Below are 72,089 nucleotides of genomic sequence, written 5' to 3'. Positions count from 1 at the left end.
TGCTAATGCGGTAGAGATGTACCAATACGTGGACCTCAAGGAGATGGTACACTTGGCCATAAAGGTGGAGAAGCAACTAAAATCAAAGAGGATGCAAGGTAATCCATTTAAACTTGCTCCAATTGTAGGGTTACCTAAAGCGCCGCTTCCACAACATATCAACGAAGGAAAAAAAGCAGTCCAATTTGAAGTCCTCCTTAGAATCACCCACAACAAGAGGTACTCCGGATACAAGTGCATCTACTTTTTCACATAGCCTAACTACCCCTCAACCTCTCAAATCTTTATCCTCGCCAATAAATACATCTACCCCGAGCCACTCTCAAATACTCTACCCTTCTACTCAAAAATCAAACACGAGTGTAGTGATTCAGGGTGAAACCAGCTGGAATCGTAAACACGAGAGTGAAAGGTCTAATCTTTTTATGTGTAGGAAGGAAGTTTTATGCTTAGAACATAGAGTTCATTGTTTGCTATTACTTTCTAAACCTACTTATTTTTTCATGAATGACTGTAACAAACTTCCATCTAGTTTCTCTAACTTATTGCAGGCGTTTGATGATGTTTTTCCTGATGAAGTACCCCATGGTTTACCACCCACTCGTGGAATTGAGCACCAAATTGATTTTGTCCCGGAAGCATCAATTCCTAATCGGCCAGCCTATCAAGCCAACCCGGATGAGGTAAAAGAAATACAAAGGCAAATGGAGGATCTACTGAGCAAAGGTTGGATTCGTGAAAGCCTAAGTCCTTGTGTTGTACCTGTCCTATTGGTGCCAAAAAAAAATGGAGGTTGGCGCATGTGTGTGGATTGCCGAGCCGTCAACGCTATAACAGTTAAGTATCATCATCTCATTCCTAGATTAGATGACATGCTTGATAATTTGTGTGGTTCTGTAATTTTTTCAAAAATTGATTTAAAAAGTGGCTATCACCAAATTCGGATGAATCAAGGTGATGAATGGAAAACTGCCTTCAAGACTTCTTTTGGTCTATATGAGTGGTTAGTTATGCCATTTGGAGTTACTAATGCCCCAAGCACATTCATGCGATTGATGAATCATGTTTTAAGGAATTTTATAAATAAGTTTGTTGTAGTATATTTTGATGACATACTTGTTTATAGTACTTCTATTGAAACACATGTTGAACATTTGCAAGCAGTTTTAGATGTTTTACGGGTTGAGAAGTTGTATGCTAACTTGAAAAAATGCGACTTTTGTGTCGACAAGTGCAACTTTTTAGGTTTTATTGTAGGAAAAGATGGAGTATATGTAGATCCTGCGAAGGTTGCAGCCATCCAAGAGTGGCCTACACCTACTAGCGTACGTGATGTCCGCAGTTTCCATGGCCTTGCAAGTTTCTACCATCAATTTGTGCGGAACTTCAGCACTATTGCAGCACCCTTAACTGCAATTACCAAAAAAGATGATAAGTTTGAGTGGGGAAGTGAACAACAAAATGCTTTTGATACTTTGAAATTGAAACTTACATGTGCACCCGTACTTGCTTTACCTGATTTCTCTAAACCGTTTGAACTTGATTGTGATGCCTCTGGTGTAGGTATTGGCGCCATCCTCTCGCAAGAAAAGAAACCCGTTGCATTTTTCAGTGAAAAGCTACATGGCGCTGGTACTCCTTAGTGCGGCGCTGCAAACATGGTACTTACGTCATCGTGAGTTTTTTGTGTACACTGATCATGGATGCCTCAAGCATATCAAATCCCAAAGTAAGTTGAGTACGAGACACATCCGATGGATCTCCTTCATTAACACCTTCCCCTATATTGTTAAATACAAAAAGTGTAAGGAAAACATCGTTGCGGATGCATTGTCACGCATGTATTATGTACATGAGGAGTATTTACTGCAAGAAAATAAATTGTGCGTGCCTAAATACTTTTTGAGAGAATTGTTGATTTTGGAAAGTCATTTGGGGGGTTTGATGGGACACTTTGGTAGGAACAAGACACTTAACTTGCTACAGGAACATTTTTTTGGCAACGAATGAAAGCCGAAGTTGAATCCGCAATTCGTCGGTGTACAATGTGCCTCTCGTCGAAGTCTACTGTTCATCCACACAGTTTGTATACTCCGGTACCTATTCCTGAATCCCCTTGGGTTGATATTTCTATGGATTTCATATTAGGTTTGCCTAGGAGTAGGTATAAAGATTCAAAATTTGTTGTGGTTGATCGATTTTAAAAAATGGCACATTTTATTCCATGCACAAAAACCACTGATGCTTCGCATGTTGCTTCATTATTTTTCAAAGAGGTTCTTAGATTGCATGGTGTTCCAAGATCTATTGTTTCTGATAGGGATTCTCGATTTTTAAGTTATTTTTTGAAAACACTTTGGGCTAAATTAGGTACAAAATTAATGTTTTCCACATCACACCACCCACAAACTGATGGTAAAACAGAAGTTGTTAATCAAACTGTGGGTAGCTTGTTACGTGCCTTAGTTAATGAGAATTTGAAGAGTTGGGAAGAATGTTTAGTTCATGCTGAATTTGCATATAACCGTACGATTCATAGTTCTATGAATTGTTCTCCATTTGAGGTTGTTTACGGTTTTAACCCATTAACTCCTCTTAATCTTATGCCATTGCCACGCAATGAGCACGTTAGTTTTGATGGCAGAAAAATGGCTGAATTTGTACAACTTCATTATCAAGTTCGGGATAACCTACGAAAGGCAGCTGACAATTACGTAAAACAAGCTAACCGTGGGCGCAAGAAAGTTGTATTTGAGATAGGAGATTAGGTTTGGCTACACTTAAGGAAGGAAAGATTTCCAGAATTGCGAAAGTCAAAACTTACTCCCCGTGGCGATGGGCCTTTTCGAGTGTTGGAATGCATTAATGATAATGCCTACAAACTTGAACTCCCAGGTGAGTACCAAGTTCATGCTACTTTTAATGTTTCTGAATTAAGCCTTTTTTATGCAGCGGATGAATATCTTGTTCGGGAGAACAAGAAAGCTTTTCAAGAATGAGGGAATGACGAGGACGTCCAATCTTCAAGCATTCAAATGCCCGTGGGACCCATCACTCAAAGCCGAGCTCGTCGGTTTAAAAAATTTGTCACTGTATTGATCAGACGATTTTTCATGGAGAATCAATTTAAGGATGATGCTTGGAGACCACTTAGCCCTCACCTAACGCTCCTTCAATGGGACCCGCAAGAATCCCAATTAAAAGATCATGAGAATCGCTAATCATAGAAGATTATCAAGGGAATCATCACTTATGGAGAGAATCACTAATCATGGAAGATTATCAAGGGAGTCATCACTTATTGAGAGAATCACTAATCATGGAAGTATATCAAGGGAATCATCACTTATGGAGAGAATCGCTAATCATGAAAGATTATCAAGGGAATCATCACTTATTATGGAGGCTTCTAGAAGTACCTTAATATATATTTCCTTTTATTATAAGTATCCATATAGTATAATTTCATATCTAAAACTTCCCTAATTATTTATTTCCTTATAGTTAGACTTACCTTTTGGTTTATTTCCTTTATTATTTGTTGCCTTTTATTTTTCTCAATGACCTTTATATAAGGTCCTTGCCTATCATTGTAATGGGAACCTTTTTTTATATCTTGAATCGAATTTCACTTTTATAATTTTCTAATGTTAGGGAGTGATTTCCTCGCATTTAGAATCTCAAATCGAGTCTTTGGAGTGATTCCATCGGTTCGTGGCCTCCAATCCTTTGCAATGGGATTTAGCCTATTGTTTGTGTTTTACCTATGGATTGATTTTAGGTCCGAGACTTATTCTCGTGGTTGGTTATCATCTATACTAATGCACATTCTCCGCACTATCTTTTCTTCTTCTTTCTTTTTTATTTTATTCTTATTCTTAATCTATTTGTTCTATTGAACTTTGTGGGTAAGAAAATTATATATGGTCAAAATTATACGCAGCCGGGCCGTGTCACATACACCTCAAGTAAGACTCCAAGCATTGATTAACTATCTTTGTTTGTCCATCAGATTGTGGGTGATAAGCAGTGCTCAAACACTGATCAATTCCCAACACTATGAATAGTTGTTGCTAAAATTGACTGGTGAAGATTCTGTCCCTATCTGAGAACACACTATGAGGTAAGCCGTGTAGTTTATAGATAGAGTTCACAAACATGATAGCTAAACTGGAAGCAGTGAAAGGATGTGAAATAGCTAGAAAGTGGGCATACTTAGTAAATTTGTCAACAATCACCCAAATGATATCCTTCTTGTCTGAAAGTGGGAGTTGCTCAATGAAATACATAGAATATAAATCCAAGATTGTTCGGGGATAGGTAATGATTGCAGCAACCCCGAATTTCAAATGTTCTCATGTTTGCTGATTTGACACACATGGCAAGAGTTCAAAACAATTTGCACATCTTGTCTAAATCCTGGCCACCAGAAGGTTTGGGCCACCCTCTGAAATGTAGCATTGATACCCGAATGACCACCCATGGTAGAATTATGTACTTGCTGTAAAATCTGGGGCCTCAGCTCCCCATTAGATCCCACCACTAGTTTTCCCTTAAATCTTAGCAAACCATCCAAATAACTATAGAAAGACACATTATTGGGTAAGGTACTGAGCTCGATGATTACATCTTGCAAGAAAGAGTCATTGATATAACTCTTAGCCACCTACGTCATCCACGTAGGTGTAAATACAGTAACAGCTGAGCATCCTCCATCACTTCTCACCCTAGATAAGGCATCGGCAACTTTATTACTAGTCCCCTATTTATATTCAATCCTATAATCAAAGCCCAATAGCTTAGTCAAGTATTTGTGTTGTAGAGGAGTGGATAGCTTTTGTTCCAGCAAATATTTCAGACTTTTCTGATCCATCTCATAATAAATAGAGCATGCAATAGGTAAGATCTTCATTTCTCCACTACCATGATAATGGCTATAATTAAATTTTTCATTATTGAGCCTGACCAAGGAGCCCCATCCATCATCTATAATAATATAATTGCAACATTGAATTTTTCATTATTGAGCTTGAACCAAAGTAAACATCCATAATTTAAAATAATATAATTGAAAAATTAAAATTTTCATTTTTGGAGTTGACCCACAATCAATATCCATAATTTAAAATAATTTAGTTGTAAATTTGAATTTTTCATTATTGGGTTTGACCCAGTAGATCTCATCCATAATTAAAATAATATAATTATAAAATTAAATTTATTATTATCGAGTTTGACCCAAGAGCCTCATTCATACTTTAAAATAATATAATTGCAAATATAAAATTTTCATTATTGTGTTTGACCCACGAGCCTCATCCAAAACTCAAAATAATATAGTTGCAAAATTAAATTTTTTATTATTAGGTTTGACTCACAGTCAACATTCATAATTTAAAATAATATAATGGTAAAGTTGAATTTTTCATTATTGGGTAATTTAAAATAATATAATTGCAAATTTGAACTTTTCATTATTGAACTTGATCCACAAGTCGAATCTATAATTTAAAATAATATAACTATAAAATTTAATTTTTTATTATTGAGCTTGACAAACAGTCAACATCCATAATTTAAAATAATATAATTACAAAATTGAACTTTTCATTATTGGGCTTAGCCGACGAGCTCAATCTATAATTTAAAATAATATAACAGTAAAATCTAACTTTTTATTCTTGGGTTTGACACACAGTCAAAATCTGTCATTTAAAATAATATATTTACAAAATTAAATATTTTATTATTGGCCTTGACCTACTGTCAACGTCCATAATTTAAATAATATAATTGTAAAATTGAATTTTTCGTTATTGGGTTTGACCAACAAGCTCCCGTCCATAATTTATAACAATATAATTACAAAATTAAATTTGGTTTAACTCATAATCAATATTCATAATTTAATATAATATAATTGAAAAATTAAAATTTTCGTTCTTTGGCTTGATCCACAATCAACATCCAAAATTTAAAATAATATAATTGTAGAATTCAATTTTTCATTAATGGGTTCGACCCACCACTATTAAAAAAATATTTAATTAGCTACAACATTTTTAACTACGAAATATTTTTGTAGTTAAAAATGTGTCATTTAGCAACAAAAATTAATTTTATCGTTAAAAATAAATTATGTACTACAAAATTAATTTCGTCGCTAAAATTTTTTTGCTAGAAAATTATATTTTTATAGCAAAAATTTTTTAGCTACAAATTATTTTTCATAGCTAAAATCATTTGGCTAAAAAAATCATACATATTTTGTTGCTAAAACTCTTTTGTAATTAATTTTAATTTTTTTTAGTGCACAGTCAACATCCATAATTTAAAATAATATAATTGTAAAATTAAATTTTTCATTATTAGGCTTGATCCACAATCAACATCTATAATTTAAAATAATATAATTGAAAAATTAAAACTTTCATTTTGGCTTGATCCACAGTCGAAATCCATAATTTAAAATAATATAATTGCAAAATTGAACTTTTCATTATGGAACTTAACTCACTGTTGACATCCATAATTTAAAATAATATAATTGCAAAGTTGAATTTTTCATAAATAGGTTTAACCCGTAGTCAACATATATAATTTAAAATAATATAATTACAAAGTTGAATTTTTCATTATTAAACATGATCCACAGTCAACATCTAAAATTTAAAATAATATACTTGCAAAATTGAATTTTTCATTATTGGTTTTGAACCACAAGCCCTCATTTATAATTCAAAATAATATAATTGCAAAATTGATTTATTTTTTAATATTGAATCGGATCCATAATTTAGAATAATATAATTGTCAATATAAAATTTTCATTATTGGGCTTGACGCACGAGCCTCACCCATAAGTTAAAACAATATAATTGTAAAATTAAACTTTTCATTATTTGTCTTTATCCACAGTCAAAATCCATAATATAAATTAATATAATTGAAAAATTAAAATTTTTATTATTGGGTTTGATCCACCGTCAACATCCAAAATTTAAAATAATATAATTGTAAAGTTGAATTTTTTATTATTGGGTTTAACCCACGGTCAACATTCGTAATTTAAAATAATATAATTATAAAGTTGAATTTTTCATTATTGGGCTTGACCCACCGTCAAAATATATAATTTAAAATAATATAGTTTCAAAATTGAACTTTTCATTGATGAGCTAGACCCACGAGTCTCAACCCTAGTTTAAAATAATATAATTTCAAAATTGAACTTTTTGTTATTGAGCTTGACCCACGAGTCCAATATATAATTTAAAATAATATAACTGCAAATTTTAATTTTTCATTATTCGATTTTACCCACGGTCAACATCCATAATTTAAAATAATATAATTGCAAAATTGAACTTTTCATTATTGGATATGACCGATAATCAACATCCATAATTTAAATAATATAACTGCAAAATTAAAATTTTCGTTATTGACCTTAGCCCACGAGCTCAATCTCTAATTTAAATAATATAACTATAAAATCGAATTTTTCATTATTGGAATTTACACATAGTCAAAATCCATAATTTAAAATAATATATATACAAAATTAAATATTTTATTATTGGGTTTGAACCACAGTCAACATAAATAACTTAAAATAATATAATTGTAAAATTAAAATTTTCATTATTAGGTTTAACTAATGAGCCCACATCCATAATCTGAAATAATATAATTGCAAACTTGAATTTTTCATTATTGAACTTCACCCACAGTTAATATTCATAATTTAAAATAATATAATTGAAAAATTCAAATTTTCTTTATTTGGCTTGATCCACAATCAACATCCAAAATTTAAAATAATATAATTCTATAATTCAATTTTTCTTAACTCACTGTCAACATTCAAAATTTTAAATAATATAATTGTAGAAAATTGAATTTTTCATTATTAGATTTGACCCACAATCAACATCTATGATTTTTTTTTAAAAATAATAATTACAAAGTTGATTTTTTTGGTTATTGGGCTTGACCGGTAGTCAACATACATAATTTAAAATAATATAATTGAAAATTTGATTTTGTTTTTTTACTGTACTTGACTCATAGTTAACCTCCATAATTTAAAATAATATAATTGCAAAATTAAATTTTTAATTATTAGGCTTGACCTAGTAGCCCCATCGATCATTTATAATAATATAATTACAACATTTAATTTTTCATTATTGGGTTTTACCCATAGTCAAAATCAATAATTTAAAATAATATAATTGAAAAATTAAAATTTTCATTATTGGGGTTGACCCACAATCAACATCCATAATTTAGAATAATATGGTTGTAAAGTTGAATTTTTCATTATTGGGTTTGACCCACGATCCTCGATTCATAATTTAAAATAATATAAATGTAAAATTGAATTTATTATTATCGGGCTTGACTCAGGAGACCCCATCCATAATTTAAAATAATATAATTGTAAAGTTGAATTTTTTATTATTGGGCTTAACCACAGTCAAAATCTATAAAATAATATAATGACAAAATTGAATTTTTCATTATTGAGCTTGACCAATGTGTCTAATCTATAATTTAAAATAATATAACTGCAAAATTGAATTTTTCATTATTTAGCTTGACCTATAGTTAGCATTCATAATTTAAAATAATATAATTGAAAATTTTAGTTTTTCATTATTGAGCATGACCCAGAGTCAATATCTATAATTTAAAATATTATAATTGCAAAATTGAATTTTTCATTATCAGGGACGAAACTTCTCTTTTTTACCTCATACCACCCACAAACAGATGATCAAACTGAAAAGCAACAAATCGCACTCTAGGTACCCTCCTTAGGTATATTATCAAAAAGAATTTACGTAGTTGGGAAAGTTATCTCTCTCATGTTGAGTTTGCATATAACCGTGCAATTCATAGTGCTATTACCATTTAGTGAGCCAAAAAAATGTTAATTTTGGGAATCAGACACAAGATTCAGGAGCTTCATAAGACAATACAAAATGAAATTGACGCAATCAATGCACAGAATGCCAAAGCTGCTAATCGTCACTGCAAGAAGATTGTCTTATAACCAGGTGATTGGGTGTGGCTTCACTTACGAAAAGAGATATTTTCGGCACAATGCAAGTCTTAAGTTGTCTCCACGAGGCGATGGTCCTTTTTAAGTTGTTGCACGTATCAATGATAATGTCTACCAATTAGACCTCCCAGGTGAGTATAATGTTCATGCTACGTTTAATGTTGTTGATATGTCTCCTTTTGATGCAGGTGACGAGAGGTTGATGGAACAACCTTTTCAGGGGGGGGGAGGGGGGGATATGATGTGACCATCATGACAGAAGCGGATCAAATCATAATTCTTTATGGACCAATCACTAGGAGCCGAGTCCGTAAATTTCAACTGGAAATTACAAAATGTGTCAAACTTCAAATGGATGTCACTACTGAACTCTACACCGATAATGAAAACAAACCATGCATTCTTCTAGAATTGGACCACAAGTCCCAAGGACCATAAAATTAGGAACACTTTACAAGGCATTGGACCTTGCATAAATCACTATCCCTAATTGGAGGTATCCCATAAATCAATATCGCCCAATTGAAGGAATTCTATAGATCATGAGATTGCCAAGAATCATGGGATTGCCATCAATTATGGGTCAATAATACTATAATAATGTTGATTAGAACCTATATAATTTATTTCCTTTAGGAGTGCACTTTCTTATTTTATTTCTCATAGGTCCTCTATAAAAGATCCTATGATTATCATTGTAAGATTCATTCAACAAAGATATTTTATAAACTGGTTATTTTAAGAGAGATTCTTGTGAATTGTTTTGAAGTGTAATATTGAGTGATTCAATTACATCTTCATATCCCCAAATTGAGTTGTTCTTGAGTGATTTGAAACAAGTCGTGGCCTCTCGAATAGTACTGGAACTATTATTGTCTTACCTTGTATTGTCAGTATGTTTAAAGGATTGTGAGACATGAGCTTAATCTCTCGTGTTGCCTTCCCAACTACCTCTCAATTCAAGAGAGTCCAAGTTATCTTTATCAATATATATAAACATCTATCTATTCATCCTTTTACTAGTAAATTTTGTCCAAAATTATTGTTAATTATTCCTGTGGAATTCTATCTGAACTTTCATCTTTGGCAAGTTCGCATCACTCCAGAAAAGCCCTTATATGTTTTCCTAAATGAATCATATTTGAAATACAAAATGCAATGTACTCCAGCAAAGATTGGAGAAATTTGTTGACTTCTACTGATATTCGTTTCTACGAATATCACATTAAAACAATGAATGAGATAAATAATGAATATTTAATAATTACAAAAATCATCAAGAGAAAGAAGTATTCAATTGCAAAATGGCTCACGTTGTCCTATGGCTTGTATTATGTAAAAATAAATGCTATTGAAATATATTCAATAGACCCGAAGTCTACATTACTAAATGAATTTATGATTAGGCATGATTGTCTCAGACATTTTGGAAATACCATATTAAGTCAAATAATTGAAAACTCCATTGGTCATTCATTAAAAAAAATTTAAAAAATCTTGAATTTGAATTAATTCACGCATTTTGCATGCTCATAAGAAGACAAATTGATAATCAAGCTGTCATCAACCCAAGTTAGGACTGAATCTCCCATTGTTTCTTAAAAGAATTCAGGGTGATATATGTAGATCTGTAGATCCATCATGTGAACCATTGTAATATGTTATAATACTCATTGATGCATCGAAAAAATGGTCATACATGTGCTTGCTATCTACGCGTACTTTAGCATTCGCAAGTGAATATTTATTACTAGTATTTGACGATTATTGCATGACTTTAGAGATAATTATTGAACATCTCGCTCCTTATGTTCACACAAAAAAATAGTCTAACAAAATCTTTTATCAAAAGACTATAATTGATTTCTATACCATTATTGATAAAAATCTGAATTCTCTGTTTTTACTTGGAGACATGCAATATTATATATATGCAGCAACACTTGTGCGAATTAGACCAACAAGGAGAAATTTGCAAAAAATATCCTTTACGTATACACAATTATCACTTTTGTCATTTATTTATCTCGTTGGAAAAATATATATACTATGCTATTGTAAAAGTCGTCATTTATGCTATTTGGTCGGGCGTTCACACGACGGTTCTTCCACGCATGGCCGGAGGACATAACTAACAACTTTTGTAAATGTGTAGAATATATATTTTTTCAGCAAAATAAATAAATGACAAAATTAATAATTGGGTATACATGATTTGTTTTTGCAATTTTCCCGACCGAAAAACTATAAAAATATTCCCCCAACACAATTAATATATCTCACTTGAGGATTTTTGGATGCGTGGTTTACGTGTCAATTGCACCATCTCAGCGTACGAAAATGAGCTCCCAACATTATTTAAGAATTTATGTCAGATACGAATCACCCTTGATAATTTAATACCTTGAACCATTGATGGGTGATTTGTTTGTGTGGTTTGCACATTGTCATTTTGATAAAATAAATTTTCTAACATAGAGGGAGAACAAAACAACTGAAAAAGAAAATTTCTTGAAAAATACTTATGAATTTCTTAAATCCTCGTTCACGATAATGTGAATTGGAAGTACAAAGAATTGCATACTTGCAAAAAAAATTGCAAATCAACTACCGACAAAAATAAATATTCTAGAAAGACAAATGAAAAGTGTCAATGAATCTTCTGTACGCTTGAAGCGTGGCAAACTTTTGGCTTTCAAGGATAAAAAGTCTAGAAAGAACAAATGATATTAATTAATGATTCAATCCATCAAATAACTTGTAATGGCAATTAATAAATCACTGAAGAGGATGTTTGAGAAAAACCTATTTTAGAAGAAAATGAAGTTATTGAAAATTCAATTAATTTCACCACTACAAAGAAAAGTTATAACCAAAATTAAATAATTATTGATAATACTTTTGCAAATAATGTGACACTCGATGTAATGGAAAATGACGAGAATACTGAACCAACATCAGTTGATGAATGTAAAAAAAAAATGATTGACCAAAATGAAAATATGTGATCCAGTCTGAATTAGATTTACTGGCCAAAAGAAATATATTTAGACCTATAATTCAAACACCGGAAGATGTTAACCAATTGAGTTCAAATGGGTATCTGAGAGAAAAAAAAATGAAGATAATAAAATTGTCATATACGAGATTTGTAGCCCACACATTCTTACAAAGACATGAGATTGATTATGATGAAATATATTCTTCATTTATTAATATTATCACATTTAAATATCTCATAAACCAAATAGTGCATGAAGAAGGCTAACATGCGCCTTATGGACGTAATCACTACTTATTTATATGGCTCACTGAAAAATAAATTTTATATGAAAATCTCTAAAAGATATAACATGTGTGAAGCATGCAAATCAAATATCAATTATTCTATCAAAATTTTAAAATTTTTTATGGACTTAACTAATTTAGACGCATGTTGCATGTCTCAGTGAGTGATCAATCAAAGAATGCTACACTAATGATTCAATATGTCTGTGTTTTTTTTTAAAAAATGGTCAATATTTGTGATTATTGTTGTATATGTTGATGATTTTAATATTATTGTATAAAAACTACTTACAACAAAATTTAAATTGATAGTTATTTACAACAAAATTTAAATCGATAGTTGTGTTTTTTTTTTTTTTTAATAATCAATGTAATCATCATATGCGTATCTATTCTTATTATATTTTTATAATCGAAATTTGATACTAATTTTCTATATTTATTTTATAATTTTAATAATATATAAACTTTTGGTTTTAACTAATATACATATAAATTCATAGTGTTTTCTTTTTTCTTTTTCTTTTTTTTTTTTATCGATTTTGTAATTATTAAATATTTTTTTGTTTTTGCAATTCTGATTTCATTTTATTTTTTTCTGTAAAGTTGTTTATATGGTAGAGGTGTATTTTTTTGGTATTTAATGTATATTCTTTTATATTCATTGATTTAAAATTGAATTGTTATGCATATATATTTACATTAATGTTATTTTTAAGAATAAAATTTTTATTGTAATATGTATTTTATTTATATTATATACAACATAATTATATAATTTTTATATATCGATAAATCGGCTAGTATTTATAATAAATATATATTCAACTATATTTATACATCTAAATATAGATAATAATGATGACATTAAAATGAGCTATTTTTATACTACTTTCAAGTGTTTCGATTTTTAAGTGACTTTCATTAAAATTTAAAAGTGATTAACAAAATAAACAAGGAGCTATAATAAAAAACTATTAGAACACTCATAAATAAAATAAACAAGGATGGCAATGGGACTGGTTTGGCGTAGATCCTCCGGCCCATTAGAAAATGTTAAGCTTTGAGACCTGTTCCGCCCCGTTTTGGATTTAGGATCAACCCGAGAAATCCACTCTTTTTTAATAAAATATAAAATAAATTTTTAACACAAAAATTAAGCAATAAATGGCAAATAATTATATAATTTCAGTAACATGAACAACCAAATATTAATCCATATAAATAAAATAAAAGTACAGAATATATGTTGATGTCTTTACCACAAGGGCAGTACAGGACTGGCAAGCTGCAGCAAGAATGGCAGGCAGTCGTGACATCTGTATGTGTGTGCGTACTACTAATACAAATGCAGATTTCTTTCTTTCTTTGTTTTTTTACACAATTGATGACACATTGAATGAGCATTTGCAGTGAGTATGCAAAAATGCAAAGAGGTCTAATACAATTACAAAGCGAAAATAATAATAATAACAATAATAATAATACCAGCTCATGAGGCACAAGAGAGATAAACCACCCCATTAACTGCATAACTGATCCATGTACAATACACCACACTGTGTATACCCACAAACACTACAAAAAACAGAAACTTGTATAATAACACCCATGTATGAGATTAAATGGAGTTCAAGATCGATCTTTTTATGTCAACTTCTCCCCCAAGGAAAGCAAGAGCACCCCTACATGAAGAAGGTGTAAGGAAATTACAGAAAACGGCCATAATCATTATCTATATACCTTAGATGCAAACTCTCTTGTGACTACAAAAAGTCAAAAAATAAAAAAATAAAAATGTAGACGAATAAGCCTATTAGAAACCCATTGTAAAAGGTCAAGAAAAAGCTCATGTTAGAGGTAAATTGCACTATTTTAAGAAACACAAGTGAAATATTTTGGTTTTTTTATCTTTCTGAATATATTACAGGGAGCTAGCTAGCTGTTAATTAGGTCCTATGAAATGTGGATGCATGATTAAGCCATTGTGATCAATAAGCCGATATCGAAGCTTACGGATGATTACCTTTGGATTATCATTTCCATATTGTTTGTGACCATTGGAGTTGGATGTTTCAGTTGTTGTGGCTGCGGGTGCTCTTCCTGTGTCACTATGCTTCTCTTCTCTTACTTTGTTGAAAATTTGCGTGTATCCTTCTCCGGTAGAAGGATCTGTCTCATCCCAATCACCAAATTTGGGAACAGCAGGGCCTCGTTCAGGCTTGTGAGAGTTCAGACATGAGTGCGAGGTTAAGGAAATCGTAAAAGATTAAGAAAATTAAAAAGAAGTGTAGAAAATGTATTACTGAATCATCGCCTCGCGTAACTGATCTCAGTCGAGATCTCCCAGGTGTTAATGGAGCTAGACCATGGATCCCATCCGAAGAAGATTTCCTTTCCCAAGAAGGAGAAGAAATACCACTACTCTTCCCAGCAACTCGTGTCTGAGAATGAGGCGAGTGATCAATGCTACTGCGATCGGATCCTACACTTTGCCGAGCTGCCTTCCTTGGCGTGTCGCCAGCACTAGAGCTTCCATGACGGTGGTGAGGTGAGTTGGAACTGTTTCTGAAGTTTGCAGCCTCAGGGCGCAAAGGGGAATCAGTAAGTCTTCTAAGATCTCCTTCTTCTCGACTTGGGCGCGGGTTGTGCCTTGGCCTAATCACTTCCACCTCCAATTTATCATTTCTAGATTGTACAAGATTATTCCTTTTAGGAGAGGAGTGAATTGCAGGTTTACGACCCACTACACTAACAGAACCAGGCACTCTCTTCACTTCATAACCTTCTTCTTGATCAGGGTATCGCTCATTCTTCAACACTTTCACTTTTAGGTCCTTTAATTCGGCCTCAAGATTTCCATGACGAATTTTTCCAGGTTTCTCCCGCCTGGCATTTTCAAAATAAGCACTATAGAGAACTTCTTCCTTTTCCCAGTCTCCAAATTGAGGTAGTTGTGGGCGCTTTTCCTAGAACCAAAAAATACATAAATATATTTATATGTGTGTCTCTGTGTATATCAAGAACATATCCATCCACCAGACTCATGTTACCTTTTATGCATCAATCACGTGCAAATTCATATATTGGCCAAGGCCGAATATTTCACCATTTAGCTAGTATATTTATCGCTTTGCTTTCCACTGTCTAGTTTGTAATATACCATGCCAAAAAATAAATAAGATAGAAGTTTTTAAGAGAGGGACCAAAAAAGAAAGAAAACCAATAATAGGATTATAGCATGTATGGAATGATAATATTAGGTGATTGAGGACCAATACATTACACAGTCATAACTCTAAGCACCCCCATAGATTCGAGCATTGCGATATAGAGTATCAATAACACAATTGCAAACTTTTTAAAGATTTCTCTGTACTGTCCTTTGGAAAGACTATCAGTTATCGCATTTGGTGCAGCACGTTCAAAGAGACTAATTTATAACAAGAACATAGGTAAACAATATCCGCAAACTTGACTCTCCTTTGTCGCAACTATTCACCAAATCTATTTTTCTTTATTCATTTCCTTGCATTTTCAAACAAACAAACAAACCAAAACAACTTCATAGTTTTAAATTCATTTTTACGTTTTCCATTTATTTCCACAATAAAACTCTTAATCTAAACAACACACAAGAATTTGACTTTCTTTAGCTTTCTTTTCTATTTCTTTCTTCTTGAACCTTATTTCCACCAAAATCCTCAAACCAAAGAGGCATTAGCCGAGCCACAACATCATTAGCATTTATGCAAGTCAAAGTTAGTTAAGCTGCATTTGTGGAGTTTTAATTCCCTCTCCCTTTCCTTTTGATTTGTTTCTTGTTGGGTACCCCTCAATACAGTCGAGATTGATCACATTGGTCCATAACTTTCGTGTACACAGATCCTCTGTTGAGCCTTGGCTTGGTTGATGTCAAGGAATAAGAAATTGTGAATGGTCAAGCCAAGCAGGCTTGACCTTGAGTTATCTCCAAGCACAGAGTGTGTGAGTCAAAACACTTGAGCAAAGCAAGCAAAATCTTTTCTTTGATTGTTTGTTTGTTATGCAGGGAAACTATGCCTACCAGCATGCAAAACTCTATTCCTGACGCCAATATTGTTGTCCTCATGGCCACAGTTTAGAGGTTCACAGACATGGTGGGCACAATTGGAGAGTGACTAGTACGCGACTCAAATGCTAGGTTGGGATTCCCATTCCGGCCCTGCTATTCAGGCCACCTGTTAGAGGGGCTCCTATGAAGAATCCTTCCTAACAATACAAGGATGATGATGCATCTTCTAGTGACGAGGTAGAGTGGGAGTTTTTCCAAAGAGGAGATCGAGCAGAAAACAACCACGAGGAACTGCAAAACATTCATGTCCCAGAATTCTATGGCACCAACAATCCTAATGCCTACTTCATGTGGTTGAAAATGATGGAATTGTTGGCATATCGAATTATGGTAGGTAAAGTCAAACTCAATGTCATCAAGTTTTTTCATTAAGCCATTCAATGGTGGGAGTTGGAGCAATTTGATAAAAAAGATGAAAGCAATAAGAACAATCAAATAGAATCTACTATTTGCCCGATAACCTCTAGACTCTGTTATTTCCAAAAAAGTATGAAGTTCCTAAACCCTAATTATTCTTGATTAAATACTTTTACTAGACTCTATTTACTAGAAATAAAATAAGCACATCTAATAAACAAGGACAAACCTAACCAAAAATATATAATCATACAAGAAAGTAAATTAGTGAAAGTCTAAACTCTCGAACTGTAAGTCTAAGCCTGTCCCTGCCGTCGAAATACAAGGAATTGACATGGCTTCTCTTCCTCTTGCATCTGAATCTCAAGCTCTTCTTGCATCTGAATCTCAAGCTCTTCTTCCTGTTCTTTGATAATTTCTTCCCCTTTCAAATTCACCATACCCTTAAGAGGTGTTTTCACACGTTTTCGGATAACCCAAACCCGACTTTAGACGGACCGATTGCAATCCAGATACGGTCGAAGTTACTAATTTGCTTGGAAGTTGTGATCCCTTGATTTCAATCAAGATGTGTGGCTTAGATTAGCTTGTCACTAAGATATGTGGCTTAGATTAATTTTTCATACTCAGTAGGGCAACCGAATTTCTGACTATCTATTTTGTTCAAATGAGATGACATTGAAAAGGAAAGTCCTTAAATATGGTTTGAAAAAACAATGTAAGCGAAGCTGGGTGGGGTGGACTTATTTTTAAAGGGACTGAAAAGGCCTATGGTTGCGATGCAAATTAAATAAGGTCACGAGCAGGCCCAATGTTTGAAACTCTTTGACATATCGCGAAATATAATGAACGGTGAAAAAAAAAAATTCGCACCTTTCAGTTGAATGTACCTTGTCCAAAAAAAAGTCCCCGCCGAGCAAGCAAAGTTGATTATACCTGGATTACTTTGCTCATGTCAAATAGATTGACAAGTTTTGAATGCTTAAGGATCAATTGCTTATATTTGAGATTCACCTTATCTACAACCATGCAACTGATCTTATGCAATATTTGACTGCCTTGAACGGGTTTAAATCTTTATTCATGTGATTTAGTTTGTTCAAGGATGAATAAAGGTTTAATGTGAGGAGGTTTGATAACTTCAAATAATAGCATAGTTTTCACTTGACAAAGTTGCGTATTACTTGAATTTTTATGTGAAAACCACCACAATAATTGATTTATGACATACTTTATTGCTTTGTTTCGCTTAGCATGATCCAGAGTCTGTTTGTTGAGATTATTAACATTTTCAGCCTTTGTAAGCGATGTTTCTGGCCCAGAAAGTGTTAAAGACAAGCGAATGCACTTCTCAAAAGGCAAGCGATGTTCTTACCGTTTGCTTATGCCAGCGACCAGACATCCACCGCTGAGTAAGCGAGACTGGACCAACCCCCAAAATTGGCTAAGTTTCATCTCTAAGTGGTCATGCTATTCCATTGCCAGCTAGCGATGACAGCACCGCTTGAGCTGCGCCGATGTTCTCCAGCCATGTCAGACCAGCGAGAAAGATCTGTGCCCATACATTCTGAGGCAAGTGAAGCGAGCAACCTGAGAGTTATGGCCCGTACAATTTCTTCAACAGATTAACGGCTGTCAACCGCCTAACTGCCTAGCAATTTCAACAGCTTCTCAATTGCTGCCAATCTTGAAATCTATAAATAGGGCCAGATTTCATTTGTAAATAACACTACACACAAATGTTATATTTTTTCGCAGATTTTTTAGTGTTTTCCGAGAGCGCCAACCCTATAAAGGAGTTCTCTAGATATGATTGGCCAAGGGTGTAAGATCTTCTCCTCCTCTAGCCGTTCACTTTACTGTTTTCCAGTGTAGATTACAGAATTGAATTACAGTCTTGCTACCGTTTTATTAATATAGATCTTTACTTTTTTCAATAGTTCAATGAAATATCATGATTTCTTTATATTCATCTTCATTTCCTCTCCATATTTGTGCTTGAAAGTTAAAATTCGAAATTCTGATATGTTGTGGAAGAACATAGACGAATCAAATCGACTAGTTAAACCTAAATCCGTATCGTATTCATTAGTAGAATTTAGGCATATAAATATAGCTAAGTATGTGGGAGTCTTGTCTACCTGTTTAGTTGCTGTACCGAATTCGATTCTGATTAAAGAAAGGTCACAGAAGGATAAAACCACTAATGAAACAAATTTTAAGATGACTAAAGGAGCATAGACGCTTGTCTATTAGGCCATAGAAATGTCTAATGCCAATATTTTTTGCTTATAATGTTCTAATTCTGGGTGTCATTGAAATATTGTTGTAAATCTCTCAAGGTCAAGTAACCGGTATGTTAAAATCTCGTGTTAATTCGCAAAGCATGATTACATTCATTACTTTTGTCATTGCATATTATAAATATATGTTTCGCTTATTCACTAACACCACTCGTTCATTTCCTCCACGAGAACCTAGCCATTAAGGAGCGCAGAGCTTTCCCGCCCTTCGTGCGCCCTTACGCTGCCGCTCTTACCATTGTTCTGACTTTAATACCACTGAATGCGTTCTGCCTCGTCCACCCTTCCTTCCTTGGTTGGAGAAGATCACACACAACCTTCTCTGATCCTCTATATCGCTTACATATTATCGTCCATCTTCCATCAGCAACATCGTTCATCAACCGTTCAACATCATTGTTATTTATATAATTCGCTCACTACTCATCCGATCGCCTTCGCTCACCAACGCCCTCGTTGCACTCACCGCTCGCATATCATCTCCACTTTACCATTTCTTTTCTGCTCATTTTTAATTGCCTTAAATTCAATTCTATAAAGCTAATTTTGGCTCACTTGCGAGTGCGCTGCTTGGTTTCTTCGTTTTTATCCCTGCTTCCGCTTAACTTTGTAAGAATTTCTCGATTTAAATTCCATGACTCAAAACCCCTATATTCAACATGAAAACTCACCAATAAAAAGAATATAAAATAATTATGAAAATGTGCTTCATGGTCTACAACTTCATTTTCTTTAGTTATATATCTGACCATGTTCAATAACTCACGATTCACTTGATGAATTCATTCAAAACCCCCTGCAAATGTTGTAATGCGACTAATCGCTGGTATCAAATACCGTTGGACGACAAGGAATGTACGCTGTGGTTAGAGAAATGGCAGCACTACCTTTACCCAAAAGAAGTTGTGATACACAGACCATGAGTTGCTTAAGTACCTGAAGGCTTAGCGGCAACTTAATAAATAGCATACCAAGTGGTCACTTTTAGTGACACTTTTCCATGCATAATTAAATATAAGTGAGGCCAGTGCCTTGTGGCGGAGACATAGCTCATCCCAGTAGGCTGAAGCAGAAATTCCTAGCCTTCCCTAGTAAGGCCTTAAAATTTGCAATTTTCAGGCAAAGTGAAAAACAAAATTCTTCTCCGCCAAGGCTTGCACCTACTCTCATAAATTATAACTTTTTCCTCGAACTCAAATCACATACTTATTTGGCTTCTAGCAACCTCGCCGAGCACATTCGTTGCCTATATAAAATTATCCACCTCTACAAATGACAGATTTTTACCTCTACTCTTAAGAAACAGAATTAAAGAGTATGCTATAGCATCAAGACTTAGCAAAGTCCCAAGGCCAACACCCAACTCCACAGTTATCTCCAAAAGCAGAGTCTGTATATCAGCCATTAGGTGTGGTCGCCCTCACCCTACTTTGGATTCACTCTATCTAAATGTTATTTTGCTTTTTAACAAGTGAGGAAATAGATTATTAGACCAGCAGAAATGCAGACAGATCCACAGAAGATTGTGTAGGTTTGCTTTTCACAAGAGGAGAATAAAATCTCTCTTCCGGATGCATCATCACCAGCATTGCTGGTTTGCTTTTTTATCTTAGCATCACTAATAACACCGGCTGTAAATAAATGCTCCAAATCCATCTGGATCATTTCTGAGCTCCTACAAGCCACAACTACCCTCCCAATCACATTGTCTTTCCTCCCAAGTCCCATCATATGCCCCAGTCTCCCCCATCAAGCACAGAGAACCAAAATAAATCCCAAAAGGAAAAAAAGAAGAGAACACACACTGCACCACCGTACTCAACCACCTAATTGCGAAAACCATACAAGCAACTCGTTTCTTATTTTGATAAAACTGAAAGCTACCAGACGAAACCTACTCAAACATTAATTAATCACCCATCCATGCCCAATTCCAGAACACAGCTACAATTGCAACACCAAGCACGCAGCAATTACAGTAGTCAGCTGAATTGAGATCAAGGAAGGAAATCTTACAGCCATGGTATCGTAAAGCGGAGCGGAGCAATGCAACTTCACCCAAACCCAAATGGCGGCACCGGGCAGGTGTGAAAAATATTGGTGAGGAGGATGGCGAGTGAGTTCACCGGGCGACGGGAACAGCCGGTGGAGATGGGGAGTGTAAATGCAGAGGTCACCGGAGTTCGGAGGGAGCAATAAAGACGGAGGAGGATAGGCGATGGAATGCAAGTGGGAATTTGGTGCACGTGGGCCTGTAATTGTAAGGCGCATTTATTTTGGACACGTGGTCTTTCAACTGCACCATTACACGTTGAAATGTAAAATGGATTGTGGCCCATGGATCATATGCAGACACAGGAATGTTGAATAAATCAGCACCGTTGAATATTAATCCAATCATTGGAGTTATATCAGCGTAATTGTTCTTTTTTTTTTTTTTTTTTTTCTTTTCTCTTCTTTTTTTTTTTAATTCCTCACTCAAAACTCTATTTAGGTGTTTCCTTTTTATTTTATTATAAACTTTTTAACCTGAAATGTGGAAGAATAATAATGCCTCCGTCAACTTTTTTTTTTTTTTTTTAATTATCTATTTTATTTTTAATAAATTTATTATTTTAAACATATTTAATAAATATAAATTAATTTAATAAAATTTTTAAATTCTTAAACTAGCCACCTAAACTCTTCTATTTTTATTTTTCTAGAATAAACAAATATTTTTATCTATATTTAAAATTTATCATTCTTTATAAAATTAGTTATAAGTTAATCATAAATAAATATATATATATTTTTTATGTATTTTTATTATATAATATTTTATTATTTTAAAATAATATTCATATTGTATATATTTTATTAAAATATAATCTTGAAAATATTTAAAATATCAAAAATATTATTCATATAAAAAATAATAAAATAGTATCTACTAGAAAATAATGATAATGTCACGGAATAATATATTGTCACAACTTCTGTCTAATATTTAATAAAAATTATATATAAATTAATTGTCACGGACGTCCGTAACAATCTTTGTTGCAACAATTAATTTGTCCAATTTGTCGCGGAAAGTCGCAACAAACAAGGAATAAATTTATCTCTTACACGTTTGTTGCAACTTTCGGCAACAATAGTTTTAAATAAAAAATTATTTTTATACTTTTTACAATGCATTGCTGCGATTGTCTGTGACAAACAATGAATAAATTTATTGTTTTTCAATTTTATTGCAACATGACGGGACAATAATTCTAAATAAAAAAAAAATTACTTTACAATGCATTGTTCTGATTGTTTTGCACTAATAATTATAGTAACTTAGTTATTGAAAATATAGTATATAAAATAATTTATTAAAACTTACGTGATAGTTCTTTAATTTTTTGAAAACATCAATAAAAATTTAAATCACCAATAATTTTATTTTTTTCAAAATATTTTATTTTCAATTTTACTTATAGCTACACTTTTCAATAATATATAGTATTCAACTTTAGAGGAATTAATATATTTTTTCCACTATAAGTTAATATAGTATATATCTTTATATATATATATATATGCCATATTTGTTGGTAATAATATATTTCAGATAATATTAACTCAAATATTATTTTATTTATATACTAGTAGTAATGATCAACAAAATGTATAATAAATTTTTACAATAAACAAATTGATACATTTAAAATAAGGAAAACATATTATGAGAAAATATTTGATAACAAATAAATTAATTGATAGAAATAACTTTCAATGCTAATCCCACAATTTTCAATTGTTCAAATATTTTAATTTTCAATTTGTTAAAATATTTAAATTTTCAATATTAGTTAATAATTAAAATTTTCAATAATATTATTTATGATTTTACATAATTTTAATGTGTTTTCAACTCTATAAATTGAGTTGATTTTGTTATTTTAATCATTCATATAAATATTCTACTCTTTTACTTATTTATTTTCTATCTAGTTTCCTTTTTATATTTAAGTTTATACATAATTAAAATATTTATTATTTATTCGAAAAATTATCAAGTTTGGATGTGCAAAAGATTTGATCCAAATACGCATGGATTGCGTCAATAATTTGAAGAAGGAGTTCTACAATTTGTTGAATGGGCTTCACAACAAAAGGAGTGGATGAAGGGTGACACAATATTGTGTCCATGTAGCAGATGTAAATACGGTAAATATAAATTACCGGATGAAGTAATAGTTGATCTGTTTACGAGGGATTTCACCAGAAACTATCAAATATGGATTTTACATAGCAAAGTTCTCAAATTTCACCGGTTGTAGCCGATAACGAGGTTCCATCTACTGAAGATTATGGAAGAAGTATATACAATCAACCTGATAATGATGCAGAACCTTCAAATTTGAAAAATGATCCATCTGAGGCCTCCACTATAAAAGAAGAATTTGGAGATACAGATATGCAGGTAGATTCAGCAATTTGCTTCAAGATACTGACAACCCACTTTATGCAGATGGTGACAGAGAAACTCAACTATCTATTGTTACGAAATTGATGCGCATTAAGGCCAATCACAATATATCAGAGTCAGCGTATGATGATATATGCAAGTTATTTGGACGAGCACTTCCTAAAGGTCATCAGATGCCTGCCAATTTCTATGGATAAAAAAGTTAACAAAAAAAATGGAGTTAACCCGTATCAAGATAGATTGTTGTCCACAAAGATGCATGCTATTTTGGAAAGATGATGCGGCTTTACAAAAGTGCAAAATTTTGTTGCGGGTCACATTGGAAATATGGTAGTTGGCAGAAGTATGTTGCGGCATAAAAAATGATAGATCTTCCACTGAAAGAAATACTGAAAAAAATTGTATGAGTTTGTTGAGACATCATAAGCAATGACGTGGCACTATCATCATCGAAGCGAAGTTGGGTCGATGAGTCATCTATCCGATGCAGAGGTATAGAAACATTTTGATTGTATATATCCTGATTTTGCACGAGATCCATGGAATGTTCGATTAGGATTTTGCACTGATGGTTTTGCACCATACGGAACATATGGAGCAAATTATTCGTGTTGGTTAGTCATGCTTACCGTATATAATTTGCCAACAGGAACATGTATGCGGAAGGATTATATGTTCTTGTCCACGATTATTCCGGGACCGCAAAATCCAAATAAGTTGATTGACGTATACTTATAGTCATTGGTGGAAGAGTTGCTACATTTATGGACAGATGGATATGTTGTCTACGATGCATATACTAAACATCAGTTTCGAATGCGTGTTGCACTCTTATGGACAGTAGGCGACTTCCCTTCATATGGAATGGTTTCAGGATGGAGCACGGCGGGAATGTTAGGTTGTCCATTGTGCATGGACGACAATCCAGCCTTTCGCTTAATCCACGGAAGAAAGGTATGCTATTTTAATTGTCACTGCCGTTTCTTACTGCAAAATTATTCTTTCCGTCGAGATAGATGAAGTTACATTAAGGGAAAAACTGAGGACAGTGTAGCTCGTGAAAGGCTCGACAGGCATACACTATATGAATGGGTTTCTACAATGCCTTCAGTAGCTTCAACCCAAACCGTTCTAAACATCTTGGCTATGGGGAGCACCATAAATGGACAAAACAATCTATTTCATGGGATGTTCCTTATTGGAAAGATCTCCGCATACGCCATAACTTGGATGTTATGCATGTGATAAAAACATTTTGAAAATATTATACACACTATTATGGATGTTCCGGGAAAAATGAAAGATAACCTTAATGCTTGGAAGGACATGTCAATTATTTTTTATTGTCCCGAACTTTCTGTCGAGCCAGATAGTAATGGTCCAAAGAGGAAGGCCTTTTACACATTTAATCGAACACAATGTGGATTGCTCTGTGATTGGATTTGCTAGATAAAGTTTCCAGATCAGTTTGTGTCCAATCTTAGCCGTTGTGTGGACAGTTCCCGAGTGAAATTAATAAAGATGAAGAGTTACGATGCACATATTTTTATGCAACGACTATTCCTTATTTCTTTTCAGACGCTTCTTCCGAGCTATGTATGAGAGACTATTATTGAGGTAAGTCTTCTTTTTCAAATAGTATGCAGTTATACTTTATTCACATAGTAGTTGAAAGAATCGCACAAGAGCATACCATTGGTACTATACAAACTAGAAAAAGAGTAGCAGTAGCATATAGAAGCAAGGGCATCTTTCTTTCATGTGTTGGCTTCAGCTTTTAGCCAAAGTTACATTTGAACCACAAACTCTTAAGTTCGATGCTATTGCTAAACATTGGAGAATTGAAGTAATTGCTGAAGTCTAAAACAAGTTGGAATCCATAATAAATCAATGAACGTGATTGAAGCCTTAATAAAAGATATTCATCCTGAAACACTATGCCCATAAGAAATTAGAATGAATTATTTTTGCGTATTAATTATTTTATAAACTAGGGTGTGTTTGTTTGTGTTATGAGGTGTTATGGATTAGAAAATTTTTGAATGACAGATAAGTTTTGGATGTGTTGTTTTTAATGTAAACATTAAAATATATATTTAATTAAAATTTTATTTCACTGTTTTTTTTTTACGGTTTAGGATATGTTCTTTTTCTTCTAGAAATATTATTTACTTTATTATTTTTTCTAGAAGGTTTATATTAAAAAAATATTATTTGCTTCACTGTTTTTTCTTTAAGTTTGGAAAATTATGAATGTGCTTCTTTGATGCTTGAATTGAATTATAAAATTGAGAAAATTATATATATATATTATAATATGTTATAATAAGTTTGTTTAAGCACTTACCTGTGTTGGATTTAAATATATTATATTTTATGGTATAAATTTTTTATTTGTTTTATGTTTTAGTATAATTATTTTTATTTTTGTATTGCAGAAAATATAAATTACATCAATGGATAATCAACCACCTATTTCCGATATCATCAATCGGAGGTGGAATGACTAGTAATAATCACGAAGAAAATCAAAATGGTGATGGAGAAATTACTGATGTTAGGACATAGATTACAACGAGTATTTTTGAGTGAATTTTTAAATTATGTTGAATCTTTAATGTTATTATTTATTTTTTTATTATACTTTTAAAATATGGATTCTAATAAAATGCAATATTTTATATATATATAGTTCAATTCCAGGTTTGATTGGACATATAGGAAATATATTTTGATCAAATTTTTCTGAACCATTGATTTTTATGAAACAAGTACCTGATAACAAAAGAGACAAATGGTTTGAAATATTTACGAATCTGAGATTCCTAATTTATTTTTAAATAAAGTTAGCGAGTTATTAAGGAGAAATTTAGGATATGCTCGAAAAAATAATGCATGTCCGAAATGGATTTCTCTTGAAAAATGGGATAAAATGAAGGAGCAATGGGGTTCTAAAGAATTTCAGGATATGGTTGAACGAAATAAAGAAAATAGAAAAAAACATCCGACAACAGTTGCAAATCAATACCATGGGGCGCTCAATTTGTTGGTCGTGTTCGAAAGATTATGGTAATATTTAATTTAATATACTTTGTAAATATAAATTGTTGTATTATATATATATATACATTTGACACAATATTTTAATAATATTTATTTTGCAGAGCGACGAATTATGATGCACACAACCAAAATAGAACTTTATTGTCAATGTTTTAGTAAAAAAAATGAAGTACCTACTCAAGATGCTGCAGCTCTCGAGGTATAATTTATTTAGAATATGTTTTTTTTATATTGAGTAATCGAATATAATGGTTTCAAAAATTTTAATTCTTAGGCGGAGCTACAAAAATTTTTGAATGTATCTCTACTTCTGAATTGGATCCAAAAAAACTTGTTAGTGTCTTTGATGGTTTTAACACAAAAAGGCCGTGTCCTGAGACTTGGTTCTCGAGGTAAAATAGCAAATATTCAACTGAACCTTCCTATTCACAATATATTACATCTGCATCTTTTTCAAGTGTATCAATAAATAAGCATTTGAAAATTAAGGAAAAGTTGCGAGTGACTAATCAATATTAGATCAGGTTTTTTTTAATATTATTGATAAATTTTATTTTAAACTTTAGATTCTAATTTTTATTTTTTTCTTTGTAAGTGACGAAATTTCTTCGTATGCACTTTGAAATTTTCAATCATCCTATTCCTCACGAACCACAACCATATTATCCCCGAATGACTAGTTCATTTGATCTTTATCAAATGCGTTGAGAGGAAAGTGGGAGTGGCAGTCGTACCGGTAAAGTAAGTAGAAATGGACAATATTATCGTAACGAGGAGGATGATGAATATGAATACGAGGATGATGAAACTATTCCGCCTCCTCAGTGTTATTAAAAAATTAATATAATATTTTTTTCTTTGTAATGTATTCATTTGACATTAAAATTAATTTGAATGTATTTTTTTCATTTTACTATTTAAATATATTTTATGTAAATAATATTTTATTATTTTAATTTTTTTTACTATTTTAAAAAATATTTAATTTTACTATCTAAATTGTCTCAGCAATAATTTGTTTTGATTTGCAACAATTTGTTTTGGCATTTTTGTCGCGGAAGGTTGCAACAAACCTTCCGCGACAAAATGTCATTAATGCATTGTAGCGTTGCCGCGGAAGGTTGCAACAATTTTTTCCAACTTTTGCGGCAATATCCATTGTCACGGAGAATTAAGCGCCACTGCCAAAAAAATCAACCATTTGTAGCTGATGTATTGTTCGTAACAATAGTTCTGGCACAAAAAGTATTTTTTGTTACGATTTTTGTCGGAACAAAAAAAAATTGGGCTGGTCAACATATTTTTTTTATTTGTTTCGATCGTTTATCCATAACAACTACAATGGTAACGAGATTTGGTATCTATGTATTTGTTGCGTATACCAAACCATAGTAAAAAGTCAATAGTAAAATAATAAATAATATTTTTTAAGAAATCTATATAAAATTCAATCAAAAAAATAATAATTAAAAAATAATTTTTAATTGTTTCGATTAGTTTATCCGCAACAACTACAATTATAACGACATGGGGTCCTGTATGTATTTGTTATGTATATAAAACCGTAACAAAAAATCAATATTATAATTATAAATATTTTTTTAAAAAAACAATCTATATAAAATTATTTTTAAAAAATAATAATTAAAAAGTAATCAAGAATAGAAATCGTGTTAACACTTTCTTCATTTTCTCAACATATATTAACCACTTAAAAAATATATTTATAAAATATTTTAAAAATATATAATAATTTTAAAAAATAATGATAAAAAGCGTGTTAACACTTTCTCTTCTTTCCCAACATATATTAACACTTTCCCATTTCTATACAATTTCATACATACACACGCTCTCATTTTCCTTTTCCCCCAAATCGCCTCCCGATCCACACACAACAAGATCTTCTCTACACTTCACTCCGATCTACCGTCGCTGGTTTGACGCTCGTGTTCTCTGAGTTATGGCCAGCGTAAATCTTCCTCGCCGCATTATAGTTCTCACGAAATGGAACGGTGAGTTAAAACCTAGGGCATTCTATTTTGAAGCTATGAAAATTGATTTTTAGTTTCTTTAGTGTTCTAGGGTTTTGGATAATCTTCTTGTACAAATTATTTCATATTTTTATTAGGTAAATAACGAGTTTTGTTTTATAATTTGTCTTGGGTAAATACCCAGTATGGATGTGTTTTCTGAAATTGACTTTTTCATGGTTGAATAATACTTATTTCATCAACTTTCATTTGTAGAATTAAGTTATTGAACAACAAGGTGCAGCAGAGGTGGACTTATAACTGTTTGAAGATCGTATATTAGGTAATGTATTATATGACTGGAGATTCTAATTTATTGTTCTTTTAAAGTTTTATCAACTCTGTTTTCATAAAATGAAGTTTACAAAACATTGCATCTTGGTGTTGTTTAAAATGATGTCTTTAGGCATGGCATATGTGTCATGACTCTCCAGTTTGTATAGGAAATACTAAAAACCTTAAGCTCGAGAGTCGATGATGGATAAGTCGTCTTTGAGTTTCTTCTGAAAGTGAAAGAAAAATAGAAGACGAGAAACAGTTTTGACACTTCCCCCTTTAACCAATTTTTTCTGCATATTTTGTTTTACTTTCAGTCTTCCATTTACTTTTGTCCCGAGTCTGGTTGTTGTTACATTTATTGTTCTTTTTCTCTTTTCCACCTACTTCATTCAATCTCAATCTATGTGTACCAGTCTTCAATCACTTTGAAATAATGATTTTTTCTTTGGCTATGTGGATTATGTATATATATTGTTGTTGGTGATATATATATATATATATATTCACACTATGTTGGTTAACAACACTAAGCCTTTATTACTCCATGGTTATTACAATAGACTATTCTGTTGCAAATCTTACATTTTCCTATTTCCAATTTCTAATAATGATGTTAACATTTTGGTAAGCAGACCTCTTCTTCTTCTGTGGTTTGCTCTGCCCGGTTGGCCCTTTCTTGATTGGGGCTGTAGTAAATAATATTGTTATTTAGGTAATATTCTCATTATTGAGTTTTTACTTTTTATTCCCATAAAGCTTTCTTTTTCGCTATTTTATTTCCTTGGGACAACCTTAATTATCCTGATATTGCATTCCCAGTATTCTTTTTGAATCTACTTGTTGAATGCTGGAAATATGTAAATGGAATGGAAAAAAAAAAAGTCAAACTACGGAGGTTTTCTTTTTCTTTTCTTTTGTGTGCGTTTAACGTTTTTTATTTGAAAATATGAAAATATTGTTGGGTGAGATGTTTTTGGACAAAATAAGTTAACACAAAAAACTGTGATGTGATATTGACAGCAAAAGATTGCGAAATGGGCGAACAAATCATAGATGCACAGTTGTGTTCCCTATTCTCACAGGAGAGCAACATTATTCTGCCATGACTGTGATAATTGTCTACATTATGCAGTACTTCTAAAACTGAGCATATTCAAGCTTTCATGTATTTTATATACATTTTTATGGCCGGACATAGTATTGGGAGTTATAATCTCTTACTATCCAGTTTAGATCTTGCCAAAATATGCTATCTTTTTTTGTAGATATGTTGGTGAAAATCAAACTTATGTTTTGAAATGTAATTTCTTCAAACTTTCAACGTTTTTCTCTTGATGTATAATACATTTCAGGGATTGTAGTATGGATTTTGGAACGAAGTGAATGCGATTTTACTTACACAGCATTTGTTATATTGACACTTTAAGATTTGAAAGCTACGACAATTGTATTAGTCAATTATATTTGTTAGGTTGTTTATAGAGTATTGAATTCTTATCCGAGTTTTGAACGATCCCATCCATAAACTGAGAACCATCTTCTTATTATGTATTTTCTATTGCTAGTTTTGCATGATTTTATATAGCATATTCTCATCCATTTTCAAACCGAGTTTTTATTTTCAAAATGATTATTGTATTTTATGAATTCTGATTGTGTAGTTGTACAACGTGAAATGGACATAAAATGGATCTTGTGTAAGATTGTTATATCTAGCATCTGGTTATATTGTTCTAGGGCATGTCTATTTGGGTTTAAGGTAGTTGTATGGTCAAACGTTATTTGTAGGGCTTGATTGGTGGTTAATTTGTTGCTATTGGAGAGCTATGTTCGTTTCTTTTACTGAAGGATTGCCGATCTATGATCGTAATGATTTATAAATATTAGTATATGTGTAAGGGGAGTTGGCCCCTATGGTCCATGTGTTATTTATTTTCATAATGTTCATGGGTCAGCCTATTTTATTTGTGCTTTTTAAGTTTATTTGTTACTATAATTGTATTTAAGATAGGGTCCCTAGATCAAGCTAAAACGTAAGTTTTATTTTATTATATTCATCCATAATGTTTACAGAGGGAGACATTCCTCGTAACTAGCGCTCGTTTAACCTATTTATATAGGTGATACCCTAGCCATTGTTAAGATGTATGTTACAGTTGTAATGGTCCCGGAGACCGCACCTATCCTCCCAACTAATACTGGAGCGAAAATTCTCGGTGATGTACTCGACGGAGATAATATCGAATAGATTTACCAGGATGTACGCAATTTTTTATTTACTTTAATCTTTTGGAAATTAAATTACTTCAATTTTTGTATTAAATGCTTATATATTATTAAAAACACATTGCAGTTGGTTCGCCGCCCATGATTGCAGCCTCCATGAGTCTGCACTCGACTAGTTGGGTCATTCATAGTAGTGTTTATGAGTTGCCCTTAAGATCGTACTTCCGTACGATATCAGATTTATCTATTTATGTATTACTTTTTGGTTTTTCGTATCATTATTTAGTAGGTTGTTATGTTAGTGTATGGATTGGTGTTTTGTTGGGATGTTTTGTTAGCACCGTTGACGACTAATATTTTATTTTTGGCTGGACTATGAACATCATTGTATTGATGACCATGTGTACTATTTTGATGGATTTGGAAACAATTATGATAAGATTAAGTTTTAAATTATTTGTCTCGCAGATTAATAATACAGACAAATAGAATTTATTTATGGCGACAAAACTACTATGCCACACAGGGACGTCTTTTGTAGTGTATTTTTAGTTACGGACAGTGGCCGGTACAAATGGTAATGTATGGTTGCCTGACTTTTGTCATGATTTTTTGTTGCGGAGTAATTTCGTAACAAACAACTTATTTGTTAGGGGGCAGTCCTTTTGTAATGTATTGTTGTTACGGACAAATCTTGTAACAAGAAGTTTTCTGACAAGATTAGACATTTGTAACGCATTTGTTGATTCGGACATATGTCGTAACAAATATTTCTCTGATAGTATTCAACTTTTGTTCCGCATTATTTGTGTTGGATATTTGTTGATTCAAAAACATAATTGATGTTTTTGTTATATACCAAAAAACGTAAGAAATATAATTAACACGTGCTTATTTTGAGAGTTGACCATCAAATATTTGTTACGGATTTTGTTACAACACGAACTTTTTGTACCGCGATTTTTCGTAGCGGTCATAATTCGTAACAAAGTTGACACAAAAAACTTTTTTGCACGAAAAATGGGTTTTAGTTACGAATATTTTACCGTTACAAAAAGACCTTTTTTGGTAGTGCGCAGAACTAATTTCGCAACATTTCCGTGACAATTTATTAAATTTGTTGCAGAATCATATACTTTTCGTGACAAATATATCCGCAACAATTGAATATTTTTCTTGTAGTGAGTATTATAACTTATTATTAATAATTTATTAATTTATACTATCTAAATATACCGTGTCCGTAACCAAATGGGTCATTCTTACTGGGATTGAGAGAGTATTAAATAAAGAAAATATATATGTAAATAGATGTAGTTTTTTTTATTAATTTTTTAATTTCAATTGTCGAAGAATAATATTACTTTTGTTCCTTAGCTAGGTATCCATTTATTTCTTTGCATGTTGAAGTTTAAATATTAATATTATATTCATAGGTAGTACAAATTAAGAGAAAAAATAAAAATATTTCCATTAGTGTTTTAAAATACAAATGCAATGAACAGATAGAGTATTAAGTAAATAAAATATATAATGTAAATAAAGGTAGCACGATACTGTATATAGAAAATTTTATATTATATTGTATATTTTATCAAAAAAATTTGTATAAAAATCTATCAGATCAATATTGTATCGAACATTTCAGTATATCGACTTACGATATACCAAGAATAAGATGTAAGTTTTTTTTTTTTTTCACACTGATATTGTATTGATTTTTCAGCATATTGTATTTATTTTCAGTATATTGGTATATCACATTTCCTCCGTCCCACTTAATTTGTCCACTCGTTCTATCTCCGTTCGTCTCACATAATTTGTCATTTCATTATTTTTACTAAATAATAATTATTTACCTAAATTCTCGTCTCTACATTAATACACTTATATTACATGAGACGGAGGGAATAATATTTTATATATTTTATTAAGAGATAAGACTAAAAATATTTCAAAATATTCTAAAAATTTTTAATCATAAAATATTAATTCATATTTTTAAAATATCAATAATATTAGTCATATAAAAAAATAATATTTATAATTTATTATTAATAACTTATTAGCGACACTAGCGTAAGGAAATTGAACGGAGAGAGTATTAAAACAAGAAAAAACACCCTTTAATACTTCATCCATCTATACCAATTTCTTTTATCATTTTCTTTTGTCCCACTTTAAAATACCATCTTTTAATCTTATATTAATACTAAAATATCCATAATTTTTACTTAGACTACGAAACATATCATTATACATTCAATTATTTTATATATATAATCAAAGGACAAAACGGAAAACTAAAAAATAAAAATAACTCTTAGGTTATGTTCTTTTGTAAATTTTACTCCAAATTTTTAGTATTCAATTTCTTTTTTCTCTAAAATATCAAATCAAAGAATTATTTTTTCCTTCTTATATTATAGGACAAATTTATTTTACAATTAATTTTTTTTTTTTTTTTTTTTTATTTACTATTCATAAAGTCAAACCCAAAAGGCACAGGAAACACAAACATAGACTTCCCTTCGCTAATTACCCAAAAAAAACCCTTTAATTTGGGACAAAAACATAATATATATATATATATATAATATTAATAAACAAACCCTAGGTTCCAAACAAAAACAAGTAAAATCGAAACAAAACAAGAAAAACAGACACATTCATAGTCCGGACGGAACTGAAACGAGAAACAGTGAAAAACAAACACACACACAATTCAAACGACAAATATCACATTAAAATCAATCTATATCGAACAAGTTGGAAGCAGCATCATACCTTGCTGTTCATATAACACTTGAAAACTAACTCAACGTATCAACTTAAAATCTAAATACATATTTTACCATATAAATATCAAGTCGAGTTCGAATTCCAGACATTCGACTCAGATAAAGATATTTGTAGTCCTCTTTCATTTCATTTCATTTCATTTTTTTTCTTTTGCATTAAGTTAATAAACAGATCAAAATCTGGAGCACTTTAAGAACTTTAAAAGGCGCATAACCTACCGGATTGTGCCATCGCTGATTGATGCAACTTTGCACACACCTGCTGTTGTTGTGAAGGGAAGATCCTTGTAACGAGCCACCAGCTCCTTGTCTGTGCGCAAGTCCACTTGAATGGTTTCCCAAACCTTCTTCTTTGGGTTTAGAACATCATCTGCTGAGCCCTCAATGCCAGGGAATGTTACTCTTTCGCCTACAACAGCATTTTCGGGAGGTTCCACCAACTCAACCTGGAAAATGTAAATTTATTAAAATGATTTTGCGCTTCCTGTGAATAATTTTATTCTCAGAGACTGTCTTTGTATGTTATATTTTCGTTCTTTTCACCAGAAAAATATACAATATTGTACAAGGGTTGTGCTGCATATATATATATATATATATATATACCTTGGTGTGATCGGCATTGGAAGCTGCAAGGACCATTGCTTGAGACTTTATGCCCCTCATGGTTGCAGGCTTCAGGTTACAAAGGACACAAACTTTTCGATTCTGAAACAGAGTACGATCATGCAAGTGTTTAAAGGTCATTTTTGTAGTGCTTTATTATGCAAATAAACCATGAGGGTGTGAATAAATTAAAGCTGTGGAAAATGAAGGAAACCTGCATTTCTTCTAGGGGTATATACTTGACCAAGCCACTAACGACTGTGCGGGCATGAGGTTCACCAACATCAATCTCTTCCACATATAAGGAATCTGCATCAGGATGTTTCTGGGCTTTCGTAATGAGACCAACACGAATATCTAGTCTACTAATGGAAATTTCAGTATCAGCAGGAGTAGAAGCCTTGGCCTTTGTTTCAGCAGTTTTTTTGGTCTTATCCTTCTTTGCAGTGCTGCCATCTATAAAAAAACAAACAGAAACTTAAATTCCGAAATATTAACAAAAGAAGACAACTTCTCCGACCAGTACCAGCCATCAATAAAAACACAAAATTCAATAAAAAAATAAAAATTGAAACCTTATTTCCGAACTTGTTACAATCCACATATTTATTCTGTATACTTGAATTTTGCTGTGCATCTTTTAATGAGGTTTTAACATTTTTACAAGCCACTCTAGCACCCTCTTGTTAAGGGGCCATGTGTTAAACTAAATGTGGGAAAATGGTGCCCTGATGAACACCACTTTCATCCCAATATTTATATAAAACCTAAACAAACAAGGTTTGAATTCCAGCCACTTCCCTAGAGATCATTGGTCAATGCTCTGCTATCAAAAGGCAAGAAACGGAGATATTCTAATTCAACTTGCTCAACAAACAACACTTCAGGTGTGTTCATGTGATTTTATTTTTGTTTCGTACTTTTTGTCTTGATGTTTTTAAGGTAAAAAGAGCTGTTGGAAATGATGTTTTCCATGGCAAATGGGTATTGGATGTGATGTTTTTAGACCAAAATAAAAAATTAAACAGCAAAAATTAGGAAATAAAACACAAAAAACCACACCATTTTTATTTTAATTATTTAATTATTCGGTATCTTTTCAATAGTCTGGTTTCACAAGTACACAATTTGAATTAAGGTCTTAAATTAAATGATATCTAAACATAATTGCACATTCTGAACTATGTTTCGAGCAACTAAAATTGAATTCATTTCAAATCATTTTTGTAAATTATTCCTTTAAAATCTACTGCAAAGTTTAGCCACCCACAAATCCTACTGTGATCCAAAGCATCAACAAACTCAACGTTGTCGACAGGAGCACAAGATCCTATACATTTCTAGAGCTAGAAGCAAGGTTCCTCAAGGTAAAAAGATCCTATAATTGAGAATGAATGAAAAAAGGTTCTTCAACCTCAAGTAGAGTTTACTAAATAAATGTACCCAATGACCATGGAGTTAATATCAGCCTAGGCAAAGGACATCAAAGGGAAATTAGATTAAATGACCAATAGAAATGACAGATTTCAAAAAATATGAAAACATAATACCTTGTTCAATGGAAAAATGGCTTCGTGAAAGAGAGATGATTGAAACACAGCACAGAACACAAAGTGTTCTTTATAAAAGATAGTCAAAGAAAATATAGAAGATAAAGACAGAACCTGATATTTTAGTTTCCTTGAATTTTGCAGCAAGCTTTTTTGCTTCAGCTTCAGCTTTCACAATCCTATCAGCTTGACTTCCTGCAAATTTCTGCCTGTAGAACTCTACTTCCTCATCTTTCTACATATTATAAGAACATTTATGAGTACAAAAGCAACAATACATATTCATTCCTTCAGCTAAACAGCAATTGATGCAACAATTGGCAGAATACCAATTCTTTGAACAATGGTGTGGGATTTCCAATCTTATGGCCTGCAGGTAAGAAATCCCAAGGTCTTTTAGCTCTTGCAATATCACCCTTTTCATCGCTAAGAGAAATGTGTGTTTCAGGCAAGTTAAGCTGCTTCAGAACCTACATTGAAATGGCATCACAAAATAATGTGAGAAATATTTTTGAGCTAACACAATGCACAAAATTCAGACACCAGCTATGAATTTACCTCAATGGAGAAGGATGGCATATATGGTTCTAAGAGACATGCTAGCAGATACACTAGCCCAGCTGAAGTTTTCATGACCACGGAACAAGTTGCCTGATCCTCCTTGTAAAGCTTCCAAAATTGACTTTCCTACAAGGTGGACATATAGATAATGGTATCAAGCCAATGGCAAGAAAAACACCTTGGAGAAGCATAGAAAGAAGTGGTATATGCAAAGTTGGAAGCATCCATACTTGCAAATATGCATTTCCTTCACCAGATATCGTCATAGCAATCTTTAACCCCTGCTTTAGTTTCACCTACATTCAATCATGGTAACATGAGGCTCAATTCAAGATAAGGTTGTATTACAAGAACAAAAATGGTAAACATTGCACGCTGGTTACCTTCTCCATTGCTTCTACATACTGCTCCACATAATTACCAACTTTTTCTCCCAATGCCTTTGTAAGCGGATGAGATTCTGCACCCTGAGCATCAGGAATCAAGGATCCATAACCTGAACCTGAAGAAGGAAAAAGGATCTAGAATTCAGACAAAATATATAAAGTTTCTTAACATTTAAAACCTTACACTTCACTAAAAAACTACCAAAAAAATGGCATACAGAACTCTAGTGGAAGTTTGATTTAATACTATTAAAAAATAGTAGTTGAACAGAGATATTTCTGTGAACAAGAGAATAACATGATTGGTATGTGCAAAACTTGCATGACAAAAGTATAGTATAGTTGACAAAAGCATCAGCACTGCAACACAAATAATATCTCATTAGTAGTAAGCCAGCTTTCCCCAAGAAACTAGAGGATCATGGAGATGTAAACTTGTCATTGCTTTTTCCCCATTCCTCTTTAAGACTTAAAATACAAAAATAGTGATTCACACATACATAAGATATTTGTTTCACTTTGATATTTTAAAATTTTCACAAAGTACTTTAGTTTTGCTAGTATAGAGATTTTAAAACGATCCATTTACACCTCTATTCTCTGCCCTTAGCACCATTCTATGCCATATCTTGTCAATGAATACTGTTTACAAGAATCACATATATCCATTGTCTAGGCAGCATTATTATCATGCATTAGGTTCAAGTACCTGGATCTTTGGCAATGAAACTCAAGACACGGTTGACGAAATTTCCAAGATTGCTCAAAAGCTCACTATTCAACTTTGCTTGCAAGTCAGCCCATGTGAACAATGTGTCAGATACCTGTAATAGCGTATAGAAAAAATAAATCAAATAAAAAGATACTGAGTAATTTGCTCAATGTGCAAGGATAGGGGGATAAGTGAGTGGCAGTTCATTGCAGTGATTGCTGCGTTATATGCAATTTGAAATATGTTCATAGTGCCTACTTCTGGCCTGTTTGTCAGCAAATAGTATCTCCACACTTCGACAGGAATATTAGTGTCTTTTGCATCATTTCCAAATACTCCTATGCCCTTACTCTTTGAGAATTTCCCTGAAATAGGTAGCAACTGAAAATTTTAGAAACTGAATTAATTAAAAAATATTTATGAAACAAGACATGTAGCTAGAACAAGAAATAAACATTTAGCCACTGCAGAAATTCTAACCTGCCTCGTAGTTCAAGTACTCTGTAACACTGATGGTTTTCATCAAAGTCCAATCTTCACCTGTTCCAAGAAGAGTGGAGGGGAACATCACCTGAAAAAAGTTAATGCGATCAAGACACAATGCCACAAATGGGCAATAAGATCAAAAAAGAGCAACTTAAAATCACATGCAGGTGGCCAAACTGAATAAAAGTCGTAATACTCAAGAACTATATTCACATGCCACATCTCAAAAGCCAGAAGTCAAGATATCCTTCTCATACAATCAATATGTAGAGAATGTCTACTTTCGAATTAAATTACTCACGGTATGAAATGGGACATTATCTTTGCCCATGAACTGGTACAGCTCCACATCTTGGGGGTTCTTCCACCACTTCTCCCACTCTGGTGTGTGACATGCAGTGATTGAGACATATCCAATAGGAGCATCAAACCACACATAAAAAACCTGATCATCACAGTGCCAGCCAACATAAAGAACATTAACCTTGTCCAAGTGACAGACATTATATATTTTCTTCATATAACCTGAATCATTCAGCTAAATTTACCTTGTCCTTGAATTTCTCATGTGGAACAGGAACCCCCCATTTTAAATCTCTTGTAATACACCGTTGTCTCAGACCTTCTCGAAGCCAAGCTTGTGTTGCTTGGATAGCATTCTGACTCCAACCCCCAGCTACTGACATGGTGTTGATATATTCTTCTAATCTATCCTTGAGTAAGGGGAGCTCAAGAAAGAGGTGATTTGTATCACGGATGCGAGGAGTATTGTGACAAACCTGTTCATGAAGCAGACCAGTCAATTTCAATTAAGCAAGACTTGCCAAAAACTGCATGCATATCTTACTATTTTTTTTATCTGCCTTTTATACCGACGAATCCCGGCAATGTCGGGAGGATCGACTGTTAGTAGTTTACTCGCGGCCGATCCAAAGGGAAGCAACCCACTTTAAGTTGATAGTAGCACTTTAGATTATTTGGTAGCACTTAATTTAATTGAGTATTTTATAATTTATATTTAATTATATTATTAGATCTAATAAGAAGATTATTGGGCTATTAGGGCTTTAGAGTCACAAATCTTAGGGCATCTAGGGTTTTGGAAATCAACTTTTTGGTTGGGACCGAAGATATTACGTTGTTTTGCTATTTTCTCTATTCAATAAAAATTCATATTTTACTTCATACCAATTGATCCGACCGGATCTTAGAATGGAGGATGAAAACACGCTCAGGAGATGTGGACAGCCGTCTCAACACGCTAGAATATAACCTAACTGCCTTGGCTGCAGCACATACGGAGACGCGACAACAAGTGGATATGGTTAAAACAATGCAAACTCGGATGCAAACTCATATAGGGGCTATACCTAACCAGATTACTAAACAATTTCACGAATTGATGGCAGCCTTGCAAGGTGGCACTAATGGCCAATGACCCCACAGGATCCTCGGTTGTGATTAATAGGCACAAACCTAGCGTGCCACCGACAGGAGGCCAACGGTTAGCCATCGCAAACCCGGTAACGATTTCATATATAACGTTTTCGATATTTAATGGTGCTGATACAATCAGTTGGATCGGAAAGACAGAGCATGAGTTTCGACTACACGATGTTATAGGAAATCGTCAAGTACTATAAGTAAGGGTGGCCATGGAAGGAAGGGCGTTGAATTGGTTATGCAACTTTCGATCCAGGCACGAAGATTCATCAAGGTGTGATCGATGCAACCATCCCTACAACCCGACTTATGCATGCCCAATGAAACAGATACATACGCTAATCATGGACGACGGGAAGTCGTGGGACCCCTGGGTAGAACAAATGAATGATGGATATAGTAAGTTGTCAGGAATAGAGATAGGGGGATAGAAGAGGAAAACAGTGGATGTCGCTATCCTTGTATTCACTAGCGGACTTCACAAGTACACAAACTATTACGGTTTATGAAATGCTCAATGGAATACAAGTGGTGATACTTGTAGATGGTTGTGCAAGTCATAATTTCGTGTCGCAAGAATTGGTGGGGAGATTATCATTGCCAATACAACATATTGGTTTGTTTACAATGACCCTCGGGGACGGTATACAACTGCCATGTACAGAAGTCTGTAGGGCCGTACATTTGGGGGTTGGCAAGGCTAAGTATTATGGCCAATCGTTATACATTTTCGCTTGGTAATGTGGATGTCATATTAGGAGTTGCATGGCTGCAAAACTTTGGACGATGTACGAAACAATTGGGAAACTATGAAAGTGACATATAACCAAGGAAATGAGCTTATGACCCTTCAGGGAAAGCCGACCCTATTGCGCTCACCAGTGGCACATAAACCTCGTTGAAAACAACAAATGTAGACTTTTGGGCTTTGGGCTTTAGTGGTGGAACTAGAGAGTTGTGTAAAGACCTGAGAAGCCATATCAACAATGTTAGTTAACAGTGCAAGCCGGGTGAATCGCGAGAGAGTACCGGAACAATATCCAGACGGGTTTGAGAAGTCAGGAAGATCACCACCAAGATGCAAGAATGATCATCGTAGAAAACTCTAATCAGGTTCTGGTCCGATGTCCGTACGGCCTTAGCGTTATGTTCACTTGCAAAAAGAAAAGATTTGATGCATGGTGAAATGGTGAAAGAGATGTTGACAATAGGGATCATTCACCCAATTTCAAACCAATTCCTGAGCCCAGTGCTATTGGTAAAGAAGAAAGATGAGAGGAGATTTCATATTGATTTTCCTGAGTTGAACAAGGTAAAATATCCAATTCCAATAATTCATAAAACTTTAGATAAGCTAATTGAATCAATGGTCTTTTCAAGGATAGACCTACATTCTAAGTAACACCAAATTCGAGTTTAAGAGGAAGATGGGCCAAAGACGGCGTTGTGCACGCACAACGAACACTATGAGTTCCTAGTAATGCCTTTTAAGGTCACTAATACACCGGAGACATTTCAGTTTGTGATGAATGATCTATTCCAACTGTATTTGCGTAAGATTGTACTCGTTTTTTTTTTACTAACATATTGGTATATAGCCATACGTGGGATGAACACGCAAGGCATTTGATGCTTGTGATGAAGTTATTTCAGACGACTCAATTTACGGAGAACAGGAAAAAATGTTCGTTCGGATGTGTGGAGGTGGAGTATTTAAATCATATTGTTTCCACTGTAGGGGTCGTTATGGATCCGAAAAAGGTGTGTGCAGTTCAGACATGGCCTACTCTAACTTCGGCTTGGGGAATTCATGGTCTCTTGGGTTCGACAGAATATTATAGAAGGTTTATATGTGGATATAGGGCTCCCGCCACGCCGTTCACCAAACGAGATTTTAGTGGAACGGCGGGGTCTAAATAGGGAGCCAAGAGTTCTTGTTCGGTGGCCTGGTTTGGAAGAACAACGCACAACATGATTCTCTTAAGAGGAGCTCCAACAACAATTTCAACTTTCCGCCTTGGGACAAGGCGTCTTTCACGGGGGAAGCAATTGATACTGACGAATCCCGACAATGTCAGGAGGATCGACTGCTAGTAGTTTACTGGCGACCGATCCAAAGGGAAGCAATCCATTTTAAGTTGATAGTAGTTAATTATTCGGTAGCAGTTTATTTAATTGAATATTTTATAATTTATATTTAATTATGTTATTAGATTTAATAATAAGATTATTGGGCCATTAGGGCCAATAACAAGTTAGTCACAAATCTTAGGGCATCTAGGGTTTTGGAAATCTTTGGTTGAGACGGAAGATATTCCGTTGTTTTACTATTTTCTCTATTCAATAAAGATTTATATTTTACTTCGAATCAGCATTGTACTCAAAATCCTTAATATGGTTATTACTCAGTGGGCATCCAATCAAGCCCTTGTTTGAAGATATTATTCATAATTGCAAACCTTGCATTTTGGCTCCAGAAGTTCTGTGGGATTCAAGAGTTTCCCGCACTTCTCACACTGATCTCCACGTGCAGAATCATAATTACAACCTGGTGTTGGACAATTACCCTCCACAAGCCGGTCAGCCAAGAATCTTTTACATGTATCGCAGTAAAGCTGCATTCGAATTATTTGATAAAAACAATGTTAATTGATATGCTTTCAGTGTCTCCAAAAGGATGGACAAGCAGAAACAAATACATCTATCATTAACAAGCCTCCAGACAAGTAAGTGAAAGATATTGTTGGTTACCATAATGTACCTGCTGCATTGTGTTCTCTGAAAGCCAGTTATTATCCAAAAGTTTTTTGAATATGGCTTGGCAAACTTCAGTTTGTTGTGGACTCGAAGTACGACCAAACTCATCAAAGCTTATATTAAACCAGTCATACACCTCCTTGTGAATAGCGTGGTACCTACAAAGCAAGTATAACAAGAGGGCATAGAAATTCAACAAAGGTTCGGCAGATCCACAGTTAATCAAGTTAACTCACACGTTAAACGCGTCTCAAAAAAATAGTTCCCAGTACAAGAACATTGTAGGGCACAAAATATGTTAAATGGCAATTCAAATGTTTTCTAGAAAACATTATTGGTTAAACATATATGGAAACGATGTGCTAAAAATAGCGCCATACAAATATATGAAGTATCAAATGAAGTTATCACCAATATATTTTGCTTCGAATTGTTTCAAAAGGTGTAACATCAGTCATTGGATTATTATACAATTGCAACTATTTCGCATATCAGAGCCCATATAACAACAAAAAACTACAATTTGCTAATCTGACGAGACTCCAAAGCTTTCATATAATTTCCAAAAAAAACATGACCAAACCTAGAATTCCATAAAAGAAAAAATACAAAACCCTCCCAAAAAGTGAAGTAAACATACCTTCAATTCTAGTTTAAACTCTAAAACTCATTTACTACTATTTCACACAACTTATTGCTTCTGCGCCCTCCGACATCAACAGCAAGAAAAGGAGGAACGGATTAAACTTGAACAAAATATAGATATATGCATATATATACTGAATTAATATCCTACAACCATTTATTTGGGGAAGAGCACAAGAATATATATGTGTGTGCATGTACTTTCTGTTTTTTCTTAACTCCATGGTCATTAGTAGAAGTATTAACATATATTTAATATACAGAATACAGATATATAAGCAATTAATATAACACACTTTCAACAGACAAAAATAATCATTTAAGAACCTTAATGTAAAAAATAAACAAAAGGTAAAAAGAGTTTTAAAATAAAGAAAATAGGCATATTTCAAAACACAAAAATCCTAATCATTACAGTCTATACAGCCATCATATTTATCATCAGGTTTATGTCTTTATGAATAAAAAAGAGGTGGCACTGTGATGAGAGACTAGAAGAAGCAGAAGTTGAAAATAAAACAGGAGAGCAGAGGCAACAGTCGGGAGAGAGTCAAACAATAGATAAAAATTCTAGACATTTTATTTTTTAATTAAATTAAACAAAGTAAACCGTAATTATTAAACTTAATAAATATGAATAACACCGCTCCTTGGCAAAGGCACACTGCATTTCCCCAAAACAACCTCAATCCCCAGAAACTAGTTCAGCATTTTTGTCGAATATGAAGCCAGTGTGATTAAAAAAATGGCAAAATAATCATTAAAGAATCTCTAGGAAATAAATAAGAACAGAAACATCAAAGTAGGCATAGTGACAATTGCGGCCAAAGAAATGAAGTGAAGTACTTGTCACATATTTCCTTTGGAGAGCAGCCTTCCTCCATTGCCTTAGTCTCGGTTGCAGTCCCGTATTCATCCGTACCACATATATATATCGTGTTATATCCTCTAATTCGGCAGTACCGCGCAAATACATCAGCACTCAACACGCCTATTTCGAAAGAAAAAAATGGTAAAAGTTCAATCCACATAAACCCAAACAAATAAACGCAGAAGAAATTCAGCTCCAGGTTACAAATTCATATGAAAAAACCACTCTCCGAACGCAATCAGCACGACGCACAACCTCAATCACGGACAAGCACGTGAATCGATTGTCGGAAATTTGAGAATACTTACAGCCGATGATGTTTCCGAGATGAGGAATGTTGTTCACGTAAGGCAAGGCGCTGGTTATGAGGACGTTCCGCTTCCCGTGAATCGGAAGCTTCACGGCGGCGGCGGGAGCAATTTCACCCATCTTCAATCGAAGCTCTGAACTTGCAATTAGGGTTCAGCTACGGCTTATTGAGAAATAAACAGCTTTTGGGTTTTTCGTTTCATAAATGTAAGACAATATCGTAGGGTTTTTAAACACATGCCACCTCACAATAAAAATATTTAGTTTAAAAATAATACTAATAATGGAATGACAGAAGAATAGTTCTCCATTGTCCTTTTCTACTTGGGTTTTTTTTTTTTCCTTATTTTAAAGGAAAATACAATACGCTGCTATTTTGGTTTTTTAATTTTTGAGTTTGTTTTTTTAATTCAAAATTTCAAATTTTATTAGTTAAATTTTTTATTTTTAAAAAAAATATTTTTTTTTCTTATAAAATATTCTATTATATATTATTTTAATATTAAAATTAAATCAAAATTTTTTAAACTATATTAAAAAAAACATATCCTTAATAAAATAGTTTAAAAGAATATTTTTTTTATATAATTCATAAAAATTTATATAAATAATATAAAAATAAGTAATATATTTTAAATTTGTTTTGTAAAAAAATAAATAAATAATACAATCAAATTTACCTATCATGTGTGGTGGAATAAATGATTTTTTTTTTTAACTAATGTGGATGATATAGAATTTAAAATAAGCTTAATTGAACCCAATTTTTTATACTTGAGCTTGGTTGGTATTCGTTTATTATGATACTAGTACTCGTGAAAGCGCGCTAAGCCGCGTCACTCGTTTGTTTGTTTCATTTTTTTTTTTAAGAAAGAAGATGTTATATTGTATATTTTAATCAACTCAAGAAAAATGAAAGAAAGAAATATATAATTTTTATATCTGTGCAACCAACTAATTTAAAAAAATATATATTTCTTTGGATAATTTTTTTTCTATTTTATTAAAAAATTATTCTCTACAAAATGATATATATACTGGATTGGTCACATGAGAATTAAGAGAACGTTCAGTAGATAATCGGTTGGGATATAAAGATGAGAGAAAGAAATATAATAAATTATACAAATATATATTTTTTATATCCGTGCAACCAACCAATTTAAATATATATATTTCTTTGAATAATTTTTTTTCTATTTTATTAAAAAATTATTGTCTACAAAATGATATATATACTGAATTGGTTAGATGAGAAGGAGGAGAACCGTCGCAGATAGTCGGTTATGATAGAAAGATGAGAGAAAAAAATATAATAAATTATATAAATATATATTTTTTATATTTGTGAACCAACCAATTTAAAAATATATATATTTTTCTTTGGATGAATTTTTTTTCTATTTTATTAAAAAATTATTTTCTATAAAATGATATATATATTGAATTGGTCGGATGACAAAGAGGAGGAGAACTGTGCAGTAAATAGTCGTTTGGGATAGAAAGATGAGAGAAAAAAATATAATAATATTATATAAATTTATATTTTTTATATCTGTACAACCAACCAATTTAAAAAAATATACATTTCTTTGGATAATTTTTTCCTATTTTATTAAAAAATTATTCTCTATACAAAATGATATATATACTGAATTGGTTGGATGACAAGGAGGAGAACCGTCCAGTAGGTAGTCGGTTGGGATAGAAACAGGAGAGAAAGAAATATAATAAATTATATAAATATATATTTTTGATATCTGTGCAACCAACCAATTTAAAAAAATATATATTTTTCTTTGGATAATTTTTTTCTATTTTATTAAGAAATTATTTTTTACAAAATGATATATATACTGTGGTCGGATTTTTTATATATGTGCAACCAACTAATTTAAATATATATATATATTTGGATATTTTTTTTCTATTTTATTAAAAAATTATTCTCTACAAAATGATATATATACTGAATTCGTCAGATGGGAAAGAGGAGAACCGTCGTAGATAGTCGGTTAGGATAGAATGAGAGAAAGAAATATAATAAATTATATAAATATTTTTTATATCTGTGAACCAACCAATTTTAAAATATATATATTTTTCTTTGGATAATTTTTTTTATTATATTAAAAAAATATTTTTTACAAAATAATATATATACTGAATTGGTCGGATGACAAAGAGGAGGAGAACCGTCCACTAAGTAGTCGGTTGGGATAGAAAGATGAGATAAAGAAATATAATAAATTATATAAATATATATTTTTTATATTTGTGCAACCAACCAATTTAAAAATATATATTTCTTTGGATAATTTTTTCTATTTTATTAAAAAATTATTATCTACGAAATGATATATATACTGAATTGGTCGGATGACAAAGAGGAGGAGAACCGTCAGTCGGTTGGAATAGAAAGATAATAGAAAGAAATATAATAAATTATATAAATATATATATTTATATCTGTGCAACAAATCAATTTTTTTAAAAAAAATATTTTTTTTGAATAATTTTTTTTCTATTTTATTAAAAAAATTATTCGCTACAAAATTATATATATATTGAATTGGTCGGATGAGAATGAGGAGAACCGTCAAATCGGTTGGAATAAAAAAGATGAGAGAAATAAATATAATCAATTATATAAATATATTATATATATATATATGCAACCAACCAATTTAAAAATATATATATTTTTCTTTGGATAATTTTTTTTCTATTTTATGAAAAAATTATTTTCTACAAAATGATATATATACTGATAATATTTAATTTAGCTAAAATTAAATATTTAAATAAAACATAATTAATGCATAAAAATATAATTTAAGAAACGCATCAATTAATTTAATTAATACAACACAATAATTATAAAATAAACTTAAAAATTAATAAATTAATATTTTATACACAAAATACAATAAATAAAATTATTGAATCAAATTACTATAAATTATACCAAAACTTGATATAAATAATTAATTAATTTAATAAAAATAAGCTATAAAATATGTCAAAATCAAGAGTTATCACTAACCGAATTTCTCTTGGACGGTTGTTTTCAATCATTCTCATGAATATATAAATTTAAATAAAGAAAGAATATAAATATAGATATTTTGAAATAAAAATGAAGTGGTTGAGGGAATTGGTCGGTTACCACTTGAGACTGGCCAAATTCGGATGTCTTCTATTTCTGTAAGATCAGCCGTCCAGTTGGATTAAATTTTTTTTTTGTTTTGCATGCCCAACAAATTCAAAAACTTCTGCATTAATTTCAAATGCATTTTTTTATATATCATAGCATTAGAATATTATAATTAAATTATTGTATTAGAGAATACGATCTACAAAATGATATCCATATCAATATATTTTGTACAAATAAATCACTACAAAATAGCAAATGGAATTGAAAAAAACACAACTCTCAAGAATATCCAATATCTTCAGTATAACTGACAACGTGGAGGTTTATTGACAAATTTAGTCATACTTGCCCACAATATTACCAGTACGTACAATTGATGTAAAGGTACACTGTTTCAATATTAAGGGTAATTTAGTAAAAACAGGTAGCCATCCGTACAACTTCTCATATATATGTGATTTTTGATATAAGTTGAAAGTTTTTTTAGTCTGGCTTATTTAGTAATTTTTGTTCGTGTTCGAATTTACTCGATTCGTCAGGAGGAATTTTAATTTTATTTAAATTTAAGTTCAATTAATAATAATTACAACTTTTTATTAATAAATTTATATAAAAATTTAGAATTAAGTATAATATTTATAAGGATATATATTTTTATTAAATATAAAATTTTAATTTACTTTTGTAACAAATAATGTCGAGCATTCGCAAACAAGTTCGGATTCGTTCTTAAATATAACGAGTTAAAATTTATGTTCATAGTGATTCTTTAGCTTAGCAAACAAACTTTTAACGAGCTCAAGCGAATCGAGCTCGTAAACTGTTCATTTATCTTACGGATCTAGAATAACATTTTGTAAACAAAATTCCAACCTGAATCACTATCGTTGTTTGATTTTTCAGTAGAATGGTAGAGTATTTGAGAGTGACTAGGGTAGATGTATTTATTGATGATGGTGCAGATTTGAGAGATTGTGGGGTAGTTAGGCTATGTGAGATAGTAGATATACTCGCATGCGGAGTACCTTTTGTTGCGGTGATTTTAAGGAGGACTTCAAATTGGGCTCCTCACATCGAGTTGATTCAACGACATAGTTCACCATCTTGTTGTCTTTCTATTGGTTTCATTTTCTCTCTTACTTTGGCGGCAAATTGCTTGTACAAGTATTTTTTTATCTTCATTTACTTCTTGAAGACTCAACAACTTTAGAACTATGGCGGCATTTGTGAAAGTATTTCGATTATGGCGGCCATCATATACAACTTATTTATCAAATTGTCATGGCCTCCCAAAAAAATATGATATGCTTGCATTGGAACTACATCGCATTTTACTTCATCCTTATAACCTTATAGCTCAATTCCCACCAACACTTGTTTGGTGATGTTGATTTCCTCACAATTATTGAGCCATTGTAGTTTGTAAGGCCTCGGGTGCAAATTCATCCTCAAATTAAGTCTTTTCACTGCGAGGTCACTAATGACATTAGTACAACTATCACCATCAATGATAAGACTACATATCTTAGTCGCAATTTTACAACTTCTATGGAATAATTTTTTGCATTATTCAGTCTCTTCACCCTCCTTTGGAAGGGTGCTAAGAGCTCGGATAGTGATTAATGTCAAATTGGATTGCGGTATAGATTCTTCAGCCTCTTGATCGTAGGAATTCACCTCATTGATATCTTGAGTTTCTTATTCAGATTCGTACTCATCGGAGGTCATAAGATATCCGAGCCAGATGTGTTATGTTTGGATATTGATTCGAAAAATGTCCTCGGCCTTGGCATTTGAAACATAACACATCTGGCTACAGGTGGTGGTCTTTTGGGTGTTTGTTGGTGGCTTAGGGCACATCGAATCAACTCATGTTACATCTTTGCCTTTGTTGATATGTTTTGGAAATGACATTTTAGGCAACCCTACAATTGGAAAAGGTTTAAATGGATTACCTTGCATCCTCTTTTGTTTTAGTTGCTTCCCCACCTTTATGGCCAAGTGTACCATCTCTTCGAGATCTATGTATTGGTACATCTCCACCGTATCAGCAATATCCTTTTGAAGCCCATTTGAATATTTGGGCATCGTTTGCTCACGATCTTCACGGATATCGGCTGTAAAATAAGTGTTTCAAGCTCCTTATAGTATTACTCCACTGACCGGGAATCTTGTGGTATACTTTGCAATCTCTGACAATACTTCACAATGGTAATGAGGGGAAACAAACCTCTTTCGCATGAGTGTATGAAGTTCGGTCCAAGTTCGCACTTGAGCCTCCCTATTTCTACGGTGTTGATGCTCAATTGGTCCTACCATGCAAGGGCATAGTCTGAAAAGTCCATTACGGCCACATGGAGGATTTTTCTTGGAACAATGGCACTTAATATTTGATCAATTTGATAGCCTCATCTACATCCCGTCGGTTATGGTTATTATGATGCCTAGGTCGTTCCAAATTTCCTTCAAACTCCTCATCATCAGGTTCATCAAAGTTGTGTGGGGGTGGGAGCCGGATGTTGCATCTTGACCTCAAGAGCGATTGAACTCATTTCGCCTTTGAGCTTCAGGTAACGGCTGGATGTTCTCTTGTAACTTTTGTTGATTTTCTTTTAGTTAATCCATCATATTATTAATCATTTCCAATCCAAAATGGTAAAGAGTTTTAAAACTCTTATAGAATGATATTGAGAAGGCCTTGTATATCAACTTGTTGAGAATTGGATCCTTCACCACCTGCCATTAGAATGAGAAAAAAGAAAAAGAAATAATAACCTCATAAAAACTCTTGTGTATCACTCCATACCTTATGTATCTCTCCGTCTCGTAAAAAGGACTCAATTCAAATCGATGGAATTCTCTAAAGACGATAACAAAAAATTCTAAAACAGTAGTGAAAACAAAATAAATATAAGTTGAGAATAGAAGTAGAAGACAAATAATCTGAATAATTTTATTTTTTTTTGGATAAAAAGAAAGATGATTTGGGAATAGAAGTAAATAACAAATATCTTGAGATTTGATAAAAAAACATTGTTTTTTTTCGATTTGCTTCTTTTTTTTTGTTTGTTTTTTTGTTTAAATATTGTCTCTTGATTAGCACAGACTTTTTTTTGGAACAAAACTTGACTAGGATCAACTCAAATTGATAGAAAACTTGAGTGTAAGGCTCTAATACCAGATGATACGGCCCGACCGTGTATAATTATGTTCAAAGTATTTTTCTTATCAACAAAGCGCAATAGAACCAATGGATTCAGAATATGGGTGAAGAAAAGAGAATGAAGAAAAAATGATAGTTCAGAGAATGCAAATTAATATGGATGATAACCAACCACGAGAATAAGTCTCGGACGTGAAATCAAACTATAGGTTAAAATACAAATAATAGGCTAAATCTCACTACAGAGGATTGAAAGTCACGAACCGATGGAATCACTCCAAAGATTCGATTTCGAACTCTAAATATGATAAAATCATTCCCTAACACTAGAAAATTATAAAAGTGAAATTTAATTCAAGATGTAAAAAAAAAATTCATTACAATTATAGACAAGGACATTATATAGAGGTCCTTGAGAAAATAAAAGACAACAACTAATAACTGAAATAAACCAAAAAGTAAGTCTAACTATAATGAAATAAAGAATAAGAAAAGTTATAGATATGAAATTATACTATATGAAAACTTATAATAAAAAAAAGTTATATTAATGTAACTTCTAAAAGCTTTCATAGTGATGATTCTTCTTGATAATCTTCCATAATTTGTAATTCTCTTGATAATCTTCCAAAATTAGCAATTCTCTTGATATTTTAATTTTGATTTTTGCGGGTCCCATTGAAGTAGTGTCAGGTAAGGGCTAGTAGTCTCCAAGCATCATCTTTAAATTGATTATCCATGAAAAATCGTCGGGTCAATGCAGTGATAGATTCTTGAAACTAATGAGCTCGCCTTTGAATGATGGATCCCACGGGTATTTGAATCCTTGAAGATTCGATGTCTGCGTCAACCTACGAGTAGGTGCATACAAAGCGCCATGATGTGAGTATTGCATAGCAAAAGAAAATCGTATAAAAGTACGTTATAAATGTTATATAATATTAATATTCTATGTTAATATCAACACTTATTATAACTTCTTTTTTTATTTATTGTTTTTAGAAGGATGACTGTAGTCAAAAAATGAATGTCTAAGCTCGAAGATACGTTGTGTTTCATTTCTTGGTCCACCAGGACAAGAAGAAAATAATTTTCAGTCTTGGGTTGCTTGCAACCACAGTGCCACCGAACCAGAGTTTTGATGTCAGAGACGGTCGTATCCCAGGTAGTTCGGATTACACCTAGCGCTTGGAGCAGCTCGAGAGAATTATTGCACAATTGGACAAATGCGACCATGATTGCGACTCGGGTGCCCTTTGAAATTTACATATATTTTTTTAGCCAGTTTAGTATGTGAAATTGATAATGATATGAGTGTACTATATGTTCTCACAATTTAATATGTTGGATTTCTTTACATTTATGTGATTATAAGCTTTTTATATATAATGGACGTTCATAATGGATTTTCAATTTGATTCAATACGACAGTTTGATTATAGTTTGAAATTTTATATCGTATTCGTATATTGTTTGGGACGGATTTTCGTAAATCATACAATGCAAAATTTCATGACAGTAGGGGAGCATCTTAGCAACGGAATTTTCCATGGAAAAATTCTGTCGCAAATAAGAAACAGGGACTTAAAAAAATATTATGATCCCTATTAGCGACATAAGATTCCATTACTAATTTTTGTCCTTTATTCAATCGTATCATATGACAGAATTTGATGATCTATTTACAGGTGAAAAAAACGAAATATATTACTCTCTCCATCCCAGATACCATGTCCACGTTGCCATTTCTGTCCGTCCCACATACCATGTCACTTTCTTTTTTTGGAAAATGATTACACACTTTAATCTCATTTTAAATTTTTTAATTTTATTTTTTTTTTAATTTTAATTAAACTAATTAGTTATCTTAATCTTAATTTATAATTATTTATATTATAGGATAATTATTTTCACTAATACATTCTTAATTATCTACTAATTACACCCCTCCTAAAATACCGTGTCTACAGTGTAGCAGACACGGTATCTGGGACGGAGGGAGTATTATATTTTTTATTACCATATACTTCATCCCCCTATCCCACATAAAATGTCTACTTTTTCTATTTTTATTTGTTCTACATAATGTCTTTTTCTTATTTGGAAAATGATTATACACTTTAATCACATTTTAAATTTCATAATATGTAAATTTTTTAATCTTAATTAAATTATTTAGTCATCTTAATCTTAATCTATAATAATTATTATTGTATTATTATTTTTTTAGGGTAAACTGTTTTTTTAGTCCCGTAACTGGACCCCCTTATCATTTTAGTCCCGTAAGTGGAGCCTGTCGCAAACTAGTCCCATAAGTGAAAAATTTTCGCTGTTTTAGTCCTCCGGCGTCAGAGACGCCCGCGTGGCTCGCCGGAGGTGACGTGTCCGCCAAGTGTCGCTGACCTGGCGGACACGTGGATTTTTTTAATTTTTTAAAATTTTTTTAAAGCTTATTTTTAATTTATTTTTAATTTTATTTGTATTTTTTTAATTTTTTTATTTGGGCCAATTAAAAAAATTTAAAAAAAAATGAAAAAAAAATCCACTTCTCCGCCAGGTGTCGCTGACCTGACAGGACACCTGGCGGACACATCACCTCCGGCAAGCCACGCGGGCGTCTCCGTCGCCGGAGGACTAAAACAGCGAAAATTTTTCACTTATGGGACTAGTTTGCGATAGGCTCCACTTACGGGACTAAAAAAACAGTTTACCTTTTTTTTTATTAATATATTTTTTTGTTACATACTAATTATACTTTTTTTTAATTCTTGTATCTACAATAAATTGGATAAATTTTTTGGGATGGAAGGAGTACAATATATATTTGATAAAAACGCACAATTAGAGATAGATTTCTTTAGTTTTTTTCACATTAAAATTGAGTCATCACCACCATAAATTCACAATATACACTCTTGCTTTTAACAAAATATTGATATCAACTCTCCACCTCTCACTTAATTCCACTAATACCCTTATATCAATCTCATCTAATTCCAGGCGATTCGGTTAATTTTCGCGTGAGAGAAAAATGTCTCTCTTTTCTAAGGAAATTGTATCTTGCATTTCTAGTTACCCAAACCAAGGTAAGAGACTATTCTGGATGGTGTTGAAATTGTTTCCGGATAAGACATTGTTGAAGATTTCTGTCTCAGGAGGAGCACCGCACGTTTGCTCGAAGTTGACATCCACCTATGCTAGTTCGTTGGCTGAAATCAATCTGAAATCGACAACTTCATTGTCGATGATGAAAACAAAATTGAGTCTATGTCTCACATGTTACCAAAGCATAGAGTGTTTTTTTTTTCCTTTTTGTTTGTGTCCTTTCTTAATTCATTTTTTTTTTTTGTGATGAGAGCAAGTTCTTCATCACTATCTTCAGTAGCAACAGTTTCGGATGTAATAGCAACTTGGCGTTGAGCTTTAGATGCCTAAAGGTTTATCTAATAAGTCTTCAAAATTCCAATCAGCCCATTCATTAAGATAGTGTTCATTTTATCCGACTCCTCCAGAGATGTGACTTTCACAGCGAATTGCTCAGATAATGTTCGCATCAATTTGTCCACCAACTTCTTTTCATCATATTTTAGACCCAGCAGATGTGCTTGACTTACCAAAGACTTGAAACGTTTTGTATATTCAAGAATGGATTCGTCTTCCCTCATGAAAAATCGATCGAACTCTCTTTCAACTGTCTGAAGTTTAGATTTTAACCTTCTTGTCACCTTTAAAGGTTTCAATTAACGAATCTCACGCCTCCTTAGCGGTAGTTCTGGTAGACATAATCTCGAATAGTGAAAGATCCACTCCACCGATGATGGCATTTATCGTTTTTGAGTTAGCATTGTACCGAGCTTTTTCTTCATGAGTGAATTCAATCCTAGGCTTCTCCACAACCATAGTTTCCACCTTATCATCTCATTTTCCTGTCGGATTAACCATAATAGTCTTCTAGGGGGGAGTCTAGCCATGAACAACCGAATCCCAAGCTTCTTCGCTGATTGATATAATGAAATATATCATTTTTATTTTCCAATATTGAAAGTTGTCTTCATTTAGCAATAGAGGACTTATCACGAATGTTGTTCCTTCCTTCGCTGTCATGACACGGATCACTCTTCCGTAATATTCGTGAAGAGGAAGATCTGATACCAATTGTTGGGCCCAAAAAATGATTAACTCACGCAAATCAGCAACAAACTTAAAAATCAACACAGAAAAATGCCTCGTACAAACTGGTTGTTCGTTGGACGATCAAATTGCGAGTGAACATACTGGTGAGGAAGAACAATAGAAACACAATGAAATGATAACCCAGTTCGGCTGCACCAGCCTACATCTGGGGGGTTCCAACCCACGCAAGTTTCACTATCAAAGCAGTCGAAGCATGAGGTTCCACGGATACAATTAGAGTCACAACTCTCAAGAAATCTATCTCTCTATTTCTTGAAGATACCCTGCCTCTAATTTATCCTCCTCATCATCACCAACTCAATGAACTAGTCTCTCTCTTTCTACCTAAGAGCCTACAAACTATCTCATTCATCCTTAAAGAAATTACCTTCATTTTTCTATACTCTCAAATCTATCTTCTTTCACTCTAACAAACTCAACAAGAATATAATCTTTTCCTCCACTATTTCCCCTTACATCCACAAAGTTTGTTACAACCAATTTTTTGTTATTTTCACACATGGATTGGGGGGACCAACGAACTTTCTCGATCAAATCATTTGGGTCTTCATTGGATTGATCAATTTGGGCCATTTTCTTATTTGATTGGACTCAAGACAAATTGGGTCGTTTCTGTCCATCATTGTTCGTCCATTTATCGGACCATCTGCAAACAACATATCAACCAAAATCCAAAAACAAATACAATCCACTTTCAACTTGCTATATTAATTTATGTTTCATACATAATCTTTTGCTAATGTAAGATTTTTTAGATTTTCTATATCTATAGAATATATATCATGAGCTCTTATTTAAGTTATAGTATTGGGTATCAATATTGTATAGGTGATAGTGTGTATGATTATAACTATTAGATTTTTTTTTACTATTTGCTAAATGCTAGAAAAACTTTAATTCATTGTTGTGAATATATCCAATTAGGATTTGGTATCGTGCTCTTCAATGGTAGATTTGATGGTACTTCATTTGAAAAATATATTTATTGTCTCATTGGATCAATAAAGCACTTAGATTTGCAGATTATTGTAATGCATTTTACGAATCCTCTACTTGCCATGAAATTGGTTGAGACTATCAGAGCAGATTGATGTCAGACAATTCTTTTGAGGCCACAAAATTATTGGCTGAGAGGTGACTAACACATACCTTTAATTTCTTGCTATTATTATTTTTTACGATTGTACATTCTCGTAATTGTAGAATTTATATTTATGTATTCTGAAATCAAGTTTTATGCATATTTATATAGAAAACATAAATAGTATTCACACGTACTTGTCTATATTTGCCAATGCCTATATGAAGCTTTATATTTCTTTATTGTAGTGTGTAATGATTTCAAGTTTCATGCTTTTTTATTTCAAATTTCATCAATATTTCACTTTTTGTGTATCCTGAAATGAAGTTTCATGTGTCTTTATTATTATTATAATTATTATTATTATTATTATTATTATGTAGTAATTTTTCACTGTGCATGCATTTAAAAATATAATATATCCATATAGGACTTCTGCGATGAATATTTGAGCGTTGAATTGTACACAAAAATTTACCAAGAATCCTTTAATCCGATATTAATGCATGTCGTGGGTGTGGCTTCTAACAATCTACAATTAGAGATAATTCTTTCCACATCATATGTCCAACCTGACTATCCAAAGAAAAGATGATGTGAATTGCTCAAACAGTCCAAAAAATATGGTCGTTGTAGTTGTCTAGAATACAACCGACTAAGTTGTAATGAGGCTCTAGTGTAGGATTTTGTGTATTTCTCATAATTGCATCTCCATTTTTTTTTAATAGATTGTAAATTGAATATGTATTTGTGTATGAGTATACTATTTAATGATTTAGATATTTGGCAATAGTTATTTGTATTTTACAGGATACATAGTAAGCCAAAATAAGTTGAAAAGAAATACATGAAATAACAAAAATAGTACATTAACAATCATTGAATGTATTTGAAAATATAATCATGAGTATATTTCATTTTATTGGAATATTTGATTATAAAATCTAGATAGTATTTGGTATTCTTTGTCTCCCAAATAGTCGTATTGGTATTACATGACCTATAGATATTTTTATACCTAAATCTACATTAATATAAATTCCATTTATTGATATGAGTATTTAACTTTTATCTTGAGTTACAATAGTTTTAAGAGTATGGAGTTAAGTGCTTGATATATATTGAATATGATCATAGGTGTACTTGTCTACTAAACAGACTTTATTGTTGCGTATGAAAGTATTTATATTCCAATGTGAGTATTATTTTAATAAACATAGGTATTTAAGCGCCTCCTGATAATGTGTCATTGATTTTTATTGGATTAGACAACTATATGTTGAATAGATCATTTTTATTTCGTCAAATGTTGATTAATACTATTGAAATGACCATTGAGATCATTTGTCCTTGTATTTTAAGGTGGATGAGAATGTCACACTAGATATGTTTGACATAACAAATGATGTTGTGGACCATGGTAAGAGATATTGATGAGTTAATGAATAACTGATGAGATACGTCTCAGTCCTCACACTATTTATTGGCTTTGTCTGTATCAATATTTTGTAAATTAGAAAAAAAAAATCCATAACAATCAAAGATGTCAGAAGATATAAGGAGTTACATATTAGGACTACACATACTATAAGCAAGTTTTTGTCATTGATGTGTATATGAAATATGTACATAAGTGTTTTCTAGACAGTGCAGCAAGTATACATTTTTTCTATATGTGTTGAATATGTATATGCAATCGTATCAGAAGTATGTAATCTAGTTAAATGAATAATCTATATTTTCATTTAGGGTATGTTGTTTAAACTTAAAGGTTTCTCGACACTCAATCATAAAATTTTGTAAACTAAAACATATATATTTTTTATTTTGTGTATACATATCTCTAAAATCAAAATTCATACTATGGAGAACCAAATCATATATTAATTAAAACTATGTTGATTCTTAAAGTTATTGGCAAAATATAACATCAATGACTAACTACTCCAATTTGACTATCACCAACTTTAAACCTCAATTGTTCTCAATTCATGTATAACAATTAATATAAAATCCGATAATTGATACTAGGCAGCCCCTTTGGGATCCTCAGATAAAATCTTCACAATAGTTTTTGCACGACATGTTTTGATATTTTCGAATTTGGCAGCCTATTTGTTGGGCGGTTAAGTTATGTGTTGCATAAAATGTAACTCTCAGCGCATATACATATTAATGGCCTATAACTACGGCTTTCACCTTGGGCCTAATAATATTTACAATAAAGACATAAATCTACAGGATTATATACAACACTGATTCACGTTTAGACATAACTGTGTGGGTATATAATTTTATTATAGAAGAACATCAACTGAAACCAAGGCACACATTATATATACCAGTTGTTGTAACTAAAAATATTTGGAGGCATGATTACAATAGTAAAAATGAGTAAAATTTTCACAAATCGACAAAATAGATATATCAACAACCAACACTTTTATATAGATATCGACAAACATCTTCGGTACTTAAAAATGTCATTGCGTATGAGAAACTGGTACCTAAGGTATTTGAAATAAGTCGAAGCACCTACCTCATATTGCAAACATTTTACAAAATTAAACCTAACAAAATAAAAATGAAGATACTTCAATAGACAATAAGGTCACTTATAATTTAAAACATATCAAAAGAACATATATTTGAAATAATGGTGTGTTACAATATCGAAGTAAATTCGGCTGGCACCGAGGCTTATACAAATCAGAAAGATGAACAAGACAAAAAGATCAAAGTACACCATGAATTCGAAAGCACCTATCGATTTTACCAAACATAAAAATCCATTTACTTCTTGGAACTTTGTTTGGGAGAGAAGACTCCCTTTAACATTTCGAGCAGACTGTGCACTTTTGTTTTATTCTTTCAAAAGTTTTTTATATATAAAATTTCCAATGTAGTGGCAGTAATGATGTCATAAGTGACAATTGAACGTGGAAGGGGAACAAATTTGAAGAAAAGAAGGGTGTGTTTGTTTGTGGGTTTTAGGTTTTGAGTTTGGATTTTTGAATAGTAAAAAGTTCAATTTGAATAGTTGTTTGATGTGATATAAATAGAGGTTGATGTGATATTTTGAATATAAAATTGATTTGTAGTATAATATAAAAAATTAATTGTTTGATGTGATATTATTGGAGGGAAAGATGAATCTGCATAGCAAAAACCTGTTGTGAAAACGACAAAAGAACACAGTCGAAGTGATTGTGGTCCTGTATTTGTTAGGTTTTATTTATTTTGTGTGTGATATTTTTGTAACCGTTTATAGTATTGTTGGACCCCAAGTTCAAAATGACTTCAATGTCGAAGATAGTGACTTCCATCAGGCTGCATAACTTTCATGGAGCAAGAAGATATGACTTCCATAGACCTTCGGACGACAAGCTCCATCAACTCTGAATCGGCAACCTCATGACACTAATGGAAGACCATGAAGAGTGAGGGTTCCATGTAACTCAAGGCTGTCGGGAACATATTCCCGTAGACCGGCTGGGAGTCTGATGGAAACGAATCAGGGTAGGCTGCAGGTATGATCTGAAGGCAATGGAAGAGATCCAAAGCGAATGGAACTTGGTCCAGGAACGATGGAAGATGCTCAAGACGAATGGAACCCGGTCCAGGAGCAATGGAAGCCGCTGGGAACTGATGGAATGAGGTTATTTGATGGTTAAGAGAAGTAGAAAGAAGTGGGAATAATTTGTAACCACCCCTGTTAGTGGGAGAAGTGGTTATTCTAGCCTAGGATTACAAGTAGGAAAATTAAACACAACACACACACGCACAACATAACAAATGGCATCTTTTCATATTTTTCTTCCTTGTTTTATTTTTGTTTATGCAATTTAATTCCGATTATATGCTTTCTGCAATTTATTTACTCGTTTTCCGTAGTTAATTGTAGTTTAGTTCAGTAATCGTGTGAAATTCGCATTGCCCGACGACGGATTGGCTCTCTAGAGTACTTCTGGAATCCACGCCGACGAAATCGACGAGCTATTTTGGAATTCCGAATCGCAGGATCCAACAATTGGCACACCTGGTGGGACCAAGTCGGGTTCGTATTCGTATATGCAACTTTGCAGCGGTAAAGTGATCGCCATTGACAATCAGAATCTGGGTGCAGGATTTACTGGAACTTGAACGCCGGTTCATCCCAGTGGAAGCCGCATCCCAGGGCTGAGGAGAGATGAGGAATCGTCGTCGACCGAGACGATGGTGACCATGGTGCGCAGAGAAGTGAATCAGTGTATTCAGGCCGGAATCGGAGACATCGCGTATGAAATTTCCAGGCAATTGGCTGATGTGATCTGGCCAACTGTAAGGAATGAAGCGTTTCAGATTCACGAAGAAGAACGCCGAGCAGCGGCTAGTGGAATCCATAATTCTAGAATTTCAGGAAACACATATGGGGGATCGAGAGGGGTAACTCCATCTGCTGGAGGGATTCCACCTCTCACAAGAAACGTCGGTTCTAACTTGGTTCGGGGAAACACCGGATCGCCTAGGGGACCGACGGGTGGAGCAGGATTGCAATTCGGTAATGTGACGATTCTCCAACGCCCGCACGGAGGGCAACCCAGCGGAAGCTGTGGCCCTCAAATGGTGGGAGGACAAGATGTCGCAGGAAGCGGTGTCTACGGAGCCCCTCCAGGAACAGCGTTACCAGGGCAGGTCGCAAGACAGCCTGCTTGGAACGCACCTCCTCCACCGCCGTGGCGCAGCAGGCTCCTTATGCTGCTGTCCCTCAAGGAGGAATGGCTGGTCAAGCTTGGGGACCAGGAGGGCAACCGCTGATTCCTAATTAGCATGAGGTCGATGCATCAAAGAAGAATGAGCGTCGCGCCGACCCGACCATTAATAGATATGGATATTCTAGTGGAAACTATCCGAAGAGCTTTCCCGTGAATGAAATTCGAAGAGCGACTGGTGTATCAAAGACCCTACCCAGCTTGGGTAAGTGAGATGATGTCGTTGCCCGTTCGAAATAAAGCACCAGATTTTACACTTTTCTCCGGCGAGGATGAGAGATCAACGATAGAGCATATCGGGAAATTTACAGCTCAGTGCGGGGACTTGGGAGGAAATGATTGGTATCGTTTACAATTGTTTTCTTTGTCTCTGACGGGTACGGCATTTTCGTGGTATACATCGTTAGCTCCAGGTACTGTGCAGTCTTGGTCGGATTTGGAGAGGCTGTTTCACGACCGTTTTGACGCGCCACCGGTAGAGACTACAATATCCCACCTGGTAGCTGTAAATGAGGGATATGATGAGCCTGTGGCACAATTTTTGGAAAGGTTTCGACAAGCTAAGACACGGTGCACAGTGCAGGTCCCCGAACAACAAGCAACCGCGATGGCAGTGGATAACATGCAATCAGATCTTTGAGATCGGTTGGGAGTTCAGGATTTCCAGGATTTTTTGCATCTAAACGCACTCGCAATGAGAGCAGAAAAGCTCATTCGAGAGAGACGGGATGCTGCTGTAGGTAGGTGGAAAAAGGATGGAAAAATAGGGATAACTTGTTGTGCGGATGAGGAAAGTTCAGCTGATGAAGATTATGGCGAAGAACAAGACGTGTTAGCGGCTGAATTGCTGAAAGGAAAAACTTACTCTTGTTCGGCATTAAAACCTACAAGGGGTAAGGAGGTCGGAGGCGTGCAGTATACCTTCTATGTGTCTAAGGTAGAACAGATTTTTGATCATCTGCTAAAGGACAAACAAATCAAACTCCGAGACGGGCAGCGAGTGCTGTCACCAAAGGAATTGAAAGGAAAAGTGTACTGCAAGTGGCATGGGAGTTATACACATGCTACCGTCAATTGTACGTACCTACGAAACACGATTTAGAAGGCTTTAGACGAGGGTAGACTGAAGCTAGCAGAAAAGAGTATGCAGGTGGATGCGAATCCGTTTCCTGCACCATCCATTAATACTATGTCTACAAGAGGTCTCAAGAGACAGAACAAAGGGAAACAACTGGTTCGACAACCGGTTCATGAGCGACTTGGGCCTAGGATACCACAACGGGGCTCAGTATTCAATAGGCTGTCTGTAAGAAAGACGCCTAATGGAAATGTTGGATGTAATGTGCCTAGGGTTGTAGAGAGGAACCCTAATCTGAAAGTGACAATTCCGAATGCCCAGGAAATTCGAGAACATCATAATATGACGACTAAAGCTACAGCTCCAGGCCCAGCTATTAAGCCGGATGCCACGGTGGCTGAAGTGAAAGTTGCTAGTGGGAAACGAGTTTGGACCATTACATTTGCCGATCAGATTACTATTACTCCAAGAAAGACACAGAAGCCTCCATCAGCCGTAGATTCGGGGAAATGGACTATTAATGTGCCGGAGACAAATGCCAAGAGGGCAATGGGTGACCTCACATGTTCCCAGAAGAGAAGGGCACAAAGGAAACAACTACAGGCTAAGTTGGAACCTGAAGGTGTTCAGCCAAATCAGAAAAGTGTAGGGTTTAAAGGCAAGAAAATTGGATCGAAAATTCAGCAAGCAGCAAATCAAGACGGAAAAGTCTAGGAAACCTGTGAGCAGAAAGAGAGACCTCAGAAAAATCAAGAGTTTTAACCTCGCATAATATTCTCGACTCCAAACACCGGACCGACTCCAAACTGGCAGCGTCGATGGGTGCCGAAAACTGTACAACCAAAAGAGTGTGGTGCTAGAGATGGCCATCTATCAGTCGTGGGGGTATTGCCTTCTGAAATCAAAGCTCCAGAAGATGAGCAGAGTTAAAAGGGAGTGACCGTAGATGAAGAACCAGCGGCAGAATGGAACGATATAGTGACAACGGTCACTTTTGATCGAATCGGGTCCGGGCAGAATAAACACGTAAAACCCCTGTACATTCAAGCTTTAATGGAAGGATGACCAGTGAGCAGAGTATTGATAGACAGTGGCGCATTCGCCAATGTAATGCCATTTCGGACGTTCAGAAAGTTAGGAAAGACAAGGGATGATTTAATACCAACTTCGGTGCGAGCTACGGATTTTATGGGAAATTCGTATAAACCGGCAGGAATCGCTAATGTGGAGGTACAAGTAGGCACCAAGAAGTTGTCCTCAGTGTTTGTAATAATAGACAGTCGCCCTTCGTATGCGGCATTATTGGGGTGAGATTGGATTCACGCTTGCGAGTGTGTACCGTCAACTTTGCACCAAAAGTTGTTGTTCTGGGATGGCGATGAGGTTCAAGAAGTGGAGGCGGAGAAAGACCCATTCGCAGCGGAAGTTACAGCTATAGATGCAACTTTCTACTATTCGAAGATGATCCCGTTGTCTGAAGTAATCGCCTCCATGCCTAACGAGGGAAATTATGAATACGTGTTTAGCGATAATCAATTCAGAATTCAAGAGAGGGCCGATCCACGGCCTATGAATGAAGAAGATTACGATGAATTTCGAATACGTCGAAATTCAATTTGAGCCGCACGGAGCAGGCTCTGTTACGAATACAGGGCCATTCAGAGCAGGTTCTACAGAAGGTGGTGGGCGATTCGAAACAGGTTCTGTGGCGAGTCCGGAGCCATCTAGAGCTGGCCCCTTGGAAAACCCTGGGCCGCCTGAAACAGGCTTTGTTACGCAACATCCAGAGCCGACCAGAGCAGACCCCGAGGAAGAAGCGGAACAGCTTAGAGGAAAATGCACCGACGGTCCGGATCTGTCCAAGGAAAGTACTGGTGAAGTGGAACTACCGTCACCTGTGCATAAAATCTATCCAGCGTTCCAGGCCCAGGATCCATTGGAAGATGTTGACCTGAGTACCGATGAATCTCCGCGAATCACTAAAGTTAGCAACACCCAAAGACGGGTACGTCATGCCTGTTACCGATATGTTAGTAGATGCAGCCGCCATGAACGGGAGTTTGTCGTTTATGGATGGGTATTCCGGCTATAATCAGATTTTTATAGCCGAGGAGGATGTTGCAACGACGGCATTCCGATGCCCAAGAGCCCTTGGAGTGTACGAATGGGTGGTGATGCCGTTTGGGTTGAAGAATGCTGGAGCGACTTACCAGTGAGCAATGAACACCATATTCCACGATTTAATTGGACAGTCGGTGGAAGTCTACATCGACGACATAGTGGTGAAATCCAAGAGTTTTCCGGAGCATATGGTGGATCTCGAACAAGCCTTCCGATGAATGAGGCATTATAACTTGAAGATGAATCCAACAAAGTGTGCGTTCGGAGTGGCCTCCGGAAATTTTTTGGGTTTCATGGTGCATAATAAGGGCATTGAGGTGGATAGTAACAAGACAAAAGCTATCATCAACGCCCGACCGCCTGAGAATCTGAAAAAACTTCAAGGATTCCTTGGGCAGGTCAATTTTCTACGGAGATTTGTCTCGAACGCTGCAGGCAAGCTTAAAGCTTTTTCTACACTGCTCAAGTTGTGGAAAACAGAAGAGTTCGTGTGGGAGCCGCTACACCAGCAGGCTTTCGAAGCCATTAAAGGAGCTATGGCCAATCCACCAGTGTTAATGCCGCCGCAAGCAGGCAAACCTCTCCGCTTGTATGTTTCCGCCACTGAGAATACGGTTGGTTGCTTACTGGCGCAAGAAGCTCCCGATAGAAGCGAACGTGCCATTTTTTACCTCAGTAAGGTAATGAATGATGCGGAGACAAGGTACACTCCTATGGAAAAGTTATGTCTCGCATTATTTTACGCTTGTAAGAAACTTGAATATTATCTAGCCCCGAGAGAAACAGAAGTGGTATGTCACGTCGATATTTTGAGATATCTTTTAGGCAGGCCAGCTTTAAGGGGAAGACAAGCAAAATGGGCCGTAAAGCTAGCCGCGCTCGATCTACGATATGTACCGATCAAAGCTGTTAAGGGACAGGTTGTTGCTAACTTTCTAGCAGATCATCCGAGTCCGGTGGCTGACCAAGCAGCTAATTGCATGGAAGCTGTTATTAGTCCGATGCCTTGGATCTTGAAGTTCGACGGGTCCAGCACGCAGGCTAATGCTGGGGCTGAGGTATTCATCGAGAGTCCCTTGGGACAAAAGTGGACTGTTGCTAGGTCATTAACACCCGGATTCACTAACAATCAAGCAGAATATGAGCCTTATTAGTTGGATTGAGAATCCTACATAAAAAGGGGGCTAAGGCGATCAGAGTTCAAGGCGACTCACAGTTAATTTTGAAGCAGAAAACTGGAGAGTTCCAATGCAAAGATGAGAGGATGAGAAATCTTCGAATGGAAGCAGTTAGGATGTTGCAAACTTTCGACGCGCGGCGGTGGAATTCATACCTCGAGCCGAAAACAGAATAGCTAATGATTTGGCTCAAGTAGCATCTGGGTACAAGTCATCAGCCGCAGGAAACTTCAAATCAGGTCGAGTACATCTGTACCCAGTGGATGCGGAAGACTGACGTATGGAACTGAGGAAATATTTGGAACAACCAACCGGTGAAACTCCGGAAAAGCTGCGGAAAGAGGCTCTGAAGTATACTCTGATTGACGGAGATCTTTTCCGCAGAGCCGCCGATGGAATGTTAATGAGATGCGTAGATAATCAAGAAGCCATGAAGGTGATGGGTGAGGTACATGAAGGAATTTGTGGAGCACACAAATCCGGGCCAGTCATGAGATGGACGATCCGATGATATGAGTATTTCTGGCCATCAATGACGGAGGATTGTATCAAGTACGCTCAAGGATGTGAAGCATGTCAGCGACATGGTCCTCTGATCCGAATTCCGGCGGAAGAAATGCACGCAGTGGTGAAACCATGGCCATTCCGAGGATGGGCGATGGATATCATCGGGAAGATTCACCCGCCATCTTCCAGACGCCACTCGTTCATATTGGTGGCCACGGACTATTTCACAAAATGGATAGAAGCTGTACTGTTGGCCAATGTGACATATCAGGAAGTGATCAAGTACATTAAGGAGCACATTATTCACCGGTACGGAATCCCGCAGACGATTACCGCCGATCAAGGCACTATTTTTACCAGCGATAGAGTGGCCGCCTTCGCCGACAGTATGTGATTGCTCTTCTGCATTCGTCCCCGTATTATGCGCAGGCAAATGGGCAGGCCGAAGCAGCCAACAAAGTCTTGATTGGGATAGTAAAAAAGGCCGTAGAAGATAACCCGAGAAGATGGCACGAAGTGTTAGGGGAGGCCTTATGGGCTTGCAGGCAATACCGAAATAAAGCCACTGGTTGCACTCCATTCCAACTGGTTTACGGACAAGAAGCGATATTGCCGTTGGAAATCACGGTGCCATCGGTACGAGTGTTGAAGCAAAATTCGCTTAGTCCCGAGCAGTACGATACAACGATGTTACAAAGGTTGGATGACGTACACGAGGATCGGATGATGGCTCTGGAAAATATCAGGGCAAATAAAGTGAAAGTGGCGCGAGCCTACAACAAGAAGATACGTCGGCGAACATTCCGAGAATGAGATTTGGTATGGAAGGCGGTGCTACCCGAAGGATTCAAAGGCAATACATTCGGGAAATGGTCTCCTATATGGGAAGGTCCGTATCAAGTGAGTAAAATGTTACCTAACGGTGCTTATAGATTGATGAATATTGATGAGACAGAACATAGAAACGTTATCAATGCTAAGCACCTTAAGGGATACATGTCGCCACTCGAGCTCGGGTAAAGAAATGTAATATGCAAAATAAAGGCAGGCCCTGTTTAGGCCGCTAGATATAAAGCAAAACGAAAGCAGGCTATTAAGCCGCTAATATGTAAAACGAAAGCAGGCTAGCAAGCCGTTAATATACAAAATGAAAGCAAGATAGCAAGCCGCTAATATGCGAATGGAAACAAAACGAAAATGAGCCATCGTAAATGGCCGAATGAGTAGTAGATCATAAAATCCAAACAAAACGGCGAGTGGATCAAAAAGAGGCGGATGGTTCCCAAAATTAACACATTGTAGGAGGAGTATCTTCTGCTACTGGGCCCGCAGTGGGTTCAGAGTTATCAAGACCAGGTGCGGTGTCCTTGGGAGTTTGATCTGCCAGGACTGGGGTCGGATCTTCCACAGACAGAGCCGTTCCATCGAGGCTTGACGCCTCTCTCATAGGGACTGAATCTGTCGGAGTTGAACTCAAATTTTCCGAATTTGGAGCCAATCCAGCAGGCCCTGGAACCGCTACCACGGGGATCGGACTTGTCGGGGGCGGAATCGGATGTTCGATAGTTGGAGCTGTTCCACCAGGAACTGGAACCGCTTCCACTGGAGTTGAAACGTCTAAGGTCGGGGCTGCTCCATCAACGATCGGAATTGGACCTGCAGAAATGAGACCCCCCGAAGATAAAGTTGTTTCACTAGAGCTTGAGGCTGCACCTGCTAAGGCCGAGCCCTCTGGGATCGATGCTGCTTCCTTGGAGACGGGGACTGTTGAAGTCGAAGGCAATCTGGAGGCATTATGGTCTGCTGCCACTTCTAAAGCCGACATCAAATCTCTCACAACGTGAGCAATAGACACTTGGACGTCGGCAACAGTCTGCAATGGAGGTTCAGCTTGGGAAACCATGGGAGCACCAGACACGGGAGCAGAGGGTGATGTACCCCTGCATGTTTGTCATCAGAACCTGGAGATGACGAAGAAAACACCTGAGCTGAAGGTTTACAAACTGCCCATAAAGAGGCCAGGGCCCCCCATTCCGACTCCAACTCCTTCAAAGTCGCTTCCCCATTGGCGGCATTAAACTCGTATAAGACCTTTTTCTGCGACAAAGCGGCTATGGGGGCATCTAGACGCTGGGACTTCTTGTACAAGTCAGCTTGTATTCGACGTTTCTCTGCCAATAGCCGTTCCAAGCCCGCAATTTCGGGGCCTAATTGGGCGAGCCGAGCTTGGAGACGAGCCACCTCGGCTTGTGTTGCTAGCTGTTCGGCACGAAAGGCTTCAAGCCGGCTCGAAGCATTGGAAGCTTCATCCTCAGTATGCGAAAAGTCATCTTGCAAAGATTATTTCTGATCCCGCAGCGTTCCCAGTTGATCCAAATGCGCCCTCCCGAAATCTCGGTTCTCTTCCGCCATCCTACGGCGTTTGGCGAAAGTGTTCACTTTGGAAGATAAGCTGACCCATTGCGCACGAATAGACTCGGGAAGATTTGCATAGGAAGAGGACTCCGCCAAATTCAATAAAGCCAGTTGGATGGAGCTTAAAGTTTCAGAATCCCCCGGGGACGCCCCCAAACAGGCAGTGACAAATTGTTCATCCATCCCATCGGGGAGCTGACCAGCAAAGGCAGAGACAGATGGTGCACCTTGATGTCCAATGAAATACTCCCGAATACGCTCTTGACTGATAACAGAATCGGAAGCAACGCGACCCGCACGAGGTGGGGCAGGAGTAAGGTCTGGAGGTGGAAAGGGAGTATCCGACGTTCTCGAAGATACATGCTGATAAAAAAGGTTAGCGAATAACATTCTAATATGAGTGTGAAGGGAAATGCAACTTAGGTAGTGAGAATACCTTGGACACAAATGTTTTCGGCGGATGAACTTCCGAAGGGAGATTCACCGTAGGATAAGCTGTGGTCTTAGCCGCAGGAGTTGCCTTAACACCTTTGTGCACCTTCTTAGCATGCTGGATACAACAATACATACAAGTGAGAAAATCATGAAGTGATCTTGGGAAATACATGGAAATGGATATAAACCTGGATGTTGGGAGAAATGGTTGCACGACGCTTCTCCGAAGGCTTTAGGGCAGCAGCTCTGGCTTTGGCATGTCGAGTTGATCTACGTACGGGGAAAGACTCTGTCACTACGAACACAAACAAGGATTAGCTGACATTTATTGATCAAAGCTAAAGGAAGGGATGAACACCCACCTTCGATGATCTCAGGAGCCGCACTTTCGACCTCCTCGACGGCAGTGTCAGCTGGTTCACTTTGATGGTCAGAATCAGTATCGATAAAACGGCATAACAAGGAAGCCGGAGGTTCCGCAAAAAGAACGTCCCTTAAGGACGCCCACCAGCTCGAAAATTCCGAACCAACGGAAGGCTTGGTTTCAAAAACAGGAAGGGGTGAGTCCTCAATGGCCGCATTCAAGCCTCGGAACATATCAAGACCTTCAGAGGTCACATCCTTCATCACCAGCGGGAAGGGCCCTCGACAATGGAAACGGTACATTGGGACAGTCTGTCGGAGTTCGAATTGGCGTGCATACAACTGCGGGAAGTAACCTTCCACCCCAACGGGTAAATAACGAGATGTAGGCCTTAGACCCAACAACAAAGGCCTTGCAGTTAGAACTTGATTCCATGACGAAGTAATGGAAGACCAATCAAGGGAGTCATCCTCTTTCATCGGCGGGGGCTTGGAGAACCAATCAGGCCCATGAGATCGTTCCGGTAGAGGGAAGAATCGTGCATCCTCACGTTCGCTGGACGACAAGAAAAAATTAGCAATCTGTAAAGCGTTACGGTAACATTCAAATCCAGATAAAAACACGCCGATACGATCTTCCTTCGGAATTTGGAACGGCCACGGTATGTCGATAGCCTCTGGAAACATATAAGCAGCCCAAAGCTGAAGAAACCACAAGGGTCCCCTTTGGGTGGATACGCGTTCCTCACGAGTCAGGCGGGTATAAAGATCGTTAAGAGTCCGATACAAATATCCTAAGAAGAACTGAGCAAGCGCCAAATTGTCACCCTCCATTATCGACGCTACCAAGGGCTCATAGTCTCTAACCAAATTCCTACCAGCTGCGCTTATGAAAAAGCGATTCACCCAGAGCATCAAGAAAGTCCTATGGTTGTGTAGCAAATTGGTTTTGGAGCTCGGCGCGCCATATTTCCCATAAAGCAGGACACTCGAGCTAAACTTCGAATAGTCTATACCAAAATCTACGACATTCGATGGGGGAGGGAACAAAGCATAATCATCCCCTGTTACAGGGAGACCTAACAACACTGCAATGTCAAGTAATGTAGGCGAAATCATGCCGAAAGGAAAGCAAAATCCGTTCACTGCGGGACACCAAAAACCTAAGAGCACGAAAAGGAGGTCGGGATGGGGATGAGAAACCTGTGTGCTAACGGTGATCATATCGTCAATCCCCCAAGCTTCCCACTGGGTATCGACTGCGCCGCCAAGGGTCGCCGTCCATTCTTTGAAAGTTGCGCCGTCGGGATATCTGGTCAAGACCCTTCCTTGTCGAAGAGCCAACGAGTAAAATGGTTTCGCGATCAACAAGGGGGACGCACCGTCACCGGCAAGGACTCGTCGGAGTTCCTCCTTTTGGAGATTTATTTCTGCCGCCGGCGTCAACACCCATGAACTCCCATCATCAGACGGGCGCAAAAGCTCCTCGACCGGCATCGAGTAGCGGATCGGACTCGGGACCGCCGTTAGTGGTGAAGGTTCAGCTACACTACTGGAACGAAGAGCCGTCGAAGAAGCCATACAACTTGATATTTGCGTTCACCAAACAGGAGAAAAGCCTTCGAAGGAGAAACGAGAGAAGAAGTGGGAAATGTGAGTGATGATAAACCCTTAGGAAAAAACCCTTGAATGTCTTTTCTCTCTTAGACGACGCGGGAATCGAAGGAAGCAGCCGTCACATCAAGGTTAGAGGGGTTGACGTGAGATATCAAATTGGGATAATTTTGTGCCAAGGCCCAAGAGGGTAAGTCCCACACGAAAGAAGTCCCAAAAAGAGAGCAAAACTTCACGTAGCTTACATTTCATCTCTTTTTGAAAAGGGCAATTGTTGGACCCCAAGTCCAAAATGACTTAAATGTCGAAGATAGTGACTTCCATCAGGCTGAGAAGATATGACTTCCATAGACCTTCGGACGACAAGCTCCATCAACTCTGAATCGGCAATCTCATGACACTAATGAAAGACCATGAAGAGTGAGGGTTCCATGTAACTCAAGGCTGTCGGGAACATATTCCCGTAGACCGGCTGAGAGTATGATGGAAACGAATCAGGGTAGGCTGCAGGTATAATCTGAAGGCAATGGAAGAGATCCAAAACGAATGGAACTTGGTCCAGGAACAATGGAAGATGCTCAAGACGAATGGAACCCGGTCTAGAAGCAATGGAAGCCGCTGGGAACTGATGGAAGGAGGTTATTTGATGGTTAAGAGAAGTAGAAAGAAGTGGGAATAATTTGTAACCACTCATGTTAGTGGGAGAAGTGGTTATTCTAGCCTAGGATTACAAGTAGGAAAAATAAACACAACACACACGCACAACAGAACAAATCGCATCTTTTCATATTTTTCTTCCTTGTTTTATTTTCGTTTATGCAATTTAATTCCGATTATATGCTTTCTGCAATTTATTTACTCGCTTTCCATAGTTAACCGTAGTTTAGTTCAGTAATCGTGCGAAATTCGCATTGCCCGACAACGGATTGACTCTCTGGAGTACTTCCGGAACCCACGCCGACGAAATCGACGAGCTATTTTGGAATTCCGAATTGCAGGATCCAACAAGTATATAAATATTAAACGAAGGTACGTTATTTCAAAATTAAATTTGTACAAAAAAACAATTTTAAAGTACGTAAATAAATAACGTATATTAACATAAACTCAACGAGAGTACATAATATATTAATTACATAAATTTATACTTATTTTTTTAATTACCAAATGAATGCTATAAAATTATTTCTAAATATTTTAAAAAAATAAATTGCAATATGATCAAATATTCTATTGTTTAGCTCGTGGAATTTTAAATCCAACTTCCGTTAATAAAAATCAGGCCAAAAAAAAATAAAAAATCATAAAGCTAACACCTGCATTGCATCACTCTCAAAGTCTCAAATCACTTTACCGCAGGCCCACTTTAAACGGCAATGTAACGGCTCGGCCGGGTTTCCACTGTAGTTACAGTGAGCCGGCGCCGCACTGGATGAGCTACCCAGTTCTGTCCCGTCCTATGACGTGACTGACGTTCACTGTTAAATCCCCACGCCACTCCGTCAATGGCGCACGTTAGCTTTCCATTATAATATTCCGCTACTTTGTCTGTGGTACCCTCAGCTCAGCTGGACTGCAGGAGCTCGCGAGCTCCAATCCATCTTAACCTACACTCCTCTCTCCCTCCCTTTTTCCAAGTTGAGAAAAGCTCTGCTCAAGCACACAACACGACAGTGTGAGGAGGAGCCTCCATCCATAGATGCACACACA

The 72,089-nt window shown here is 34.9% G+C and overlaps 3 protein-coding genes and 1 long non-coding RNA gene across 4 annotated transcripts in view; 2 read left to right on the top strand and 2 right to left on the bottom strand.

Moving 5' to 3' along the window:
• Positions 1-13,855: 13,855 nt before the first annotated feature.
• On the bottom strand, positions 13,856-21,379 carry LOC127249230 (RPM1-interacting protein 4-like). Its single transcript, XM_051271943.1, has 4 exons — positions 21,149-21,379; positions 14,665-15,327; positions 14,385-14,579; positions 13,856-14,043 (listed from the first exon to the last, which is right to left on the bottom strand). Exons 1-4 carry the CDS (start codon positions 21,152-21,154, stop codon positions 14,011-14,013), a joined length of 897 nt encoding a protein of 298 aa, XP_051127900.1. The 5' UTR covers positions 21,155-21,379; the 3' UTR covers positions 13,856-14,010.
• A 7,143-nt stretch (positions 21,380-28,522) lies between these two features.
• Positions 28,523-31,220, top strand: LOC127249350 (uncharacterized). Its single transcript, XR_007838299.1, has 3 exons — positions 28,523-28,669; positions 28,904-28,970; positions 31,087-31,220. It is a non-coding gene; the product is annotated as an uncharacterized LOC127249350 (long non-coding RNA).
• A 2,696-nt stretch (positions 31,221-33,916) lies between these two features.
• Positions 33,917-44,529, bottom strand: LOC127249209 (probable methionine--tRNA ligase). The gene is made up of 17 exons (XM_051271913.1): positions 44,319-44,529; positions 43,986-44,130; positions 42,499-42,652; positions 42,197-42,352; positions 38,843-39,073; positions 38,596-38,739; positions 38,289-38,379; positions 38,067-38,173; positions 37,806-37,920; positions 37,094-37,212; positions 36,941-37,006; positions 36,708-36,836; positions 36,479-36,619; positions 36,264-36,384; positions 34,814-35,055; positions 34,600-34,701; positions 33,917-34,439 (listed from the first exon to the last, which is right to left on the bottom strand). Exons 1-17 carry the CDS (start codon positions 44,437-44,439, stop codon positions 34,209-34,211), a joined length of 2,415 nt encoding a protein of 804 aa, XP_051127870.1. The 5' UTR covers positions 44,440-44,529; the 3' UTR covers positions 33,917-34,208.
• A 27,385-nt stretch (positions 44,530-71,914) lies between these two features.
• LOC127249257 (proline-rich receptor-like protein kinase PERK3) overlaps positions 71,915-72,089 on the top strand; it is a 6,489-nt gene continuing 6,314 nt past the window's right edge. Inside the window, exon 1 of the mRNA XM_051271980.1 lies at positions 71,915-72,089. This exon is cut by the window's right edge and continues 319 nt beyond it. The gene's annotated coding sequence lies outside the window, so the exon portion shown is untranslated.

The sequence above is a fragment of the Andrographis paniculata genome, unplaced genomic scaffold (assembly GCF_009805555.1).
Source record: "Andrographis paniculata isolate CXL003 unplaced genomic scaffold, ASM980555v1 Contig35END, whole genome shotgun sequence".
In the NCBI taxonomy this organism is placed as follows: domain Eukaryota; kingdom Viridiplantae; phylum Streptophyta; class Magnoliopsida; order Lamiales; family Acanthaceae; genus Andrographis; species Andrographis paniculata.
The sequence above is the reverse complement of the archived record's forward strand: the minus strand, read 5'-3'. Positions and strand labels throughout refer to the sequence as shown.

Excerpts from the sequence above, each read along its gene's own strand:
- LOC127249209 (XM_051271913.1), bottom strand. The coding sequence starts at position 44,439 with ATGGGTGAAATTGCTCCCGCCGCCGCCGTGAAGCTTCCGATTCACGGG. Across the intron at positions 42,653-43,985 it reads CCAAAGGAAATATGTGACAA|GTACCACGCTATTCACAAGG; the intron begins GTACTTCACTTC and ends CTTGCTTTGTAG. Across the intron at positions 36,620-36,707 it reads TGCCATCCTTCTCCATTGAG|GTTCTGAAGCAGCTTAACTT; the intron begins GTAAATTCATAG and ends ATTTCAATGTAG.
- LOC127249230 (XM_051271943.1), bottom strand. Across the intron at positions 14,580-14,664 it reads TTACGCGAGGCGATGATTCA|CCTGAACGAGGCCCTGCTGT; the intron begins GTAATACATTTT and ends AACTCTCACAAG. Across the intron at positions 14,044-14,384 it reads ATGGAAATGATAATCCAAAG|GGGTGCTCTTGCTTTCCTTG; the intron begins GTAATCATCCGT and ends TTCTTCATGTAG.